The following is a 72,089-nucleotide window of genomic DNA, read 5'->3' as shown; positions in this document are numbered from 1 at the left end:
GGTAGATTAGAAGAGGTCGTCAAACTGCAATATCATAGTGAGCAGAATAGAGTGTTTTTATTCAAATGTTATTGGTACGACACGACTGATAGAGGAATCAGAGTTGATCCGCATTATGGTCTGGTCAAAATCAACTCAAAAGCTAGACTCCGCAACGTAAACGATGTCTTTGTTTTCGCAAAGTAATGTCAATAAGTTTATTACAGATACACCCCTTCCTTTAGAAAGGATCGATCCCTGGGTTTCGTTTTTAAAACGGACAACCAATCCACTCAATATGTTATTGTTTAAGTGTTTGTAGGAAGGTAAATAGGCAATACAAATATAATCTTTCTTTTACAATACATTATCACCGACGGACTAAGGTCCATCAGCATTTCACAGAGAGTTAAAAAATAATTACTGGAAATGCCACAATCATTGACAAACTTGATGATGACCCAAAATCCATCGACATTTCACAGAGAGTTGAAAAATAATTACTGAAAATGCCACAATCACTGACGACCATGCCGGCAAAATATGTCGGCATTTCACAGAGAGTTTAAAAATAATTACGGGAAATGCCACAATCACCGATGAATGTTCAAACGGATTTCAATCCATCGATATGTTGTCAGCGGGTCAATATTATCGACCAAGTCACTGACGGACTGTACGAATTCCAAAGGGCGGTGCATTAAATGCATCTCTGATCGCGTGCGGTTGCCGACAGACTGCAAAAAATATAGAGGGTAATTAAAAACGATGATGTGAAATTCAAAATTTACCGACAGATTTTCAAAGTGTCACCGACAGAATAATTTAAAATAATATTAATTTTTATTTCCGTCGGTGAAGCCGTCGGTAAAACTACGCTATAAATCCAAGCAACCGCCCTTTCAGTTCATTTTTTCGTCTGCTTCATTTCACAGTTTCATTTTTTTCCTTTCATTTCCTTCAAGATTTTTGTGTTTTTGGCTTGTAATCTTTGGTTCAATCTTCAGCAAATTAAAAGTTATGTACTTCCTCTTCTTCATTTCTTTAATATTTTGTTTTTTTATTTGTTTTTTGTTTTAGCTATTGTTATTTTTGTTATGTTTTTTGTTTTGGTGTATTTTTATAATGTAGATAAATTCTTGAATTTATTGAATATAAGGTAAGCATATTTCATTCCTAAAGTCTATATTTGTTTTTTGAATTTTTTGAATATATTTTATTGTTGTATTGCCATAATAATTGAAGAATTTGTTGAATTGTAATTGTTAATGTTGAATTTATGTTAGAATTAGTAATTGAATACGTTGGAATAATTAGTAATTTTACTCTATTATTGCATTGTGTTTAATTATTTCCATTAATTTTAATTGTTAGTCTAAATTGTTTTCTGAATTTATTGAATATATTTTATTGTTGTATTGCCATAATAATTGAATAATTTGTTGAGTTGTAATTGTTAATGTTGAATTTAGCTTAGAATTAGTAATTGAATATGTTGGAATAATTAGTAATTTTACACTATTATTGCATGATTTGTGTTTAATTACTTCCATTAATTTTAATTGTTAGTCTAGAGTTTTTTTTTAATGTATTGAATATATATTATTGTTTGTATTTCCATAATAATTGAATAATTTGTTGAATTGTAATTGTTAATGTTGAATTTACTATGTAATTAGTGTGGTTGTTATTTGTATAGATGTTATGTTATATACAATATTAGTATAGATGCGGTCAATTGGTTGTGGTTATTGTTAATATTTGCAGATTTGTGGATTTGGGTAGTCTCAGTATAGGGGAGGTGCTATCGAATTTTTTTTAACATTCGAATTTAATTATATAATTATTCGTATAAAATTGTGTAGATGCGTAGAATGAAATCCACAGCTCGTCACTCACATATGGCGCAACTAGTTCTTCTAGTAGCGAGGATGACATATCCTTAGGTGCTTCTCAAGAAGAGGCACCTGCGCCGTCAACCAATGCTGCCTCTTCCAGTGCGGTTTCACAGCGCAGAGGCGGCGTGCCTTCGCAGCGGAATCAATTCACCCGCATGTACGAGGCATAGTGGAAGGACGACCTTTCAATGTAAGTGACATAACCCAATTCTGGGTTATTCCCCAAAATTCACTTTTTTTCAAAATAAAAAATCAAAAAATAAAATAAAAGCTGACAATGTGGAGAAAGCTGATCAAGAAAGACTGCAAAAATAGGCAAAAATCAATCTGCAATTTTCGGAGGAATTTCAAGGCCTAATTGTACCCTATTATGCCCAAAAATAGAAAAATGCAAATTCAAAGGTCAGATTAAATGATTATTGGACGAATTTGCATAAAAATTAAGTTGAATGACATAATTAAATTTTTAATGGGCCAATTTGATTTAATCATGGGCCAAATTAAATTTTAATTATGTTTAAGAATTAATTTAGGTCCAATTGAAGGATTTAATTAAGTGCAAGGACTTAATTATACTTTAAGCGGGTCAAATTAATTTGGGAGCTTAATTAGTGAAAAATTAAGTTTGGGATCTTAATTAGGACTTAATTGAAAAGATCGGAATTTTAAGAGATCCAATTTAATTTTTACCAAATGAATTGATTGAAATTAGAGGCCAAACACAAAAATTAAGGGACCAATTTTGAGGCCCGAAAAAATACTCTGCCTATAAATAGCAGCCTACAACTCAGAATAAATGGGGGGGCAATTTTGACAATATCAGGAAAAAATACAAAAAAAACCTAACCCTAAACCCATATATATATTACTCTTATTCTCATAACTTACAAAGTAACCAAGTCGAAACCCAATATGAGTAAAAGCAAATTCATAAGATGAAGATTTAAGATGCATTGTTTTTTTTTAATTGTAAACTCTTTGTTAATGTCATTAAACACAGTCTATTGGATCAAAAGAATAAAGAGTGGCTGTTGAGACAACGAGACGGTAGGCGGAAGAGAGTGGGGGGCCGGGGCGGGGCGGGGCGGCTAGCTTCTCTTCTTTCTTTTTTTCCCTAATTGAAAAACATCAGTCATTGTTTTCCTTTCATTAATGCTGATTTGGTGTCTGTAGGAGCGCCCACAAAAGAAGAGGGTTAAACATACCGATCCATTTTGGGATCATGTTGAGAAGACAAGTGATGGTGGTCCTTTCAAGTGCAAATTTTGCAAATCTTCATTTGCTGCGTCTACTTCAATCTCAAGGTTCCAATATCATTTGTCAGGAGAAAGTGGGAAAGGAGTTGGTATCTGTGGAAGAGTACCCGTTGATGTTAAAGCAGCAGCCTACCAAGCAACGCACAACAAACAAAATGCCTTCCCTGTTAGAAACTGAGAATCAAGAACTCAGAAGAATGATGAATGAATACTCTGTATTTTTAAAGCAAATGCCTGGCCTTTTATAGCCTTTACATTACTGCATGCATAACAGTATTAACTGCATCTGAAACTGATGCAACGTGATTCAAGGAATTACTCAACTAACTGCCAGCTAGGCACTAATCAACTAACAATATACTAACAAACTTACCAGACTTATTTAACAGTAATATACTAACAGTTATTGAAACTTCTCACAATTACTGATACTTCTCAACATTCTCTCCTTTAAACTAATTTATGTGTAACAATTAGTTTACTCCAGGTATCATGCAGACTCCCAGTTGTTCTCAAAGTTTCACAAATGACTGCAGCTTAAGTGGTTTCGTCAGCAAGTCAGCCACTTGATCTTGAGAACCACAGTGCACGAGTTCAATCACTCTGTCTCGAGTTAAATCATGTAGAAAATAAAACCTTACATCAATGTGTTTGCTACGTCCATGCATATAGGATTTCTTGAGAGTTTGATGGTTGAATTGTTATCACACATCAAAGTAGTGCAACCATCTTGTGCATGATTTAACTTCTCCAGAATTCTTCCCATCCATACTGCTTGGCAAGCACAGGCTGCTGCTGCCACAAATTCAGCTTCAGTTGTTGATAGGTGCTCTTTTTGTCCTTTATGTCTCCTGCATAATCACTATCAGTGAATGCAACCAGCTGTTTGTTCTCGTTCTTCTTGTAGAATATTCCATAATCAACAGTGCCCTTCAAGTATCTTAATACTCTCTTAGCAGCCTGTAAGTGCAATTATGTTGGTCTAGCCATAAACTTGCTAATGAAACTCACCACAAACATCATATCTGGCCTTTTAGCAGTGATATACATAAGACTACCTACTATTTGCTTATAGTAAGTCTCATCAATTTTGTTACCTTCTCTAATTTTTCTAGCCTTGAAACCAGGAACCATATGATTCATCACTGCATTGTTTTCTTCCATTCCAAACCGTTCCAGAACCTCCAGTGCATATTTTCATTGACAGATATAAATTCCATTAGCCTATTGTAGCACTTTTATGCCTAAGAAGAACCTCATCTTTCCTAGATCATTCATGTCGAATACCTTCATCATTAATTTCTTGAATTCTAACATCATTTGCTCATCATCTCCAGTAAAGATCAAGTCATTCACATAAACATTTACAATTAAGATTTTGCCTTCACTAATACACTTCTGAAATCCTTCATGAGTAAAGTAAGTTTCAATGCGACTAAACCAAGCTTAAGAGGCTTGTTTTAATCCATACAAAGCCTTGTGTAGTTTGTAGACTTTGTGCTCATTTCCCTTCTACTTATAGCCTTTTGGTTGTTCCACAAACAAATGCTCACTTAATTCCCCATGAAGAAAAACATATTTAACATCAAGTTGGTAGATGAGCCAACTTCTCTGAGCAGCTAGAGCAATGATCATTCGAACGGTGTCTGTCCTTGTCACAGGAGCAAATACCTCTGTGTAGTCCACACCATGTTGTTGAGCATAACCTTTTGCGACCAATTGAGCTTTGAACTTATCCACCTCACCAAACTCATTAAGCTTGGTCTTGTATATCCATTTCACTCCAATCTTCTTAGCTCCAGCTAGTAATTCAGTTAAACTCCAAGTTTCATTCCTCTGAATTGACTGTATTTCAGCATCCATAGCTTCCCACCAATTGTAACTTTTCATTGCCTCTTCGTAGCTCAAAGGATCAGCAGAAGTTCAAATCTCCAGAAGTGAGGCAATATCTGACCACATACTTCTTCACAATAGGACAACTAGGTGTGGATCCAGTTATGGATTCTTTACTTTATATGACACCAGAGGAAGTCTTTTATAAAGAAGTTTTGGTTCATGATTGCCAAATCGGTGAAAAAGGAAGGTTTCTTGAGCTCCCAGAAGATGTTTCATCTTTCTCAATCGGAAGATGTCACGACGCAAGGAGCTTATGCGATGTTTCTCCATTTAAACATGCAACTTCACTGAAGTCGTTGGGGATGTGGGAATGTGATGGGATAGAGTGCTTGGCTTCGATGTCAGAATCCTCCACGGATATATTTGAAAGCCTCGAATCGCTATACCTTAAAACTTTGAAGAACTTTTGTGTCTTCATTACAAGAGAAGGAGTTGCTCCACCATCATGGTGTTGCATTAAACTCAATCTAAAAGGTCAAGGAAGACAACCACCACTTGCAACCACCACTTGCAGCCACCAGCCCCCTTCACACTTGAAGTTTGATTATTATTTTTTTACTTTCAATTTGTGTATAAATAGGCAGCTAAGTTTGTGCTATTATGTGTGGAGAGATTGAAGACAAACACTAGAGAGAAAGAAAGAGGGCGTGTATTCAAAGCTTCTGTTTAGTTATTGTAAGCTTCTTGTTGTTGAAATAAAAAGTGTGTTTTATCCCCTCCTGAGTGTTTCAAAGCCACCATTAGTGGTTTCTGCCACCAACAATTGGTATCAGAGCCCCGTTCGTCTAAAACACAAGAGTTTTGGGATATACCTGAATTTTCAAAATTGTCAAAAACAAGTTTTGATCATTCCACAATGTAGGGTTCATCCATACGGATTCACTGGTGCAAAAATCAGCTTCATCGGAGCAGGAGGTAGATTATACGTGCCTCTTGAATATTCTGCCACTGTAGCCCACGCGCATCCGACGCGCCCAGAGGAAGACGACGACTGAGATACATACATGCCATATTCAAGCCGCGCTGAGCCACCTAAGCCGTCTCGAAGCCGAGCCACGCAGCGCCGCCAGCCGCCTCCAAGCCAAGCCGCTAGAATATTCCCCTGAATTTTCCCGATTCAACCCCAGTGAACCGCCCGACGTCCAGAATCGTTTTCTGACCGATTCAGCCCATTTCTGACCCATTTTCAACAAAGTCAGACCGGTTCCCTACTATTTTGAGCATTCCAGATCCATCTATAGTGTCCGTTTTGTCAAATTCAACTCCTAGAAGGTGATATAGTCATTCAAAGAGCAAAATGACTACAGAAAATGCACAAACACTCATCCCGAAGCTAACCAAAGACAACTATGATATTTGGTGTATCAGATTGAAGGCATTTCTTGGTTCACAAGAGTGTATAGATATTGTGCAATATGGTTATGATGAACCAGAGTCCAAAGAAGTAGAATATACTCTACAAGAGGCAGAAAAGCAAGTCGTGAAAGCCAATAGAAAGAAAGAAAACAAAGCAAAGACCATCATCTATCAAGGTCTTGATGAAGTTATATTCGAGATTATTGTTTCCGCAGAAACATCAAAAGAGATATTGGAAGCTCTTCAACAAAAATACAAAGGTGCTGACAGAATCAAGAAGATTCGTCTCCAATCCTTACGATGTGAATTTGAATTATTGCAAATGAAGTCCTCAAAATCTATTTCTGACTATCACACAAGAATTATGGTGATAGTCAATCAGATGAGAAGAAATGGAGAAGCCCTCACAGATGCTCGAATTACTGAGAAAATTTTGAGATCCCTAGATCCAAAATTTGATTTTGTTGTTGTTGCTATTGAAGAGTCCAAAGAAGTGGACAAGTTGATGGTGGATGAGCTTATGAGTTCTTTGCAAGCACATGAGCAAAAGATTGTAAAAAGAAATGGAGATAAGGCAATTGAACATGCCTTACAAGGAAAGTTGTCTCTCAAAGACAGATATGAGCAAGGAGAGACTTCAACAAGTGGATATACCACTCAAGGAAGAAGTCAACAAACACGAGGAGGATTTCAGTGATTTTAAGGAAGAGGTTCTTGGAATATAGGTTTCAGAGGAAGAGGTGGCAGAAATACCACCAGAGGAGGTCGAGGACAACAAACATTTACTCCTAGAGAAAGAGGAGGTGGTTACAATAACCATGACAAGAGGAATATCCAGTGTTATAGTTGCAACCAATTTGGGCACTATAGCATTGAATGTCGAAGGAAAGCTCCAGTAGAGGTACGTGAACAAGCCAACTATGTAGAGGAGGATGCCAACAGTAGAGGAGCAGCTGCATTATTTGTCCAACAAGGACTTGGTGAGAATCAAGAGAATATTTGGTATCTAGATTCTGGAGCCAACAATCACATTTGTGGCCAACGAGATCTATTTTGTGATCTAGATGAGACCATACAAGGTCTAGTCACCTTTGGAGATACCTCAAAAGTTTCATTCAAAGGTAAAGGCAACATCCTAATCAAGTTGAAGAATGGTGATCATAGCTACATCGCAGATGTTTACTATGTCCCAGCCATAAAGCAAAACTTGGTGAGTATAGGTCAACTTATGGTGAAAGGTTATACTCTTTTCACAAAGAATTGTCATCTGACAATTACAGACTACAATGGGAGATTAATTGCCTATATGAAGATGTCCAAGAATAGGATGTTTCCTTTAAACATCCAATATGATACAGCAAAGTGTTTGAGTGCCATCACCAACAGTGAAGTGTGGCTTTGGCACCTAAGGCTTGGACATCTAAATTTCACAAGTCTGAAGATGCTAGGAAGCAAGAAGATGGTCAAAGGTATGACCCACATTGATCATCCAGATGAAGTCTGTGAGAGTTGTGTCCTCAGCAAACATCACATGTAATAGCCCGACTTTTACAAGCCCAAAACAACAGTAAATGTTTTTTTTTTACTTGACACACATCATGTCGGTAATTGGCGAACATGTTCCCTTCACATCATCAATATATAATCCATACATCAACAACAATCAACATTTCATTTAAAAGTGAATCTTACATAAACTTATAATATTATGTTTGCATGATTAGAAGTTCGCATTTAAAATATACATGCATAGTCATGAGTTTGTATTCTATCCTACAAATAGTCATCACGAATTTAATCTAAAAGGATCTAATAATAGTTATACATTCAGTACATTGATTTATATAAAATACATCATGGTTTAGAATGCAACTACATGATTCCTTGCAAAAATAGGTTCCCATGTATCGGGTTTCCTAGGCACCTTGTTGGTATGACGTCCCTATTGCAGTACAAAACATTTACAAGAATGCAATTACTTATTATTAATAATAATAATAACAATAAGAAAATGGTCTGGCAGTTTAACGAAGCATTAACATTATCTCATGTTTGAAGCGTGACATTTGTAGTTCCTTCATGTTCTTGGTATACACAACTTGCAGTATATATATATAGACACCAATTCTTGTAATCAATTATAATCTTAAATCCGACCATTCTTTTAAGACATCATTTGTCGAGGTTAACTATTAACTCACCCCGACCATCCCCTTCGAATTCCATCAGCCAAAACTAATCAACAGTTTGTCCCGGTCATCCCTTTGGATGCCATTAGCCGAAGCTAATCGTTCATTTCTTCTGGTCATCCATTCGAATGCTATTAGCCGAAGCTAATTAATCGTTTGTCCTGGTCATCCATTCGGATGCTATTAGCCGAAGCTAATCATTCGTTTGTCTCGGTCATCCCTTCAAATGCCATTACCGAAGCTAATCAATCGTTTGTCCTGGTCATCCATTCGGATGCCATTAGCCAAAGCTAATCAATTGTTTGTCCTGGTCTTCCATTCGGATGCCATTAGCCGAAGCTAATCAATCGTTTGTCCCGGTCATCCATTCGGATATTCGGCTAATCAATCGTTTGTCCCGGTCATCCATTCGGATGCCATTAGCCGAAGCTAATCAATCGTTTGTCCCGGTCATCCCTTCGGATGCCATTAACCGAAGCTAATCAATCGTTTGTCCCGGTCATCCCTTCGGATGCCATTAACCGAAGATAATCAATCGTTTGTCCCGGTCATCCATTCGGATGCCATTAACCGAAGCTAATCAATCGTTTGTCAACATTTAAGCATTTGGCAATCTGATATCTGAATTAACACAATACGGCAACGTTCATGATAAGGTATTTCATTGTTCAAGGTCATCTCTTCAGATGCTTTTAGCCGAAGCTAATCGTTCATTTGTTAACATTTAAGCATTTGATAGTCTGGTATCTGAATTAACACAATACAGTAATATTCATGATAAAGTATTTTCATTATTCGACATTATTTAAAAGGAAGGTGAAAGTCACCTACCTGTAGTAGAAGCTCTACTCGTGCTCTCCTGTTGCTGCTGTTGCACCACACCGGTGGTCCCTCCTGCAGTCACAGACTCATCTCAAAAAATTTCCTCATTCAAGGATATGTTTTATAATAATCATATCAATAGCTAATAAATCTTTCTTTATATCTTATGTTTTTCTCATTACACCCATTAATGTTGTCATCCTTTATCCAACCATAGTTATCATTCCTTAAGGCCGATATTATAGAGAATCCATATTCATCCATTACTCATATGTTACTTTCTTATGCATGTTCATATCCTCATAATAACATACATACATATATCATGTATATTTTCAGAGTTAGTATCTCAATGTGCAAGAATTCGTATGACTCAATTCCTTTATATAGTATTCACATGAAAGTCTACTGTTACTGTTTGACTTTGAACTATTACTGTTTGACTTTTCCAACTGTTACTGTTTGACTTTTCCAACTGTTACTGTTTGACTTTTCCAACCGTTACTGTTTGACTTTGAACCGTTACTGTTTGACTTTTCCAACCGTTACTGTTTCACTTTGAACTGTTACTGTCTAGACATTTGAACTGTTACTGTTTACACTTTGAACTGTTACTGTCTAGACATTTGAACTATTACTGTCTACACTTTGAACTGTTACTGTCTAGACATTTGAACTGTTACTGTCTGAACACTCATCAGATTTTTAACTATATCTAGACTTATAGAACTCTGTTTCAAGCGAGATTAGTCTCATTGGAAAGCTAATACACGAGGCTACAAGTTCTTTGAAGGAAGGAGAACCCAGTTCTGCCTTTAAGATAGTTAAAATTACTCATCAACAAACACTACCCTACAGGGTCTGTCAAGACCCAATCTCGGTTGATGACCCATAGCTGGGGTTCTACAGCTCCACATGGAGCAAGACCAATTTCTTAGTTAGCTAACATCCAAAACTATAATTACTATGAGAAACTTGATCTTAATTCTCTCATCCTTCTACTCGAATTCTCTCCAAAAGTTAGGAGACGAATCTGTCCAGATTTATCAACCTTTCCATTTACACACAACATCCACAATTTAACTTTTTCTCTATAATCTCAATCCCCTGGTCATACCACATATCGTTTAAGACTGTAAAAAATATCTTTATAAGAGCCAATTTATGTTATTTATTTCAATCTTCCCTCTTAATGTCAAAATAAAACATTCTTGTCGATTTTACAAACTTTCCGAACAATATTCTTCTAAACATAATCCTTGACGCAGTTCCTATAAACCATAAATAACAAATGAATAATATTCCAAACGATCTATACTGTCAAGTTATAATGCATTATTATGAGTATAACATATCCAAATATTAACTTCATCAAAGGGTGAAATTTCCAAAAATATGGGTTTAACCAAACTGACCTCAAACTTGCAGACCTACTGTGCGAGATACACAACTTCTATACCAAATGTTTGTTTCAGATCTCCACCGTTCAGAATCTAGACAAAATCAGGAAGAACAATATATCCACGTTGTAGCCTAATCCAACGGTGGTCGAAGGAGAAAACAGACAACAAAGAAGACTGTCCAGAAGTGTATTTTCCCAAATATTTTCCTCCTTCTATATCTCTCAAACGGGGACTGATATAGAAAATCCCTATGGTGAAAATGTACACCACATGGATGAGAACAACATACCCGAATATCGTGCTGATCCAACGGTGGAAGGTGGAGTTATAGCTGTCGGTTGATTTACCATCAATATATCTTCTCTCCAGCCTCTCTCTAAACTCTCTCTTACTCTTGCCAGTCCCTCTAAGAGAGAAAATAAAATGATATTTATAGTTCTAACATCTTGTTAATTGCACATTTATCCCCACCCCTTTTTATCATTTATACATAAACTCCCAACCTTCTGTTATTTGAATATTGACCTCTCTTGATCTTATTTATTCATTTTGTCCTCACAAATATTTTTCTTTTCAATGATTTAGTACTATATTCACTTTTCATTTCATTAATTTCACTATGTTTATCTTGATTAGGTTTCTTTAATTTAATTTAACCCATTTTACTATTGGTTAAATTTCTCATCTTTTAAATACCTAGAAAAATTATAACCGAGGGTTTACATCACAGATCCAGTTTTGCCAAGGAAGTCAACTAGAAAGCAAAGAGGCCACTGGAGTTAGTGCACACATATGTGTATGGTCCCATAAAACCTATGTCAACTGGACAAAATAGGTACTTCCTTACTTTCATTGATGATTTTAGCAGAAAAACATGGATATACTTTCTGAAGAGGAAGTCAGAAGTGTTCAATTGTTTTAAAGATTTTAAATCAATTGTTGAGAAGCAAAGTGGCTATAAGATCAGAACCGTGAGATCTGATCAAGGTGGAGAATATACAGCAAATGACTTTGAAGCTTTTTGTACACAACAAGGCATCAGACATCAGACAACAACAACTTATACACCACAGCTGAATGGTGTAGCTGAGAGAAAGAATCGAACGATTCTCGAGATGGCAAGAAGTCTACTCAGAGCAAAGAAGCTGCCTAAACAATATTGGGTTGAAGCTGTATCATGTGTAGTGTATCTACTGAATCGTTGCCCAACCAAAAGTTTGTAAGCTATCACTCCACAAGAAGTATGGAGTGGTCACAAACCAAGTGTTACTCATCTACGAGTATTTGGTTGTGTGGCATATGCAAAGATCCCAGATGCAAGAAGGACCAAACTCGATGATAAAAGCGAGAAATGCATCTTTGTCGGATATGGTGATATAAGGATGGGATAGAAGTTGTATAATCCCATCACAAAGAAGGTAATTATAAGTAGAGATGTTATCTTTGAAGAAGATAAATATTGGCAATGGAATGATGATCAAGAAGCAGTCAAATGGATCAGCATTGATTTGATCCTTGAAGACGAAGTGGAAGTACCTACAGTACTTGCAAAAGGTCTAATATTACCAACAGAGCCACAAAGTCCGGTACACAGATTCCCTGTATTCAACAGGAGAAACACACCAGAATCATCATTAACACCACTATCAACATCCTCATCAGAAGGACCAAGAAGGAAGAGAAATCTAGATGAGTTGTACGATGCCACACAAGTCATGGAAGATACAACTCTATTTTGTTTCTTTGCAGATAATGACCCACTTAGCTTCACTGAAGTTGTGACAGAAGAGAAGTGGATAGAAGCAATGGATGAAGAAATACATGCCATTGAGAAGAATGTACCTAGAAGCTGACTTATCTACCAGAAAATAAGAAAGCAATAGGTGTCAAATGGGTCTATAAGACAAAGAAGAATGCAAAAGGAGAAGTGCAAAGATACAAAGCAAGATTAGTGGCAAAAGGCTACAAACAAAGAGAAGGCATTGACTATGGAGAAGTATTTGCTCCAGTAGCCCGGCTAGAGACAATCAGACTGATGATCTCACTAGCTGCACAACATAGATGGAAGATCTATCAACTCAATGTGAAGTCAACATTTTTGAATGGCTTCCTAGAAGAAGAGATCTATGTTGAACAACCACTTGGATACATCAAAGTTGAAAATGACGGCAAAGTATACAAGTTGAAGAAAGCCCTCTACGGTTTGAAGCAAGCTCCATGTGCTTGGAATACTAGAATTGACATGTATTTTCAAGATAATGGATTTGAAAAATGTCCATATAAACACGCAATATATGTGAAGAAAGAAGCAGATGGCAACATATTATTTGCGTGCCTATATATTGATGATTTGCTATTCACCGGCAACAACCCTGCCATGTTTGAAGCTTTCAAGAAAAGCATGGTATAGGAGTTTGGGATGACAGACATTGGTCTGATGGCACATTTTCTTGGCCTAGAAGTGATGCAGAAAGAAGAAGGGATTTTTATATCCCAAAGCAGTTATGCCAAAGACATTCTTGAAAGGTTCAAGATGGAAAGCTGCAATCCGGTATCAACTCCAGTTGAGAATGGAGTAGAATTGAGGAAGAGTAAAGTTGGAAATGTTGATCCAACTTACTTTAAAAGCTTAGTAGGAAGCTTAAGGTACTTGACATGTACCAGACCGGATATACTTTACAGAGTTGAACTTATCAGCAGATACATGGAGACACCAGACCAGTCTCACTTGAATGCAGCCAAGACAATTCTTCGCTACATCAAAGGAACAATAAATGAAGGTATGTTTTATACCTCAAGTACAAACTTCAATCTTGTTGGCTACTTGGATAGTGATTGGGGTAGAGATCTGGATGAAAGGAAAAGCACATCAGGATTTGTCTTTTTCATGGGAGACACATCTTTCACATGGTCATCCAAGAAGCAATCGATAGTAACGTTATCAAGCTGTGAAGTTGAGTATGTTGCTGCCAACTTAGTTGTATGACATTTAATATGGTTAAGAAATATGTTTAAGCATTTGGGATTTCCTCAAGAAAATCCTACAGAGATTTATATTGATAATCGATTAGCAATTGCATTAGCAAAGAACCTGGTGTATCATGAATGAAGTAAACACATTGATACACGTCATCACTTCATCCGAGAACATGTGAAGAACAAAGAAGTTGAATTGATATCCTACAACACAAATGATCAAATTGCAGATATCTTTACAAAGCCATTGAAGGGAGAAATATTTATCAAATTGAAGTTCATGCTTGGCATGACATCCCTCGATTGAGTTTAAAGGGGGGATTTGTTGCATTAAACTCAATCTAGAAGGTCAAGGTAGACAAACACCAGTTGCAGCCACCAGCTGTCACCGCCGAGCCACCACTTGCAGCCACCAGCTGTATGCCGCCAGCTGCCTTCACACTTGAAGTTTGATTTTTTTCTTACTTTCAATTTGTGTATAAATAGGCAGCTAAGTTTATGCTATTATGTGTGGAGAGATTAGAAAGAAACACTAGAGAGAGAGAAAGAGGGCATGTATTCAAAGCTTTTGTTTAGTTATTGTAAGCTTCTTGTTGTTGAAATAAAACAGTGTGTTTTATCCTCTCTGAGTGTTTCAAAGCCACCACCAGTGGTTTCTCCCACCAACACATGACAATCTAATGGTACCTTCTCTCATCTTAAAAAAGTGACAATAGGTGAATGTCCAAGTATGAAAAATCTGCTCTCCCTTGACTTGTTGCCAAATCTCACAAACTTGGAAGTGATTGAAGTTGATGACTGTGACCAAATGGAGGAGATAATAGCAGTAGAGGATGAAGAAGAAGGCATGATGGTTGAAGATAGCAGCAGCAGCAGCCGCTACGCTGTTACCAGTCTCCCAAATTTGAAGGCTTTGAAATTAAGCAACTTACGGAGCTAAAAAGCATTTTCCACGGGGAAGTGATTTGTGGTTCTCTACCAGAAATTCTTGTGGTTAACTGCCCAAATCTAAAGAGGATATCACTCTCTCATCGCAACCATGCTAATGGCCAAGCACCACTTCGAAAAATCCAGGCATATCCAAAAGAATGGTGGGAATCAGTGGAGTGGGGCAATTCCAACAGTAATAATGCCCTTGAACCCATGCATTACTCCACTAACCTTTGATGAGTAGAGTATCGTCCCACGAGAATTTATAAAAATTACTACTAATTACGAAAGTCTTTTAAATTATGATATATTTGAGGAATCGAATGAAATAGTTTATGAAGCAAAAAGTAATGATTAAAAACAAACAACCAATTAATTGATTAAATATTAATGAATTCAATTGTAGTGGTTCTAGGATTTCTGACTTACCGTAAATATTCATATGTGAACTTTCTCAATTGAATTAATTACTCCTAACGTTGATAATCAGGTTTTTCTAATTTAAACATTAATCTCTCTCGAGTATCAATGAATTATTTCGACAAGTAAATTTCATATACTCTACAAAAGTTTGGAACTTGTCGAAATTTATTAAGTACCGTAAAACCTGTAACGATTACAAAAGTTCCTAGAACATCTCTATCCTATAGATTTCTTAAGGTATTTCAAACAATAGCTAAAACAATTATCACTTCTCGATCTCAAATTAAATTCTAAATCATGCAGATGTTGGCCAAACATACACAAACATTACACATGGAACGAAATACTCAACAACTTAATGTAATAATTCAATCGAAGAAATTGTTCGTATATTCATAGTAAGGTTACATCAAAAATCCCAGAATAAAATTCTACTCCATAGTTAAATTAAAGAGAAACAAACTTGATTCCATGAACATCACTCAAAAGCAGAGAATGACAGTGGAATAGATAGGTGTCCTCCAAATCTTCTCTATTTTTGCCTCTATTTTTCATCCCTCTTTGTGCCGTCTCCTCCTCTTCCTTTAGTCTATTTTAGGGTTTCTCTATGTATGCACCTCTCTCTTGCAGACCCCTCTTTTTTCTTGTATATTGTGGCCTTTTTACCCCTGCCGGAATGAGGACAGTTTCCTTTTCTGATTTGAATTCCTTCCTACCCAGACATTGCGGGCCAAATTTGAGGCAGGAAACGTACGGATAGGACATCGTCTGGCCAGATCATCACCATCGTCTTCGTCTTCGGTTTTCAGCTGCAGGTCAGTTCACGGCTTTTCCTCGTTTTTGCTTTTTAATTACCCTGGCATTGTTGCAAGCATGCGTGAATAATTCACGCACGCCAGGCAACAGTGCCTAGGCTGGTCCCTAGCCAGGCCGGGCCAGCTAGGTCTAGCCCAGCCTCCATGGTTAGGATAGATCCAACCATCCAATAAAAAAAAAAGAGAATAGAAACTTGTTGTAACTGGGTTGGGCCTGGATCTCAAGCCTAGTTGACTTAATTTATTTTGGATGAAAGGTGTGTTTAGCAAAAGTGTATCCTTATGCTTTCCTTTCTTTTTATTTCATCCCTATTTGTTTTAATATCCAGCTAAACAAATCTTTATGGATGTTAGAAAATTCTGAAAAAAATTTTTGGACCCTTTCTAATTTACATTTCACAATAAAAATCCACAAATTATATATATATATATATATATATATATATATATATATATATATATATATATATGCTTTGCTTTTAATTCAAATTTTGTTGGCTTATTTACTAGAGTCAGAGTCAGGAATATTACAAGTAGACAATCGGTAGCATAATACAACAAACCCTTAACAATTTAAGATAAAACCAGAAATGCATCCTACCTTAGGTAAGACATTTAAGGGGTGATAATATCTTTCATTTTGCGTAACTAATCCTATACCATAGAATTTTTATTGACCAGTTAGGGTTTTTAGTGATCATAATATTAGGTGGCGACTCCTTAAATAAAACTTTTTCCATCTAAGAACAAAATGTTAGAAATTTGTTCCTTTTTACTTTTGAAATTTCTAAAGGTTGACATGATATCGAGTGCAATAATCTCTTTGAGACAAATTAATTATATTTTTTGTATGAAATAATCCATCAATTAATACAATTGAATCTAACCAATCAACTAGACTAGGTAGAGGATTGGAGTTTTAGCATGGCAGGTGTGCCAGTTATTGTTGGCTTCCTTTTGTATCTACAAGAGCATTCAATAACGCCATTCCACTGATACGGAAAGAGAGATCGGTATCCTCTTTAGCTTCAGATAGTCTACTGCGTTAAATTCTTCAAGGGAAATACAGGTGAACGTATTTCCAAAAATCTTAACTTTAAGAGACTGATTTCGGTGTTGTAAATAGCAGAATGGTTCCTGGACGCTCAAAGAAGCTTCATAACCTATTATAACTTTGGACTTGTATATCTTACTGACCTTGTCTCGTATTCTATATCGGGAGCCTAGTGCTCAGGGATCAGGACCGCAAATCTTTGGCCTATCGAATGGTTTTTGGAAGTGTCATAAAACCTGAAATTACACAACCGGACAGTGTTATTTACAGAAGTAAGAGATGAGGAATTTTGATGATGTGATTTTTCATCAAGACCACTTGAACTAGATCCTTTGTCCATTCTTTATGCTAGTTTTTCTAACTGCACACCAACTTCCTCCATGACTCAAGAGTTCACTCTTAAGATTTTGATGACCATATTACTATTAAATTATAACATAAATCATATCTTCGATCGGGTCTTACTTGATAGATTAAATTTTTTAATTAAAATGATTTTTTTTAATATAATATTGGAGCTTTATTAACAAAGTGATGGAGAGCGTTTTTTTAGTTTTACAATCCTTAGCCAAGGTATTCATTAAAATGCATTTATAACTTTCTATTAATCAAGAATTTTCAAGTTCATTAAGCATGGTATGACTCTTGAATATATATATCAAGCCAGCACATTTTTTTTCAATAGATTTTGCGATATCTACAACATCTATAGAAGTTCAACATTAAGACCAAGTTTCTCCATGAACAAAGTCCAAGCTTCATGTTCACTAAATCTTGACATAAACATGTAATTTGAAATTAAATTATTAACGAAAATGGATTATAGAATTCAATCATATTGTCTCTTCCATATTATATCATTCTCGGGAGTATCTGCAACCCATTTTGAGCAAGAGATGCTTTATTCGTGTCAGCTGATATATTATCCCATTCTAACACTGCTCAAGCATATGTAGCTCACACCTCTCCCGATCAACCTTATGAAATCGGCACGTTCCCCCAGTTATAATGCATCTACTCCATGTAAAAAACTCTCGAGTTGAGACTCTAGTAATCATAAGGCTGTGGTTTTTTTTAAAAAAAATAAATTTCTGCTACCAGTTTGTTGACAGTAATGATATCGCCGAAATTACAGAGCTAGCAGCCTGCAAGCGAAACTCCTTTGGCGTTTCATCCAGTGTACCTCCTTAGATAACATCCTTTCTTCCACCTTGCTAGTTTATTGTCTTGTTACTAGTAGATTTCATTTGCTTGATACTTGTTAGTTATTACACTACATGCTAACAGCACTACACTTCCAAAAATACATGAACAGCTGAAATTCATTGATAAAAACATGACACATTTCTCAGCATCGCTTCACATTACAGTTTTTCTTCGAAAGCAGGTACAGAGTCTTGCATACATATTGCAAGTAAAAAAAATAAAAATTAAAAGGTAGTAAAAATAGAGAACAATGGATAACTTACATTAGGATGCAGGAAGATTTTTAACTTGATGAGATAGTACTGCTAAGGAATATTAGATTTTACAGCAAAAACCCAAAACAATTATTTTTTTCAGTTCCCAGAATGATTCTTGATGCCTTTAACACCGTAAATTCTCCAGAGGCTCTGTTCCCTCCTCACATTTGGCTGATTGTCTTTGTTGTAATGCTTTATTTTCTTCCAGGCTGTCTGCATCTCTTCCCAATTTTATTTGCACCTTCTCCACAAATTTCAATTCTATGGTTTCTTGTGATAATTCAAGGGGATGGATCCTCCGATCTCTCTAGACTCGCAACTGAAAGAAAATGGTGAAAATGGAAGTGAGGAGTGAAAAAATGGAAAAGGCAATGGAGAGTGGGCACTTGGAAATACCAACAATGTAGAAACTGAAATGAATCAGATGAGGAAGAAGATTTCTACAAAAGTGAATTAAAACAATGAAGATTCAGAGATGTACCATTTTGGCAATGCATTTTATTGAACTTCTTTTCCCACTACTAAAATAAAGACTCTCGAAACACACACAGGGGTTGAAGGGCAATCTTACTGTTGGAATTGCCCCACTCCACTGATTCCCACCATTCTTTTGGATATGCCTGGATTTTTCGAAGTGGTGTTGCGCCATTAGCATGGTTGCGATGAGAGAGTGATATCCTCTTTAGATTTGGGCAGTTAACCACAAGAATTTCTTGTAGAGAACCACAAATCACTTCCCCGTGGAAAATGCTTTTTAGCTCCGGTAAGTTGCTTAATTTCAAAGCCTTCAAATTTGGGAGACTGGTAACAGCGTAGTGGCTGCTGCTGGTGCTATCTTCAACCATCATGCCTTCTTCTTCATCCTCTGCTACTATTATCTCCTCCATTTGGTCACAGTCATCAACTTCAATCACTTCCAAGTTTGTGAGATTTGGCAACAAGTCAAGGGCGAGCAGATTTTTCATACTTGGACATTCACCTATTGTCACTTTTTTAAGATGAGAGAAGGTACCATTAGATTGCCATGATGGTGGAGCAGCTCCTTCTCTTGTAATGAAGACACAAAAGTTCTTCAAAGTTTTAAGGTATAGCGATTCGAGGCTTTCAAAAATATCCGTGGAGGATTCTGACATCGATGCCAAGCACTCTATCCCATCACATTCCCACATCCCCAAGGACTTCAGTGAAGTTGCATGTTTAAATGGAGAAACATCGCATAAGCTCCTTGCGTCGTGACATCTTCCGATTGAGAAAGATGAAACATCTTCTGGGAGCTCAAGAAACCTTCCTTTTTCACCGATTTGGCAATCATGAACCAAAACTTCTTTATAAAAGACTTCCTCTGGTGTCATATAAAGTAAAGAATCCATTACTCGATCCACACCTAGTTGTCCTATTGTAAAGAAGTATGTGGTCAGAGCTTGCCTCACTTCTGGAGATTTGAGGTACTTCTTGAAATCAACAAGATCACAGAATTGGTATCTCAAAGTTTCCATCCTCTTCAAGCATGCTACTTCCTCTACTCGTACTGTCTTGAAAATGCCGGACGCCCGGTTCACGTTAAGGAATTGTAGCTGTGAGAGCTTAGGTAATATACCAGCAGGCATCTCCTTAAGACTATTTCCAAAAAGATTAAGATACCTGAGATGGTATAGCAGATGGTCCAAATGGTGTCAGTCATTCTATCCTGTATGATATCTGTTTGCTATTTCAGATCAATGAATTTTGATCGAAGTATTTCACAGTCAAAAAGAGGGTAAAGAGAAGGGAAAAAAAAAGGGGATACCTGAGATTGGACAGCATTTCCATCCCTTGAGGCAGTTCTTCAAGTGCATTATAGCGGAGATCCAATTTCCTCAACTCCCTAAGCTTTGCTAGTGATGGTATATATCTTAGATTGTGACACCTTCTGAGATATAAAGCAGTGAGATTCACTAAGTCGGAGAAGGAACTTGGCAATTCCCGGATAGCGGTGCATGATAGATTAAGAACCTTGAGCCCTTGCAAATGTTTGAAAAAGGAATCCGCAATCATTTCTAGCTTGAAATTTAAGGATAAAAACAACGTTGAAAGCTTGGGACACATAGGTGCACAGCCAGAGGGAATTCCCTTGAGGTGATTTTGCATCAACGAAACTCTCATGACATCCACTTTCCACTCATCCTCATCTGGTAATTCTTTTAGTTGCTCCCCAACTTCAACCATGATTGGTGATTTCTCCCTTAGTTTCTGAAGAGCCATATCTCGAATCAAGTCATGCATCTTGAAACATCTGTAGTCTTCTTTGCTTATATAACTTTCCAGTAAGCAAGCATTTTCAAGCTTGTTAAGCATAGCCTGACCTCTATCATATTCTGCCTGCCTGCTCTTCATTGGTTGAATTATTCCCTCATCGATCAAATAACCTATCAAGTCCTCTCTATCTACGATGAAATCCTCTGGAAAAAATGCGCAGTATAAGAGACACTGTTGCAATGCTGAGTCATTCAAGTGCATGTAACTAAATCTCAAAATATGGAATACCTCAGGTTCCATGTCTTCTACCCCAACTTCTGATCGTTTCAATTCTGCCAATGCATTCCTCCATTCATGCAAGTCATCCACTTCCCTCATGCTTCCTGCCATTGCTATAATCCCAAGTGGTAGACAAGCGCATTCTGCTGCAACAGATTTTGCTATGGCTGCGACTTCAGGAGAAAGTTTATCATAATGCCCAAGTTTCTCCACGAACAAAGTCCAAGCTTCTTCTTTAGTAAGAAGCTCTACCTTGATGCTGTTTTGGCAACCCATCCGCCGACAAACTTCTAACGATCGACTTGTGAGAATCAACTTGCACGCGTTAACTGCAACAGGTATGCCCACCATTTCTAGCAGAAAATGATTCCATAAATCATCTAGAATGAGAACAGATTTTCCCTTGGCAACTAATGCTTTAGACAACTTTGCAGCTCTTTTCTTCTCATCCTCTTCATTTGAAAGGTCTAAATTAATAGCTTTGGCAATAAGATACTGCAATTTACTGATGGTGAAATTTTGTGATACGGTAACCCAAAACACATAATTGAAAGAACTTGGTCTTTGTAGCAGCTGATTATGGATATGCGTCACCAGTGATGTTTTTCCGACACCGCCCATCCCATATATGCCAACACTTAAGACGTCATCCTTCATTAAGCTAGACCAGATCGTCTCCTTATTTCTGTCAGAAGCCTGACCTACCAGCTTTGTTGTCAGCAATGCTTCTCCTTTAGCTTTATGTGCATCAAGCCCTTCAGAAACTCTACTTTCGGCAGTAACTATCGACACACCTCTGGTGAAGTTGTCTGTCAAATTCTCCATTCCACCATCTGAAACTTCTGTCCCTTGCTCTTCATAAACTCTAACTTGGTCAATAAGTGCAATCCCTTCCACGGTTCTGCTCTGTGTCAAATTTTCTGTATCTAGTATGTCTGAAGGATATCCTCCTTGCCCTTGAGAACCTCTCGATCCACCAGCTTCGTCAATAACCATCAACTCTTCCCATCTCGTACTCTCTGTCCAATCTTCCATTGTCATATCTAGGAGATCCCTCCCTTCTTGCTCTATTCTTTGAGCTTCTACATTAGGAACTGTATGATCAATTGGTGGGATGGCATTTTGTTTTTTGTGCGTTGCTTGGTAGGCTGCTTCTTTAACATCAACGGGTACTCTTCCACAAATACCAACTCCTTTCCCACTTTCTCCTGACAAATGATATTTGAACCTTGAGATTGAAGTAGACGCAGCAAATATAGATTTGCAAAATTTGCACTTGAAAGGACCACCATCATTTGTCTTCTCAACATGATCCCAAAATGGATCGGTATGTTTAACCCTCTTCTTTTGTGGGCGCTCCTACAGACACCAAATCAGCATTAGTGAAAGGAAAACAATGACTGATGTTTTTAAATTAGGGGGCAAAAAAAAAAACAGAGAAGCTAGCCGCCCCCGCCCCCCTCTCTCTTCCGCCTACTGTCTCATTGTCTCAACAGCCTCTCTTCATTCTTTTTCACTGGCTGCTGTCGGCTCACAAACATACACATAAAAACAAATAACTATCAAATAGTATGTTATGGCTTCGCGGTTTGCTGCGGGCAATTAACAAACAATATAAATATTTATTTTAATGGCAGTGGGAAGTGGCAGACCCATGTTAATGTAAACTTGGATAATCATCAAGTCTAGGCATTTTGGGTTTGACATATTTATCAGACCCGCGGCTTAGACGATTAGGTCTGGTCGTCAAATTCAATCGTCTTGGGTCTGACATGGTTGCCAGACTCAATTACTGTGAGTTTGGCATGGTTGCCAGATCTAGATGCCATGGGTTTAGCTTGATCGTCAAATCCAGGTTATTAGGTCTGGCCAAGGTGTTTAGGTGTGGTGTGGTTGCCAGGCCCAAATGTCCTGGATATGACATGGTCGCAAGACCCAATTGCTGGAACCAATCCAGACCCACATACCAGACCTAAGGTACTTGGGTTCGCAAAACGTTGTCAGACCTGCGTGCTTTGGGTCTGACAAGCATTTGGAAACAACGAAAACACCTCTACATGCAATTTTATTTTGTTGAAATCCAATGATTATTTTATATTTGAACTATTTCAATAAAAGAAAAAAGCAATGAAGCCCCTCAACACATGCATATTTTCCCCCTCAAGAACATGATTAATGATATCTCTATTGTTTTAAAAAAAAAGATAAAAGAAGCTTCCAATCCAAATGTTAAAAATTTGCTCCCTGAAGGACAAATCAGTATCTATACTATAGCTCAAAAATTCAAAACAGATCATTTTGTTCTCAATCATTCTTCTAATATCAAATGTATCCTATGAAAAAAATAATCCTAGCCCCAACTGTATGCTTAGCAAGTTTCATTGCTAAAAACAATTCCATCATTATACTATTTTAATCTATAGTAATTTATGTTTAGATAAATAATAAAAGACACATTGATATTTTCTAGTATATGTTATAATTTGCCCATAACTTTTTGGGCTAGTAGCAGTGAGCGCTTTTACAAAAGAGGTCATAACTTCAAATTTTTTCTTTAAATAATTTATGCTTAAAAGATGTTTCATTTAAAGGAAGGTTAGAGTAGTTTATTATAGTAATTTAATTTATATTAGGGTAAAATATTTTTTTTCCTGATTATTAACGTCAATTTCATAATTGGAATGTAATTTTATATATATAACAATGATCATGTTTATGATTCATCTTAGGTTTGCAATTCACTGTAGCTTCATATTATTTAAGCATGCCTCTCTTTTTTTCTTGAACTTTCTTTTTTTATATTTAATCCTTCCATATTTATTCCATTCAAAATTGGTGTTGATGGTTTTGTTTTGATAAGGTCTCTGTAAGTTTGTAAGTTTTTAAGAGGTAAAAAAAACTGACATTTTAACTTGGGCTTGATTTTACACAATATTCTTTGGGTTTTTCATTTCTTTTTTTTTTAATTGAGAGATTTAAACTCAAGAGATTGTGATCGTCTACTGTGTAGAGACACCAAGAAAGACTGATTTCGGAAGCTAGTGGACGCCGCACGCGCCAACACAATGCAACAGGTCCTCCAACATGCTAGGGCATGGTCTCCACATGCCAGTTATGTTTTTTGTAACTTCGTTTTTCCTGGTTGTATAAGAAGCCTTCAATCGAGTCTTGAATTTCATCCTAGGTTAGTCTAAGCCTTTTTCTTTTAATTCAGTTTCTAATTATATATGAACTTTTTAATTTAAGCTCTAATTCCATATAACCCAAGCCCAATGCAAGGCAGACAAGGAGAGAACGAGGGCTGGGGAAAAAAATGGATAGATGACCGCCTTGGCTTGCATATTATTATCATGCTCGTTACCCGATTCATGATTTTTGTGTTTATCCATGGATATCTAGAGGTGATTTGTTTAGCCTCCATCTCTATATCAAAACAAGAAAATATATTATATTGATTTTTTTAAAAAATCAATTTATATTTTTATTAGTTATTCAAATTATTTTTAGCCTTGTTAAATATACTTTTGTTAAATTAAAATAACTTTCATATAATTAATTTGAATCTCGTGACATGTAGAAAATCAAGTCAAAAGATTTTAAGATTGATTTAATAAACTAGGTTTAGTGACATTGATGAAGAGTTAACAAATAAAAAAAAAAAACAATGTATCTTACATTTTCATCTTATGAATTTGCTTTTACTCATATTGGGTTTCATATGGTTACTTTGTAAGCATGAGATTGTGAGTAATATATTATTTTTTTTAAAAAAAAAACCTTGCTAGGACGTCATGAGCACGAAACTAGTTGCAAGCTATTATTCATGTTATTGATTAATCTATTATTAGTTCCTAGTTTCTTGTAACATTGCTTTAGAAAAAAAAATCATTTTGATATAATATGTCTAATTACTTTTTTATTTGATATATATATTAACTTATACACCAGTTAAGATTAAATATAATATTTCAATAATTTAAAAAAAATTATTTTTTATATGAAACTTAAAATCTCAAAACCTTGGCTTAAAGTAGAGAAGGGAAAAAATGCGAAAGAATAATCCCAACAGAAAGATAGAATGTATGATGGTAAACAAACAAACCAAATCCACGCAAGAAATAAATATTGAGGGCATTTACAAAGAGCGAGAGAATTTAAGAGCAACATAGTGAAGTTGGACGAAGCACTGTACAAACCCGTTTTCATGGGAGGAGCTAAATTTACCGTGTAATCACTTAAGTTTTGGAAATTGGTTAAATCAGCTCTACTGCTTTGATTATGAACATGTCAACCGTTACACTTTCAATTTGAAGTCACGGTAGAATTCGCAATTGATTTAATTTAAAATCTAGGTTAAATAAAGAATTAGGTTGAATATATTTTTTCAATGTTTTTTATCTTATTTTCAACCTCGTATTTTTTTTAAAAAGCCAATTAGATTGTTTTTGGATTGGTTAAGTTGATTGGGTCATATCAGAAAACTCTTATATGGTTTAATTTTTAACTTGGGTTAGACAAGAAGTTGGGTCAAGAGATTATTTTCTATTAGTTTTTTTTTTTCAATCTCATCTTCATATTTTTTTTACTGGTTAACCGAGTTGTTTTTGGAACAATCAAGTTGTTTTGGAGAGCCTCATAATTTCACTAACTCCCTCCTTGATTAAGAAAATAATTTTAAAACACTCTTTATATTCCACATATTTTTTATTTAGGCCTAGTTTAGGGATGCGGTTGAATTGACTTTTGATCAAATTTTGATTTTTTTTGCTTCAAATTAAATATTTTTTAGTATTTTCAGATCGTTTCGATGTGTTAATGTAAAAAATAATTTTAAAAAATAATAATTATTTTGATGCATTTCCAAGTAAAAAATATTTTGAAAATAAATCTTTACTACGCTCTCAAATAGACACTTGGTATCAAAATATCCTTTTATTTGAAAATTACTTTAATATTATGATTTTAATTTTAGTTAATAAAAAATTGAAAAAAAAGGTTGATATAATCTATTAGATTAATACCCAGTGGATTGTTTTATGTAAAATATTTGTAAATATTTTAATGAAAATTATATTACGTGTTTTATTTAATAAAAATATATATTTTTGTTGAGAAATGTATATAATATACATGCACCAACCCCAAATTAAAAGCTAGGGTACTGATCAAGGAGATTTGCTTTTTATTTCATATTGTTTTATGGAATTAATATTTAAATGATTTATTTTTTTGAATATACTAAATTAATGAGGAAAGTATACTTTTAAGATCATCGAATAAATAAACTTAATATTAATTAGCGTACAAATCCACTTTAAAATCTTCTAAACCTTGAAACATAAAAAAAAAATATTATACATGCACTAACACAATCAACTTGTTTGAAACAAAATTATATACTAAATTGAATTTAATTTATAAGTAAATTTAAATTCAATTAATAACTTATAATTCTTATGTTTAAATAAAATGTTAAATCATATAATTCAATTCAATTATAATATTTTAATTTGTTTATGAAAATAAATTAAATTAACAATCTTGACTATTTTTCTTTTAATTTACTCTTGTGGATGTTTCTAGTTTACAAATCCAACTTCTTCTTCGTGTTTGGCAACACAGTTTTCTGTTAATTTCTTGCCCCTCGTACCATTTATAGGTATCAAGTGAGGAAGCTATAGAAACTAGTAACTTTGAAATAAGTCAACACATACTTTAGGATCCATCGCCATTGACTAAAGCCAAAAAAATCACAGTATGGCGATGTAGTTTTTCTTTCCCCCAACTCTTAGAGTTCTTTCATATGCCCTGAGCATTGTTCTACACAGCAGATGTGGCGATAAGGTTAGCTGCTGTAGAGATAAGGTTAGCTAAGAGGCCAAAAAGTGCTTGAAAACTAAGTGCTGGAAGGTCTACTGCCTCTCAAATATTTGCTTGGTCAAATAATGATTTGTCTATTTACTTTTTAAGATCAGTTTAAAAGATATTTCATTATAAATTATAATAGTAGTTTTACTTTTAATTTTTTATCTTATCTTTTCATGAGAAGTTTCTTTGGCTTTCTTTTTCTTCCCCAGCTAATGAGTGATGACCATGCCATTAAAAAAATATGTTTACCAGACTCAAATAATATGAGTCTGACATTTTGACAAACTCAACTAAACTTGAATCAGGTATGGATGTCAGATCCAAGCACCTTGGGTTTGAGATATTGTCAAATCCAAAGTTTAGTTGGGTCTAGCAACATATTGTCAAATCCAAGTATCTTGAGTGTAGTCTAATTTACCAGACCTAAAGCGATTGGGTATAACATGGTTGTTGTTGTTGTTGTTGTTGTTGTTGTTATCCTTATTATTTTTATTTTTATTGTTGTTGTTGTTGTTGTTATGATTACTGAAGTAAATTTGAGTCAGACAAGTTTATCAGACTTAAGTAATGTGAGTCTAGCATGTTGTTAAACCCAACTAAACTTGAGTTAGGCATGAATGTCAGATCTAAACACCTTGGATTTGGGATGTTGTCAAATCTAACTAAACTTAGGTTAGACATCTTACCACACCCAAGTAACTTGTGTCCAACAACCATGTCTAACTCAAAGTTTAGTTGGGTTTGGCAACATGCTTGACCCAACTTTATTTGGGTCAGTCATGGATACCAGACCCAAGCACCTTGGGTCTAACATTGTTTGTTAGACCCGATACGATTAGGTTCGGCATGGTTGTTGTTTTTATTAATGTTGTTGTGCTTATTACTATTATTATTAGTATGATTGTTATATATTTTTTTATTATTATTGTTATTGTTATTGTTAGTATGATTATTGTTGTTGTTGTTACATTTATTTATTTATTATTATTATTATTCCTTTTCTTATTATTATTGTTGTTGTTGTTGTTGTTGTTGCTGCTGCTGCTGCTGTTGCTGTTATTATTATTAAATGTTTTTAGACCCAAATAAACTTAAACCAGATATGTTTGTTAAACCCAAATAATCGCTTGGGCTTGATAAGATCGCTAAACCCAGATGTGTGGGTCTGACATGACTATCAGATCCAAAATTATTGGGTTTGACATGGCTGTAAGATATTTTTAGTATTTTTTAATATTTTTTTAAAAAATAATATTAACTTATTACGAAACGCAGACTATAATACTAGTAAAATGTATAGTCGGATGTATTTCAACTACACCTGGGCTGAGCATTATATTTATTCTCGCGTGCAGTTATAAGTTGTTATATCTATCTTTAAGTTGTTTTTGATGAGACATGGTTTTTAAAAGAAAAAAAAAGAGATGTGTGTTTATAAAATATTATTTTCAAAGTTAATTTTAATAGGAATTGATTTGTAAATAAAAGAGTTTCATTTAGATTTTCTTTTCATATTTTTTTATTAATTAAATTCCATTTAAAATCCAAATTAGTAAACTAAAAAAGAACAACTAAATCAGACTATATAAAATCGGACGACAATTATTTCAATTAGGATGTCTTTACGGGGAAAAATGCTTATAGTGATAACAGTTCTCACGAAAAACAGAAGTTAAGAACATGTATTGGATTCATTAAACTAAATTAATTTAATGTAATATGATTTTAGTTCATGGTATGTAGTTGCTGAATCGCACAATATCTTATTCTTAATCTTTACTCCTAATATAATAAAACAGAATGAACAGTTCAAGTACATTGTAGTCCATAAAATTGTCACTTTCTATTTATTTGATCCTTGTAGTTTTAGTTAAAGTTTATTTTGGAGTTTTATTTTTCATATTTTTCATTTTGGTCCTTCAATTTTCATTATTTGGTCCATGTAATTTTGTTTAAATTTCATTGTAGTCCCTTAATTTTTAATATTGATCCGGTATTAGTGCTCTTTTGATCAATCACATTAAAAAAACCTGATATTGGCTTTATTGGGTTTATTTTCAAGAGAAGAGTTTGATATAGGTGATTTTAGCCTTTAATCATGCTAGAAAAAATAAATCAAAATCTAGAAAGTTTTTTTTTGTTCGGATTGATTTTGGATTTTAGACTAATTAGAAGGTGTTTTGAGTTTGAAATAAGATTATTGAGATTTCTAGGACTTTTTTTGTTATATTTTTAGGTAAAAACATGTTGAAAATAGGATTTTAGGGGTCCAAAATCTTGAACCTTGATTTTTTGGTCATCAATGGGGATCAAAATTTGTTATAGTGGACTATGCATCGTTAATTCTATTTTTTTTTTTAAATAGTCTTGAGTAGATGACATGTGATCTACTTATGTTTTTTTTGAAATGATGCAATATGAGAATAGCCTTCCGGCCTAGGCACGTTTTATGCCTTGTTTGTTTCCAGGAAAATGAATTCCTGGAAACTATTTTCCCCACTTTCCCATGTTTGGTGCACCCAAAGAAAAATGGTCAAAGGAAACTTAATTCTGGTCAAAGGAAAACAAAAGCCTTTATGCCAGGAAAGTGTTTTCCTTTCCTTATTCTAAGGAAAACACTTTCCTTTCTCTTTAACAAAACGTGCACTCTCCTAAAATATAACAAATCCCTAAACTCTCATTCTCTCCCAAATAATTTACCCAGATCGATTGGAAGCATCTCTCACAGCTTTCTTCCAGGTAAATTTTTTTCGTTCAAATGTCTATTTATTATCTTATGTCTTTCATCTTTTTTATTTTTCTGTTGTTATAATGGCATGTCTTGTGATATATTTGCTGTGTTTTTTTCCTTGTTTATCTTGTTAATTTTACTGCAACCCATGCTCTGTGTAAATTCAAACCCGTGGGAAGCAACCCATACAACAAACAGAGAATTGTTGCCAGAAACCAAACAGAGGACCCATACACAGAAAACCAAACCATTCCTTCGTTTCGCCCAAAACATTCCTTCGTTTCGCCCAAGCCATTCCTGCGTTTTCGCCACTGTTTCTAGCACAGCAAACGCAAAAAAACCCAGCCACAGCAAACCCAGAATTGTTGCCAGAAACCAAACAGAGGACCCATACACAGAAAACCAAACCATTCCTTCGTTTCGCCCAAAACATTCCTTCGTTTCGCCCAAGCCATTCCTGCGTTTTCGCCACTGTTTCTAGCACAGCAAACGCAAAAAAACCCATTATTTTGTTAAGCCAAAGGCGCCCTTCAGCCCCGTTTCCTTCCCTGCCGATCCACCTCTTCGCCGGGTAACCCATACACAGAAAATCAAAACCCCTGCATTTTTAACAGAAACCAAACATAGCAAACCCATACACAGCAACCCATACCCAGCAAACCCAAACCCATTTTTCCCATTCTATGCTATTTTCACAGAATCGGGTTTGCTGTGTTTTTTTCACAGAAACCAAACAAAACATTGTGTTTGGTTTCTGTGAAAAAAACACAGCAAACCCATGCTCTGTTTCTCCTTTTGTGTAATCGAACACATATGCTTTTAATTCCCCTCCATCTCTTCATCTCCTTTTCTTCAATTGCTTCTCTTCCAGTAGAACCCGACCCACCCGATGTGATTTTCCTTCTCTGTTGATGAATTGATGATATGTGTTTCCTCTGCGTTGTGCATTTCCTGTGCTTTCTAGGCGTGATGTGTGTGTGTGATGATGCTGATGATGAAATGGGAATTGGTTTGGCTAAATCTTGACTGTGAAATATTATACCCGTTGTTAGGAGGTTGAAATATTTGACAGTGGTTAAGCCGGGTGGAGATATGGGTTATAAGCTTGATAAGTGAAGAGTATATGGTTTGACTATATTTATCAACGGTTGATGATGCTGCACAGTAGTGAAATGGGAATTGTTTTGGGTAGAAATATTTTAGACAGTGAAATATTACATGCGTTGATGTTGGGTAGGAATATTACACAGTTATAAAAAACTGATTTGGCTTGGATAGAAAACTTGAGGCTATTAAATATTTATATACAGTATTTATTAATAAATTATTATATTGTTTGTTTTAGGATACAGAATTCATTATATAATTATTTCTTTTAAGGTATTGTTTGTGTTGGGAATCAGCTTTTTTGAGCATAATTTATTATATTGATTATGTAAGTATTTTATATGCTTTTTTAATGTTTATTTCCCCAAATTTTTAGGTTTTGTTAGCAGAAAACTTCACTTTTTTGTTATGGATAGTAAGATTATTCATGCAGCATGTATGGGAGCAGCTGTAACTGTGATAGCGACAGGGGTAACTATTATTGAACAAGAAAGAAATAGAAATTATATACCAAGAGAACCACGTATAAATGCCATTGCTCAACGAGAATTCTATATGGATAGCATTTTGAATCGAGGTGATAGACATTGCGTTGAACAAATTCGTATGAAACCAGTTGTCTTATATAAATTGTGTGATGTTCTCACAAGTCATGACTTATTAAGATCGACTCAAAATGTGTCTATTAGGGAGCAAGTAATTGTGTTCTTACAAATTGTAGGCCAAAACCAAAGATTTCGTTTTATTAGTGGTATATACTATAGGTCTGTTGAAACTATCCATCGTTACTTTAGAATTGTTTTAAAAGCAGTTCTTAAGTTATACAAACACCTAATTAAAGACCCAGGCGATACAGTTCCCGCAGAGATATTGAATAATCGAAGATTTTATCCTTATTTTAAGGTATGAGAACAATACCAATATTTTTATACATTAATTAATTACATCTAGAAGAAAAGGTTATAAATTATTTTTTCATATTTATATAGGATTGCGTGGGAGCAATTGATGGTACCCATGTTCCTGCAAATGTTCCTGTTGAGATTCAAGGAAAGTTTCGAGGTCGAAAAGAAGGAACAACACAAAATGTTTTAGCAGCTATAACTTTTGATTTTAAGTTTATATATGTTTTAGCTGGCTGGGAAGGAAGTGCACATGATTCACGGGTTTTAGGCGATGCATTATCAAGACCTAGTGGTCTAAAAATTCCAGAAGGTATATAATAAAGTATTTATTATATGCAATAAACATATAAAATATTTAATTAGCTAAAGATAGTAATAGGTTTTTTTTTCTAATTTGTAGCGAAATATTATCTTGGTGATGCTGGTTACGGTATTCGAAAAGGAATCATTTCTCCTTTTCGTGGAGTTCGATATCACTTGAACGAGTTTACTGAACATTCACCAGAAAATGAAAAGGAGCTATTTAATCTTCGACACTCTTCTTTGAGAACTGCTATTGAGCGAGGGTTTGGTATTTTGAAGAGTCGTTTTAGATCAATTGATGGAAAGTCTTTTTGGTCTTATGAAACACAAGTAGATGTTGTGCTTGCATGTTGTATTATTCATAATCACATTATGGGAGTTGATCCAAATGACTTTCTTATGGAAGAAATATGTTCGGAAAGTGAACCAATTAGACGAACAATCAACTTAAGTCAACGGGAGGAGAGGGAAGAGAATAGGGAGTGGATAACAAAAAGAGAAATGATTGCATCAACCATGTGGAATGATTATAACACTCAAAGAAACTAGTAATTGAGTGTTAATTATATATGTTTGTTTTTATTATGTCTTGCTTGAGTTTGTATTATCTTTGTTATGTATTTGGATTGTTTGTTGACTTTATTATAATTTCTTATGTATTTTATGTATTCTCTTTTAAATATTAATTGTAGTTTTTATATTTAATTTATTAAATCTAAATATTGAATGATTATATTTTGTATAAATTTGTAACCTTTTTTTTTGTAGAAATGAGTACCACACAGAATGAAAAATGCAAGGGCAAACACTTTACATGGTCTAAGCCTATGTCTCACATCCTACTTGAGATATTAGCTGAGGAGGCACTTAAAGGAAACAAACCTTCTTCCACCTTTAGAGCAGAATCTTTTGTTAAGGTGGCTACCGAAATTAGTCAAAAGTTCAACGTTCAATGCGAGCCTAAACATGTTGACAATCATCTCAAAACTGTGAAAAAAGAATGGGGAATAATAACCAAGCTTAAAAATAAAAGTGGCTTTGGTTGGGATGATTGTTTGAAGATGATTACAGTTTCGAAAGATGTTTATGATGAAGAAGTGAAGGTATGATAAATATTATACTTTTTGTAATTTTTATATTTACTTTTGTTTCCAAAATGTTATACAAGGAACTAAAAAATTTCGTATTCTAAACTTTATGAACAGGCACATCCCAATCATGACAAGTATCTCAACAAAAAACTTGACATGTACGAGGCAATGACAATTGTTGTTGGAAAAGATATGGCAACCGGAAATTATGCCAAATCATATGCTGATGTCAACTTGGAAGAGAACACTGAAGAGCAATCAATTTCAATTGAAAATGAAGGGGAATATGAAGAAACTTCTAAGGGAAAAGAGACATCTTCCTCTAGTACGCAAAAGAGGCAACAACTAAATCAGACTATATAAAATCGGACGACAATTATTTCAATTAGGATGTCTTTACGGGGAAAAATGCTTATAGTGATAACAGTTCTCATGAAAAACAGAAGTTAAGAACATGTATTGGATTCATTAAACTAAATTAATTTAATGTAATATGATTTTAGTTCATGGTATGTAGTTGCTGAATCGCACAATATCTTATTCTTAATCTTTACTCCTAATATAATAAAACAGAATGAACAGTTCAAGTACATTGTAGTCCATAAAATTGTCACTTTCTATTTATTTGATCCTTGTAGTTTTAGTTAAAGTTTATTTTGGAGCTTTATTTTTTCATATTTTTCATTTTGGTCCTTCAATTTTCATTATTTGGTCCATGTAATTTTGTTTAAATTTCATTGTAGTCCCTTAATTTTTAATATTGGTCCGGTATTTGTGCTCTTTTGATCAATCACATTAAAAAAACCCGATATTGGCTTTATTGGGTTTATTTTCAAGAGAAGAGTTTGATATAGGTGATTTTAGCCTTTAATCATGCTAGAAAAAATAAATCGAAATCTAGAAAGTTTTTTTTTGTTTGGATTAATTTTGGATTTTAGACTAATTAGAAGGTGTTTTGAGTTTGAAATAAGATTATTGAGATTTTTAGGATTTTTTTTTATATATTTTTAGGTAAAAACATATTGAAAATAGGATTTTAGGGGTCCAAAATCTTGATTTTTTGGTCATCAATGGGGATCAAAATTTGTTATAGTGGACTATGCATCGTTAATTCTATTTTTTTTTTATAAAAAATAATAGTCTTGAGTAGACGACATGTGATCTACTTATTTTTTTTTTTAAATGATGCAATATGAGAATAGCCTTCCGGCCTAGGCGCGTTTTAGCCAATTTTAGTTTTCAAATTGGACGGATAAAATGTAGTACTAATGAAGAGTTGTCTAATGCCAAGAATTTGCTCACTAGATAGGTGGCCGAAAAATTAGGAGGTGTTTTTCTAACCTTAAAATTCATTATTCAATCTATTTTTACTTAAAAACACTTAATAAAAACTGTCAGAATCTAAAAAAAACCAACCTATCAATTCAAAAATGCCAAAAAATCCAAAAACACATAATCATAATATATATACTTTTTTAGAAAATATAAAGGTTTAAAAAGACTTCAATAAGACTCTTTTCATTGAATAAAATTGGTCAACATTGAGATCGACCTTTTTTGTTATTGAAAAATGGCCAAACCAACAACTTTTTTTTATATTTCATTATTTACCATGTGACATTTTCTCTTCTCTCTCAAACTTAATGATTGAAATGTGAATAAAATCTTGAAATAATTTCCAAACTAAAAGGACAAAAACAAATTAGACAAAATCTTAAGGCTAAATTTTCAAAAAATAGTTGCTATTTTACTAAACTTTCAATTTTGGTCCCCTCATCTTTTATTTTTTCTAAACAATAAAACTGAATTATTTTTAGAATATGAGAACAAACCCGATGTTGGAATATTTTTTAAAAAAACCGTTATAAACTGACAAAAACCAATACGAAACAAATCATCAGGCTAAATAATCAATCAATGTGATGTAGAAGGATGAAATTAAAAAGAAAAAGATGAGAGAATTAAAAAAAACAAAGGACCGAATGAGAATTTGTTTTTTCTAAAATAAAGGGCTACCATTTCACGTTATTTTCAGTTTCATCCTCTTATTTTTATTTTTTCACAAACAACAAAATCATTTTTTTTCTTTAAAATAACGAGCCAACACAATGTTGAGATGTTTTTTAGACGCCGCCATAACCAGTAAAAAAGAAACACAAAAAAAACATCAAACCCAATCATCAATCAATAAAACATGAAAAGATGAAATTAAAAAAATAATTCAATGATCATAGTAAAACAAATAAAGAACAAAAAAAAATTAAAAATACTATTCCAATCCACAATACACTATAAGAAGAGGACTAACATTTCCATGGTCCTTCATAATGTATTTTTAAAAAAAATAAAAATAGATGTAGATAAACTAACTATATATATACTTAATAGGTGGATCTTGCTAAGAATTTTACAATACCATAGGTCCATAGGTGGGTTTTTAGTAAATAAAGTATTTCTTTTTAATAAAAAAAAGGGTGTATAGATAAACTAACTATTTTTTCTGATCTTGAAAACCGTTATTCAATCCATTTTTATTTAAAAACATTTAATATATATTTTAAAATATCAAAAAATTAATCTATCAACTAAAAAATACAAAACAATTCAAAAACACATAATCAACCTTGATACACTTTTTAAAACAATATAAAAATTTAAAAAGATTTTAATAAAACTCATCTCGTTAAATAGAACTAGTCGATACTGAGATAAATCTTTTTTGCTATCAAAATATGACCAACCAATAACCTTTTCTCTATTTCATCATTTAACGTGAGATGTTTTTTCTTTTCTCTCAGACGTAGGGATTGAAATGTAAATATAATAAAGTCTTGGACTAAATCATATATTTTTCAAACTAAAAGGACCCAAAGAAAATTGGACAAGATTTTAATGCTAAATTTAAAAAAAAGAGCTTCTATTTTACTAAACTTACAATTTTGGTCCTCTCACTAACAAAATTAAGCAAAAGTGAAAGGAAAACATACTTGGTCCATTATATTGTCTTCAAGGATTTTGATTAGCACACAGAAGAAGGAACCAGTGCCAAGCTGGTCGACAACCAGGAGACCTCCTGTCCTGCTTTGAGAGAAAGAAAGAATTAAGTGAAGTTCAGAGCCAAAAAGAATCAGTAAAAGGAAGCAAAGTATTCTATATATACGAGGCCATACCAAGATGTCATACATACATGCAGAAACTAGATGAACATTTTCCAAGATAAACATAAGGAAATCGAGAACCACCATAAAGGATAAGATCAACTATTAGCCAAAAACATTTTAAAAGAAAAATAAATATTAATATTAATTAAATTACAGTTTATTGGTGATGAAAAGTAAGTTAAGAGGAGCATCAAAATCCACACTTTCCCCGCCTCCCATATGATCAAGTTAAAGCTAGGTTGTTTGTCTCGAATTGGATCAAATTAATTGACATGTCTACTTTCTGCCCTTATGGATATTTTTAAAACCATCACCGATCTTCTTCCGAAATGCCCACCAAAAATATTTCTCAATGGCAAGAAAACACCAAGAGGTAATGTTAAACGTTGTTTTGGTAAAAGAAAGATCATATATTTTCTTGTTTCCCGTTATAGTTTTATATAGAGAAAGTACTAGTTTTTATTCAATATGTTAAATAGAAAATTTGAATCACACACTAGATTAATGACACCAATAAATTGTTTGTAAAGCTCAATAAGATACTTTTAATTCTTTCTTTTTTTTTGAGAATTTTAATTCACGCTTTACTATATAGCTTGTAAGAACACAATGAGCAAGAAACTATGTCCTGAACTCTGATCTGATCAAGTCAAGAACTCCTGAACAATATCAGGGTAAAAAGAGTAACTTGCAAGAATTCTAGATGACATGTAATCTTGGAGAAAAGAAAAAAGAGAACATCGAGCTTACCTGGCCCAACAAGATCTTCAAACGATGATCTGACTAAACTCAGAAGGAATTAGAGAAGCAGTGATGAGGGGAGAAAAGAATGTGGCATGCACAGCTAAGAAAGGAATTTAGTGAAGCGTAGAGAAAAGCAATTTATTTGTGTCAGCCAATGGTTTTTCATTGTCAACGGTTTATAGACTAAATAAAAAAAACAAATTGCAAGTGCTGTTGTGTCTGGTGGCTTTTCGTGGCCACAGAAGGTTTCTCAAGTCTCGACAAAAACAATATTAGTATTGGCTGCAATTCGGACAAAACATAACATCACAATCGTGCTGAGGTGATATATATATATATATATATATATATATATATATATATATATATATATATAAAGGTGGCTGTCATTTCGTCCCTTTATTTTTTTATTAAACATATAGTTAATCTTTTTTATTTTAAAAACCAAACATTAAGCCCCTATATCTCATATACATTTATAATTTAAATGTGTTTGAAAGCATGATAATAATTAATTTTAAAAAAAAAATTAAAAATACATTAAAATATATAAAAAAAAATATTATTTTTTACATCAGCATATAAAAAAACTTTTCATTCAAATTGTATTTTTTTATACATAAAAAATAACTTCATTTTATATGAAATTTAATATTTTTGTTTAGTGATTTAAAGAAAAAATCTTAATTGAGAAATCAAAATGGTATGGAGATAAAACTGATACAACAATTAATTTAGCATTTTCATGGTAGAATTTTATGATTTAACATATAGGAACTATAGTAAAAGAGAATTTTTCGAATAAATTTAGTTTAATATTTCACCAATAAACTAAACCGATAAAATCAAGACAGCTAGATTATAAATATGCTCCTGTAAGACTAAAATTTCTTGTGGTAATAACTAGCTTAACTATATATTTACATGAAAAATTATTTACACTTAAATTTTATATAAATTGATGTTTCAATCAAAAGCACATGTCCCATAAATAATTTTATATAAATTATTTTTCCAATCTCACAAAATATAGATAGAATGAGAAATTCATTTAAAAAGTGTAATTAATTGCAACCTGTTGAACAAAATATGACGAAGAACATAAACAAAAAAAAACAGAAAACAAAACAATTGATCCATTGAATTCAATCCTGTCCTATCCAATTCTAGAATCTTACCAAACTCTACTTGTACAAAATGCATTCATGATATCTAATTTCATGCGCCTGCCATTTTCGAGGTGGCATTCTTCATTCTTTTGAGTGGCAATTTCAAATTCCGCCTGTCTTTTGTTAACATAACCATGGGCATAACATTTGATTACAACCAGAATTTTATGAGAGATGAAGCTCCCTCTGTCTCACCAACTTAAAATAAGTGTGTTTCTGAGCATATATTTGAAGATTGGAATGGGATTTAATACATTTGTAATGGTTAAGAAATAAGGGAAATATTCACGGATCGTTTAGCAGCCCTTTGATCAAATCAAGAACTTCAAAATTTGAAGAAAAATTCACTAGATCACACTATTTTTTGAGAAAGAAAATCTGAAAATATATATATGACGATAAATATTCCTTGACAAAAAAGAAAGAAGGAATAATGTGAGACCACGACTTTTTGAAGCAGAAGGAGTTTGATGTCACCATCCAAGAAAGTCTTCTGAAACCGGTGGCTTATTAAGAATTATTTGGCTAATTACCTAGTACTATAATGCCATGATTTAAGGCAATTGCCATTTGTATTTTTGTATATTTGATTCCCACCCAACTTGCCGGCCTGCCTTCTACACAAACCATGAGCAAAGTTAATTGATTTTATTGCATCTCAAGTATTCCATAAATAACTAGGGTTCACGAACAGCCACCTTGACTTTGGCATTAAATTAACAAAAACACACCTCCTTAATTAAACTACTTTATGATAAATTGCTTAAAAAATTATTTTAATTTAAAAAACTTATGTTATTGGGTGAGTTCAAGAATGATTTTTATATTATTTTTTAATAAATTTTCTGAAGAAAAAGATTTTCAGAGTTTAAACTTATAATTATCTTATGTTTATTTTTTTCACTATAACATTTAACAGTTTAACGACTAATTCCCCGACGGAACACATCCGTCGGCATAGCGTTCGTCGATAATTTGACTTTCTGTCGCTAATTCTTTCGGTTAAAAAAAATCAAAAATCGATTGATTTACAAATGAAAATGCTCGCAAAAAAAATATCATGTTGGGAATATACCGACGGAATAATTCCGTCTATATTTCCAGCGGTAAATCACTGACGAAATTATTTTGTCAGTGTCTATGGCATATGCAGTAAATATTTTGCAACTCTTGGTAAAATACTGACGAAATTTGTCTGTCGGTATAAGCGTCAGTGAAAGTGGCATATACAGTAAATATTTTTCAATTCTCTATAAAATACTGACGGACTATATCTGTCTGGAAATTCATCGGTTGTAATTTAAAAAAAATTAAAAAAATTATTTAGAATAAATCATATAAAATTATTTAAATTAATAGTAAAAAAAACCAATTATACAAATAAATTTGTATGAAACATTAAAAATATCAAAATAAAGTTAAATAATATTCATCCAAATATTCATTACAAATTAATGTTTTTCCAAAAAAAATAAACTAGAACAATGGCAGAGGAGGAGGAGGAGGCTAGTTGTTCCCGGGACCAAACGACCAAGAAGGACGTGCACATGTATCACCCATATGTGATCTAATGTCCATGTCCATTTGGCGGAGTTATTCATAATCCGCCAAGAGTCGCTCATGTTGTTGTTTCAAGGCCATGAACTTCTCAGACTAGGTGCTTGATACTGATTGAGAGCTCCCAAGGATTGAGACACTACAGGATGCCCGCAAGTTCTCGGTCGTAGTGTTGGAGAGCCCGCACACTCGATTTTTATCTAGTCTACCAGACGATCCTACCTCTATCCACAAATCCATATCGAAATCCGGATGGGTCGAAGGATCATCCCAATATCTCTCCCTCAATCGACTATTATAGGTCTCTTGAAAATGAAAAAAGAAATCATCATATTCAATTCAAGAAAATAATAACTTATGAAATAAAATGGTTGAACGAACATATCACAAAGTGTTGAGTGCGATTTTCCATGAACTGTTGCATCCCCTTTTGGCGGTCTTCACTTCGCACATGTGTCTCTACAAACAGCTTCATTAGGCTCGGCTCACGTCCAAGAGACGTAGCCTGTAAGAAAAAAAATGTTGCAAGTTAAATATATTTATAAGTAACAACAAATTAATTAACAATATATTTCATTTAAATTAATCTTACCATCTGTTTAGCATGTGCAACAAACGAAACGAAGTCATCGGTGTGCGTGGTCACCGAACCATGAATTTGCTAATTTTGGTTGTCGGCATCGGATTGTGAGCATCGTGTGAACTGCTCAAACGTCACGTGCTGAATATATTGCGGTCATATATCCCCTGGGATGTATGGCGATTTGAAATCCCTCCAAACCACCACGTCATTCCAGCCTTGGAGACCATTATCTCTCGTGGAATATGATACCTAGTTGCCGCGTGATTTTCCCACACCCTCCTCGCAACATTGTCATGTGCGTTGTCCCACTCAAATTTGTGTTGTGTATAAATAATTTATTTAAAATAAAAATAATAATTTATTTACAATTATAATAATAATTTATTAAAAATAAGTTAGAAATTAGAACTTAACACCAACCTGAAATCTTAGAAACCATGCATCGATATAACGTCTCCATTCAGGATGTCTGGAAACCTAACTCCATTGAAATAATGGAATCTCCATCGACGATTTAAACGCCAATGTTATTACTCAGGCAGCCTTAATGTTTATGAACCTGAAAAAAAATTAAATTAATGAAATATTAATTAGTTATTCATAAATTATGTTATAATTAAAAACCAACAAAAACTGAAACAAACTTACATTGAAAGGTCGTCCTTCCAATGTGCCTGGTACTTGCGGGTGAATTGATTCCGTTGTGAAGGCACACCGCCTCTGCGCTGTAAAACCGTGCTCAAAGAGGCAACATCGCAAGTCGGCACAGGTGCCTCTTTTTGATCGGCACCTAAGGACAAGGCATCCTCGCTGCTAGAAGAACTAGCTGCAACCATATGTTTACGACATGTTGTTGATTTCATTCTACGCATCCACATAAATTTATATGAATAATTATATAATTAAATTTGATTATTAAAAAAAAATTCGGCAGCACCTCCCCTATACTGGAGAGCATCCAAAGTTTTAAAACCTGCAAATATTGACAACAGCCACAAACTAATTGACTCCATTGAAAAATATTATATATAACCTAACATCTATACAAATTTAACAATAAAATAAAGAAAAAAAATATCGTTTAATTTTATATATTCAACTAACATTTATAGAAATTCATCAATAACAATTAAAATTAATGGAAATAATTAAACACATATCATGCAATAATAGAGTAAAATTGAGATAAAATTATTAAATTTAATCCTATATATTCAATTACCATTTACAAGGTAACTTCAACAATAACAATTAAAATTCAACAAAGTATTCAATTATTGTGGCAATATAAACAATAAAATATATTGAACAAATTAAAAAAAAAAAACTATAGACTTTAGGAATGAAAAATGCTTACCTTAATAGTGTATTTATTTCAGGACTTTATCTACATACAATACAAAAAAAAAAAACAAAAAACACAACAAAAATATATTATTAATAAAACAAAGAAAAATGGGAAAAATAAAATCATTAAGCATATTAAATGAAAATACATACCTTTTAATTTGTTGAAGATTACAAGAAGTTGAAGATTAGAAGAAAAAAAATGAAAATTTTCACAATAGATGAGAGAAAAAAGATGAGATGAAACGAAAGAGGAGAGAAATGAACTGAAGATGCGGTCGCTGGGATTTATAGTGCAGTTTTACCGATGAAATCACCGACAGATTATTTAAATAATATTATTTTTAATTATTCCGTCGGTGAATTTTCAAAAATCCGTCGGTAAATTTTGAATTTCGCACTAAAATTTCAAAATGACCCTCTAGAATTTTCGCAGTCCGTCGGCATATACATGCGTGCAGAGATGCATTAATATCCGCCCTTTGGAATTTGCACAGTCCGTTGATGATTGTGAACTGCACCGACAAATGTCGACGGACTATATATGTCCATAGAGACGTCGGTGATTATGGCATGTGCAGTAAATATTTTTCAACTCTAGGTAAAATACCAACAAAATATTTATGTCGGTATCAATGTCGGTGATAATGGCATATGCAATCAATATTTTTCAACTCTCTATAAAATATCGACGAACTACGTCCGTATGGAAATCCGTCGGTGATAATGCACTCTTCATGACAGATTGTGTTTGTATTGCCTATTTATCCTCCTGCAAACACTTAAATTACAAACTGATCGCACAGAAAAATAACATAAGTGAACAATTATAAAATAAATATTTCATGTTACAAAATTAAAAAATGCTTTACACTTTCGTGTTCTGATAGTTAGTCAGAATTTTCTTCTTCATCGTCAATTGAATCGTCTTCAGCTCCATCACAATCTTCAATTTGGATATCATGATCTTCATCGACATTTGCTTGTCCGCTAATGCTCAGAACAACATTCAACTCCTCTGCGTCAACATCAACAAGACTATCATCGAAAACACAAAAATTTGAATTTTCTTCTAAATCAATCGAAGGAGCAACTCGATATGGTTCAACCAACTCACTAACTTGAAAAACTTCATCTTGCACACTTGTGTCTTCTTTCCCATCCTGAACAACCTCGACACGACCCCTGGGTTTCATTTTTAAAATGGATAACCAATAAACTCTTGATCGGTCCTTTCTAAAGGAAGGGGTGCATGTGTAATAAACTTGTTGACATTGCTTTGTGAAAACAAAGACATCGTTTACGTTGCGGAGTCTAGCTTTAGAGGTTATTTCGACCAGACCATACTAAGGATCTAATCTGATTTCTCTGTCAGTGGTGTCATACCAATAGCATTTGAATAAAAACACTCTATTCTGCTCGCTATGATATTGCAATTCGATGACCTCTTCTAATTTACCATACTAGTCAACTTCAAACTCATTACAAATCGATCCCTTAAAACAAACACCACTATTATATGTTTTTGTTCCATGTCCGTATTCTTGAGTATGAAACACATATCCATTGACAAAATACTCGTTGTAGCACTTAACTTTTCTTTCAAGGCCTAGGCTTGGTGAAGACAATGAAATAGCAACACTCTTTCCCATTTCATAAACCTTGTACATCATGTACACCAATGAATAATAAACAAGAATTCTGTAATGACATATAGTAACTTTACAAGAGATAATGAGTTTGTGATAGTACTTACATGTGTTTTGAACCATGTCGTAAATTGTTCATCTTATAATCGAAAGATTTGGGATTTGGTCAGTTGTGAGTTATTGGATAGTAAATATTATCGATGTTGCCTAGAAGGTTTTTAAAATTAGTTGAGTTTATAATATTACAATATATAAATAGTACATTTTTAACAAAGTTTAAGTAGTACATATACTTATTGAATAAAAGGTCCCAGCTCATCACAGTTAAATAGCACATAATTGTGTGTTTGTCTAAACTCTATTTCAAACAAATATCTTTCCCTTATGACATTTTTAGGTGTGGGTCGTCTAGGATTAGAGAATATTAACAAGTTTCCACTAGAAGGCACTTCACCACTATCATCATGCTAGGAACACGATTGATTCTCGTTCTCAAATGAGGTTCGAAATGGTACGAGATAAATGTTGAGATCTCCTTAACAATATAGGCCTCACATATCAAAACCTCAACATGCGTCTTGTTCTTAACCTTTTTCTTAAGATTAAACAAGTACTTGCATGGAATTAATCAAATATTTTTAATTAAGAAAAACAATGAAAATACTTTTATATATGAATTGCATTGCAACTGTAATATCTAACCATTTGAATGGATACATCCATCTATACTGGACAGGTCCTCCAACTTTTGCCTCAAATGATAAATGTATGGGTAGATACCATTGAGTCAAAAAATGATAAAGGGAATATCATTTCAAGTTTGCATATTGTCTCGACGATATTTATTTCAAGCCTCTCAATGTGATCAACATTCAACTTACTAGAGCATATATCTCTAAAGAAATGACTAATCTCCGTGATTGCATCCCATATCCCTTTTGGCAACAATCACGATAAGCTGATGGAATGAATGTTTGCATAAACACGTGGCAGTCATGACTCTTCATTCCATACAATATGCATTCCTCTTTATTAACCAACCTTGATATGTTCGAGGCATGTCCATCGAGAAAACGCAGACTCTTAAGCCATTTGTAGACTAGTAGTTGTGCATTTTTCTCTAACACGAAACTTGCTCTTGGTTTTGCGACACGTGACCCATCAAAAACCAACTTTATTTTTTTACGATTATAGAACAAAGCTATACCTGATCTAGCCTTGATGTTGTCCTTTATCTTCCTCTTCACATCCATGACGGTGTTGAAAATGTTCTCAAACACGTTCTTTTCTATGTGCATGGCGTCAAGGTTATGACGGAGGAGATTGGTCATCCAATAAGGAAGCTCCCAAAAAATACTTCGCTTTACCCAATTATGGATCAAACCAAAACTAGGAAACTTCTGCTTACATGATTGGAAACCAAATACAATGGCATCGTACTCTAATACAACATTATGCAATTCTTCACCAGAAAGACGCGAGGATGCAACATCATTTTCAACTTTGCCAACAAAGAAATCATTTCTGTTCTTTCTGTACCTATGATTCGTTGGCAAGAAACGACGGTGGCAGTAAAAAAAAGAAGCTTTACCTCTGTTTGTTAGCGTGAATGCCTTGTTGTTTTCCATGCATTATGGACATGCTAGTTTTACATGCGTACTCCAACCAGAAACCATTCTATAAGCTAGAAAATCATTGATAGTTCACATCAAAGCCGCCCTCATAACAAAATTTTGTTTCCTCGATATATTATAAGTCAAAGCTCAGAAGGACCACAACTACGTCAACTCATCAATCAAAAATCGAAGACAAACATCTATATTCCAGCCTGGACTGCTCGGACCGGGTATGACAGTAGATAAAAACATGAACTCCGACCTCATACACCTCCTCAGTGGCAAGTTATAAATCATGAGTATGACCGGCCAACAAGAATAAGGAGCAGTAAATGACCTGAATGGGTTGAATCTGTGTGTACATAACCCAAGACGCACGTTCCTTGATTCAACTGAAAAGTGAGGATGCATACTGTTAAAGTGTTTCCATGCTTCGCCGTTAGAAGGATGCACCATCACTTCATCAACCGCATCATATGATTGGTGCTGTGTTATGTGCTCAGCAGTCCTTGATGACATGAATAACCTCTGTAGTTTAGGTGTGATTAAGAAGTATCTAAGTTTTTTATATGCCACGAGAGTCTTTCCCCTGTCAATTATGGGTTTGTAACGGGAATGCCCATATGTCATGCACTCGGCCAGCTCAGCATTTTTAAGGTAGTATAACATGCAGAAGTTAGGGCACATGTCAATTTAATTTCTAGTATCCTAAATCAAGAGGTTTCATCATGGACTTTGCAGCATAGAAGTTCTCTTTCAGCTTGTTCCCTTCAGGTAAAATGCTTCTCATCCATTCAATAATTTTAACATAACCGGCCTCACTCAGCCCGTGATCTGACTTGATAGTGAACACCTGTGCTACGGCCGATAATTTATTGCGGTTCGTGCAGTCATCCCATAATAGTTTGTCAGAATCTTTCAACATATCAAAAAACCTTGTTGCATCTGCATTAGGTTCTTCTTCTACGATTGAATATTGACTGGCATTACCTTGATTCATTCTCATTGCATCCATAATCATATTCCTATAAGGATTACTGTTGTCATTTGCAACTCCATACACGTTGCTAGCACTAGAAGTTGATCCAACCATCTTTTCCACCATGCTCTCATTACGAACAAATAGTTCTCCGTGTGCATACCAATACAGGTAATCTTCCATAAACCCTTTGTGTAGAAGATGCATCATTACAACATCTGGATGCATATACTTTTTATTTTTACACTTCCTGCATGGACACCTAATACCACTTCCAATAACATTTATGGGAATAGATGTTGTGAAATTAATAAAACCCTGAACCCCATTACAATAATTCATCCTCTACAATCCTTGGGGTGAATCTCGATACATCCATGAATAATCATCCATGACTTCTATCGAACCTCTATAAAATTATGATGATAACATATATTAACTAATTATGTTAAGTAAATAAATTTGCAAAAATATTGGTTCACCTCAAGATTATCAAACAAACTAATTAAAACTTCTCATAAATATTCATTATCAATTATCAACGTCCAAACAAATTTATACATATAAATTTACGGAAATTATAACTCCGCAATGGCATTGATAAAAATTAAAACAGACCTATTAAACAAGCTATTAATTATTTCATCACAACACATCTAATTCGATAATTCAACAAAGTTTCAACAATTTTAAAAAAAAATATAATTTTACAAAATTTAAAACAAACCATAACAAGTACAAAATTATACATTCATACTACAAGTTTGTTTGATAAATAACAATAAAACATGTACATACACTAACAAAATACATATACTAAAAAAAACAATAAAAAATAATAAATTTGACATTTAAATGTTAAAATTAAAAAAGATAAATTTACTTACAAAAAATAATAAAATCCATAATAAATCAAAACACGGATGTTGTGACCACAAAAGTTAAAGAAAGATGATTTGTGTTGAGAAAAGGAGGATATTTTTAGGGGCGGTGGTTGTTTGCAGTTTGGGAGGGGAGAGTTGGGATGAGGAAGAATAAGGAGAAATAGGGGAGGAGATGGTCGACGGAGTGGTGATATATTAACTTTTGCCGATGGAATCACCGACGGACTCCTTGTTTCGGTGATTCCGTCCGTAATTCTGATAGTGAATTGGTCATGTCACTGTACGGAGATCCCGGTTTGAATCCCTCGGTCATTCTGTCGGTAAAATCACCCGTAAAAACTTTCACGTCATCGCACTGTTTTTTTTTATTCTATATATTATGTCTGTAATTCAGTCGGTATATACCGACAGCATTAGTCCGTCGGTATATACTGACTGAATTACCGATGGAATAGTATCCATCAGTAATGATCACCGCAATTTATCGACAGAATTATTCCATCGATAATTCTATTGGTTTTAGGTGAATTTTTGGTAGTGTTTAAAAGAAAATTAATCACAAAAAATTAAAGGTAGTAAGGTTTTGAACTCTAATAGCATATTAAAAAAATTATTTTAACTTAAAAATTTAAAATGATAAATAAAATCAAAATATATCTTTACCAATTCATTCTATTATAGAATGTATCTATATAAGAAATATTATAGGTATACTATATAGGAAATATTGTAGTCATACTCTTGTGTTGTAACCTCCACCATTACTATTGTATATTGCTCTACACATATATATAGAGAAGATTGGTTAACCAATAGGTTAAGCCTCCTAATTATTCTTAACTCATTCCTTTAACATAGAGATAGTTCAAGTTAATGTCTGTATTTGAATAATGGATTGAAAGAAAGATCATGGTAAATCAAAATTTAAAGTTCATGGCAAATAGCAACCTAGAATGCCATTTGATTATTGGTCACATGAAAATAACTTTTTAAGCACGATTTAATGGTCAGGTCAAAAATTATTGTCCTTTTGAGTTGTTATTCTGGTTTGGCATGACCAAACCTTCTTTTAAGCCTAAACTTATCTCATTGGTCCATAAATACATCTGCTATGTCATCCATGTAATCTCTTTGGAATAAATTTTTATTTAGTTATGACAGACTCGCATCTAACTACTTAGAATCACTCATTGCTATGTAAACAATTACTTTTTGAGATTTTAATTGGAATCTATTTTTTAGTCAACAAGTTTAACAAAATATATATATATATTGATTCATAAAACATATTTGAAAGAAAAACTTTATAAATTATATTTTTTTGTATAAAACAATGGATCGATTAATAACAATTGGATCTAGCCGGTCGATTGGTTTAGATAGAAGATTGGAGTTGTACATAGCAGGTGTGCCAGTTATTGTCGGCTTCCTTTTGTATCTACAAGAGCATTCAATAACGCCATTCCACTAATTCTCCCTATTTTCTTTTATATGCTTTGACTTTGATTTTTTGAATACATGGTACGGAAAGAGAGATCGGTATCCTCTTTAGCTTCAGATAGTCTACTGCGTTAACTTCTTCAAGGGAAATACAGGTGAACGTATTTCCTTTTATATGCTTTGACTGATTTAGGTGTTGCAAACAGCAGAATGGTTGCTGCTACTAACGTTGTTTTTTTCACCTAACTTGATTCCTAGATGCTTCCTAGATGCTCAAAGAAGCTTCATGACCTATTAGAACTTTGGACTTGTATATCTTATTGACCTTGTCTCGTACTCTATATCGGGAGCCAAGTGATCAGTGATCAGGACGGCAAATCTTAGGCCTATCCTAGATGGTCTTGTGTATTCTTGAAAGTGAAGGAACCGCAGGTCCTACTATAAAATTGTAAACGCTCGATAGCTGCATCTCTTCCCAAAAATTATGGTGCTTGTTGAAGTCAATGAAAGCTGCATTCCAAAGTTTCTAACCTCTTCAAACATGTTACTTCCTCTCCTTTAATTAATTATTAGAGAGTTTCTGATGAAATGAAATTTCAAAACTTACAGAAGTAAGAGATGAGGTAATAAACTAGTTGATAACTCTTTTAATCCAAGTCAAGATACCTGAGAATGGACAAGGATTTCATGCTTTCAAGCAATTTTACAACTTTTTCAACGCCTTAAGCTTTGTTGATGGTGGTACACATCTCATTTGTTAACACCTCCAAAGTAATAATGTAGTAAGGCATACCAGATCAGATATAGAGCCCGACAATAAGAACTGCAAGTCGATGCAATTGAGTGAGAAATGGTTATACAGTCTATTGCAGCATGTAGTTAGTTTTGAGATATCAATAATGTAAAAAGACTACACGGCATCTCAAAGCTCCCCGAACTTTATTCGAGAATGAACCCCAAGAATCACAAACCGAGTCCCAAACTAAATCACAAATGTCTCACACTAAATCTTGACACAAACCCTGAACACCCGAAACTAGGTCTTTGCATGAATTTTTGGTGCCTCGAACAAAATATCAACCCAAACCCCAAGTCCTCAAACTAGGTCTTGACCTATATTTCAAGGGCCTTGAACTAGTTGATGGTTAGTACCCTAGGCATCATTATAGAATACTCTAAAACATGTGGGTCTTTTTACTGTAGCAGCATATATTTTTTTTATTACATATAATGTATCACTGTGCACACAGTGCACAGTGAAACACTTGATTTTTTCTTTTTTTTTTCATTTTTGTTTTCTTTTTTTGTTTTTTTGTTTCGCTTATGGGTTTTTTTTCTTTTTTCTTTGTATTTTTTTTCCTTTAATAATTTTTTTTTGTTTAATTTAGTTTGTTAATATAAAAACTATTTTTTATTTAGTTATCATATTTTTATTACATGGATCTCGGGTTTGACAAGTTAACCTGAATTTTTTTTTGTTTTTTCCCTTTTTAATCAATTTTTTTCGTTTGACCCATCGATTTTTTTTTCTATTTAATTATCAAACTTTCATAACGCGAATCCCAGGTTTGACGAGTTAACTCAGTTAATTCAGATTTTTTTTTCTTTTTCCTCATTGGTAATATGCTTATGTCTTTTGTTTGTTTTTGTTTTTTTTTAATTAATTTGTTTTGTTTAGTTTAGGTTGTTAATGTTCACATTTTTTTCTATTTCTTTTAATGAATTTTTTTTGATTAATTTAGTTTGTTAATGTGAAAAAAAAAATTTATTTAGTTATCATACTTTCATGACACGGATCTCGGGTTTGAAGGGTTAACCTGGTTTAACGAGTTAACCTGAATTGTTTTTTTGTTTTTTTCCTTTTTAATCATTTTTTTTCGTTTAGTTTAGTTTGTTAATTTTTTTTCGTTTGACCCATCGATTTTTTTTTCTATTTAGTTATCAAACTTTCATGACACGAATTCCAGGTTTGACGGGTTAACTCAGTTGATTCAGATTTTTTTTCTTTTTTCTCATTAGTAACAGGCTTATGTCTTTTGTTTGTTTTTGTTTTTTATTATTTTTAATTAATTTTTTTCGTTTAGTTTAGGTTGTTAATGTTTAATTTTTTTTCTATTTAGTTATCAGACTTTCATGACACGGATCCCGGGTTTGACAGGTAACCTGGTTTGACGGGTTAGCCCGGTTAATTATGTGGTAACCTGTCAAATTTTTTTTTTATTTAGTTATCAAACTTTCACGACATGAATCCAAGGTTTGACTGGTTAACCCAGTTAATTCAGATTTTTTTTCTTTTTCTTCATTAGTTTTTTTCTTTCTATTGGTTTTTTTTTTAATTAATTTATTTAATTATCATACTTCAATGACATGATCTTGCAGCCAGATCCACATCCAAGGCTATTGGGTCTGGTATTAGAGCTAGGCCTAGACCTACTGGGTCATACAAGTTTATTATTATTATTATTATTATTATTATTATAAATATTACTTTTAGGTCAGGTATTATAACCAGACCCAAGATTCTTGGATATAGCTTTGCAAAAAGACCTAACACTTTTAGATCTTAGTTTTTTTTTGTATTTTTTATATAAAAAAAACTAACCCACGGCATCGCACGGGTTATGTGACTAGTCTATTATCATTTCCTGACTCTCAAACCTAGCCTTCCTAGTATGAAAAAACTAGTTTTAAAAACCTTTTTTTTATTATTTTTAAAAGTTTTACTTGCCAATATTATTATTTAAAAAAACAAAAACAAAAACAAACAAGTTTTCATATCTTGTTTATAAAACTTTTAAAACAAAAATGATATTAACCAACCTTAAGGTTATATTAAAAAAATTCATATTTAGTTGTGGGTCTCCAAAAATTGCTTATCAATATTGCTACAGCTCAATTTAGTCTCCAAAAATTGCTTATCAATATTTAGTTCCTAAAGTTTTCAATTAAGTGTTTGTCTTCACATATTTTTCAACCTTACTACAAACCAACATCATTTTCTATGCATAAACATGTAATTTGAAATTAAATTAACAAAAATGGATTATAGAATTCAATATATATATATATATATATATATATATATATATATATATATATATATAACGAAAAGAATATACGTAAAGAATCCCACTATAGTAGCTAAGACTTATTTGAGTTCTTACCTAACAAATAAATAAAGGACAAAAGGGTAATCATAAAATAATAAATAAATAAATAAAAGTGTGAGTTTCGAAACGGGTCAGGGGAACAGGGCTGAACTCGAACTTTTTTAACACGTGCAATGAAAGTAGTTGTGGGTCTTTTGGATATTAAAACTGGGCCTCAACAGGCCCTTTATCCATTTAAGATTTTGATTCGCAGCGTTTTTCGGATTTTATCCATACTTCCTTTTGGACACTTTAATTTATTTTTAAAATTTTTGGCAGCTGCTATCTTCAACCATCATGCCTTCTTCTTCATCCTCTACTGCTATTATCTCCTCCATTTGGTCACAGTCATCAACTTTAATCACTTCCAAGTTTGTGAGATTTGGCAACAAGTCAAGGGAGAGCAGATTTTTCATACTCGGACATTCACCTATTCTCAATTTTTTAAGATGAGAGAAGGTACCATTAGATTGCCATGATGGTGGGGCAGCTCCTTCTCTTGTAATGAAGACACAAAAGTTCTTCAAAGTTTTAAGGTATAGCGATTCGAGGCTTTCAAAAATATCCGTGGAGGATTCTGACATCGATGCCAAGCACTCTATCCCATCACATTCCACATCCCCAAGGACTTCAGTGAAGTTGCATGTTTAAATGGAGAAACATCGCATAAGCTCCTTGCGTCGTGACATCTTCCGATTGAGAAAGATGAAACATCTTCTGGGAGCTCAAGAAACCTTCCTTTTTCACCGATTTGGCAATCATGAACCAAAACTTCTTTATAAAAGACTTCCTCTGGTGTCATATAAAGTAAAGAATCCATTACTCGATCCACACCTAGTTGTCCTATTGTGAAGAAGTATGTGGTCAGAGCTTGCCTCACTTCTGGAGATTTGAGGTACTTCTTGAAATCAACAAGATCACAGAATTGGTATCTCAAAGTTTCCATCCTCTTCAAGCATGCTACTTCCTCTACTCGTACTGTCTTGAAAATGCCGGACGCCCGGTTCACGTTAAGGAATTGTAGCTGTGAGAGCTTAGGTAATATACCAGCAGGCATCTCCTTAAGACTATTTCCAAAAAGATTAAGATACCTGAGATGGTATAGCAGATGGTCCAAATGGTGTCAGTCATTCTATCCTGTATGATATCTGTTTGCTATTTCAGATCAATGAATTTTGATCGAAGTATTTCACAGTCAAAAAGAGGGTAAAGAGAAGGGAAAAAAAAAGGGGATACCTGAGATTGGACAGCATTTCCATCCCTTGAGGCAGTTCTTCAAGTGCATTATAGCGGAGATCCAATTTCCTCAACTCCCTAAGCTTTGCTAGTGATGGTATATATCTTAGATTGTGACACCTTCTGAGATATAAAGCAGTGAGATTCACTAAGTCGGAGAAGGAACTTGGCAATTCCCGGATAGCGGTGCATGATAGATTAAGAACCTTGAGCCCTTGCAAATGTTTGAAAAAGGAATCCGCAATCATTTCTAGCTTGAAATTTAAGGATAAAAACAACGTTGAAAGCTTGGGACACATAGGTGCACAGCCAGAGGGAATTCCCTTGAGGTGATTTTGCATCAACGAAACTCTCATGACATCCACTTTCCACTCATCCTCATCTGGTAATTCTTTTAGTTGCTCCCCAACTTCAACCATGATTGGTGATTTCTCCCTTAGTTTCTGAAGAGCCATATCTCGAATCAAGTCATGCATCTTGAAACATCTGTAGTCTTCTTTGCTTATATAACTTTCCAGTAAGCAAGCATTTTCAAGCTTGTTAAGCATAGCCTGACCTCTATCATATTCTGCCTGCCTGCTCTTCATTGGTTGAATTATTCCCTCATCGATCAAATAACCTATCAAGTCCTCTCTATCTACGATGAAATCCTCTGGAAAAAATGCGCAGTATAAGAGACACTGTTGCAATGCTGAGTCATTCAAGTGCATGTAACTAAATCTCAAAATATGGAATACCTCAGGTTCCATGTCTTCTACCCCAACTTCTGATCGTTTCAATTCTGCCAATGCATTCCTCCATTCATGCAAGTCATCCACTTCCCTCATGCTTCCTGCCATTGCTATAATCCCAAGTGGTAGACAAGCGCATTCTGCTGCAACAGATTTTGCTATGGCTGCGACTTCAGGAGAAAGTTTATCATAATGCCCAAGTTTCTCCACGAACAAAGTCCAAGCTTCTTCTTTAGTAAGAAGCTCTACCTTGATGCTGTTTTGGCAACCCATCCGCCGACAAACTTCTAACGATCGACTTGTGAGAATCAACTTGCACGCGTTAACTGCAACAGGTATGCCCACCATTTCTAGCAGAAAATGATTCCATAAATCATCTAGAATGAGAACAGATTTTCCCTTGGCAACTAATGCTTTAGACAACTTTGCAGCTCTTTTCTTCTCATCCTCTTCATTTGAAAGGTCTAAATTAATAGCTTTGGCAATAAGATACTGCAATTTACTGATGGTGAAATTTTGTGATACGGTAACCCAAAACACATAATTGAAAGAACTTGGTCTTTGTAGCAGCTGATTATGGATATGCGTCACCAGTGATGTTTTTCCGACACCGCCCATCCCATATATGCCAACACTTAAGACGTCATCCTTCATTAAGCTAGACCAGATCGTCTCCTTATTTCTGTCAGAAGCCTGACCTACCAGCTTTGTTGTCAGCAATGCTTCTCCTTTAGCTTTATGTGCATCAAGCCCTTCAGAAACTCTACTTTCGGCAGTAACTATCGACACACCTCTGGTGAAGTTGTCTGTCAAATTCTCCATTCCACCATCTGAAACTTCTGTCCCTTGCTCTTCATAAACTCTAACTTGGTCAATAAGTGCAATCCCTTCCACGGTTCTGCTCTGTGTCAAATTTTCTGTATCTAGTATGTCTGAAGGATATCCTCCTTGCCCTTGAGAACCTCTCGATCCACCAGCTTCGTCAATAACCATCAACTCTTCCCATCTCGTACTCTCTGTCCAATCTTCCATTGTCATATCTAGGAGATCCCTCCCTTCTTGCTCTATTCTTTGAGCTTCTACATTAGGAACTGTATGATCAATTGGTGGGATGGCATTTTGTTTTTTGTGCGTTGCTTGGTAGGCTGCTTCTTTAACATCAACGGGTACTCTTCCACAAATACCAACTCCTTTCCCACTTTCTCCTGACAAATGATATTTGAACCTTGAGATTGAAGTAGACGCAGCAAATATAGATTTGCAAAATTTGCACTTGAAAGGACCACCATCATTTGTCTTCTCAACATGATCCCAAAATGGATCGGTATGTTTAACCCTCTTCTTTTGTGGGCGCTCCTACAGACACCAAATCAGCATTAGTGAAAGGAAAACAATGACTGATGTTTTTAAATTAGGGGGCAAAAAAAAAAACAGAGAAGCTAGCCGCCCCCGCCCCCCTCTCTCTTCCGCCTACTGTCTCATTGTCTCAACAGCCTCTCTTCATTCTTTTTCACTGGCTGCTGTCGGCTCACAAACATACACATAAAAACAAATAACTATCAAATAGTATGTTATGGCTTCGCGGTTTGCTGCGGGCAATTAACAAACAATATAAATATTTATTTTAATGGCAGTGGGAAGTGGCAGACCCATGTTAATGTAAACTTGGATAATCATCAAGTCTAGGCATTTTGGGTTTGACATATTTATCAGACCCGCGGCTTAGACGATTAGGTCTGGTCGTCAAATTCAATCGTCTTGGGTCTGACATGGTTGCCAGACTCAATTACTGTGAGTTTGGCATGGTTGCCAGATCTAGATGCCATGGGTTTAGCTTGATCGTCAAATCCAGGTTATTAGGTCTGGCCAAGGTGTTTAGGTGTGGTGTGGTTGCCAGGCCCAAATGTCCTGGATATGACATGGTCGCAAGACCCAATTGCTGGAACCAATCCAGACCCACATACCAGACCTAAGGTACTTGGGTTCGCAAACGTTGTCAGACCTGCGTGCTTTGGGTCTGACAAGCATTTGGAAACAACGAAAACACCTCTACATGCAATTTTATTTTGTTGAAATCCAATGATTATTTTATATTTGAACTATTTCAATAAAAGAAAAAAGCAATGAAGCCCCTCAACACATGCATATTTTCCCCCTCAAGAACATGATTAATGATATCTCTATTGTTTAAAAAAAAAAGATAAAAGAAGCTTCCAATCCAAATGTTAAAAATTTGCTCCCTGAAGGACAAATCAGTATCTATACTATAGCTCAAAAATTCAAAACAGATCATTTTGTTCTCAATCATTCTTCTAATATCAAATGTATCCTATGAAAAAAATAATCCTAGCCCCAACTGTATGCTTAGCAAGTTTCATTGCTAAAAACAATTCCATCATTATACTATTTTAATCTATAGTAATTTATGTTTAGATAAATAATAAAAGACACATTGATATTTTCTAGTATATGTTATAATTTGCCCATAACTTTTTGGGCTAGTAGCAGTGAGCGCTTTTACAAAAGAGGTCATAACTTCAAATTTTTTCTTTAAATAATTTATGCTTAAAAGATGTTTCATTTAAAGGAAGGTTAGAGTAGTTTATTATAGTAATTTAATTTATATTAGGGTAAAATATTTTTTTTCCTGATTATTAACGTCAATTTCATAATTGGAATGTAATTTTATATATATAACAATGATCATGTTTATGATTCATCTTAGGTTTGCAATTCACTGTAGCTTCATATTATTTAAGCATGCCTCTCTTTTTTTCTTGAACTTTCTTTTTTTATATTTAATCCTTCCATATTTATTCCATTCAAAATTGGTGTTGATGGTTTTGTTTTGATAAGGTCTCTGTAAGTTTGTAAGTTTTTAAGAGGTAAAAAAAACTGACATTTTAACTTGGGCTTGATTTTACACAATATTCTTTGGGTTTTTCATTTCTTTTTTTTTTAATTGAGAGATTTAAACTCAAGAGATTGTGATCGTCTACTGTGTAGAGACACCAAGAAAGACTGATTTCGGAAGCTAGTGGACGCCGCACGCGCCAACACAATGCAACAGGTCCTCCAACATGCTAGGGCATGGTCTCCACATGCCAGTTATGTTTTTTGTAACTTCGTTTTTCCTGGTTGTATAAGAAGCCTTCAATCGAGTCTTGAATTTCATCCTAGGTTAGTCTAAGCCTTTTTCTTTTAATTCAGTTTCTAATTATATATGAACTTTTTAATTTAAGCTCTAATTCCATATAACCCAAGCCCAATGCAAGGCAGACAAGGAGAGAACGAGGGCTGGGGAAAAAAATGGATAGATGACCGCCTTGGCTTGCATATTATTATCATGCTCGTTACCCGATTCATGATTTTTGTGTTTATCCATGGATATCTAGAGGTGATTTGTTTAGCCTCCATCTCTATATCAAAATAAGAAAATATATTATATTAATTTTTTTAAAAAATCAATTTATATTTTTATTGGTTATTCAAATTATTTTTAGCATTGTTAAATATACTTTTGTTAAATTAAAATAACTTTCATATAATTAATTTGAATCTCGTGACATGTAGAAAATCAAGTCAAAAGATTTTAAGATTGATTTAATAAACTAGGTTTAGTGACATTGATGAAGAGTTAACAAATAAATAAAAAAACAATGTATCTTACATTTTCATCTTATGAATTTGCTTTTACTCATATTGGGTTTCATATGGTTACTTTGTAAGCATGAGATTGTGAGTAATATTTTTTTTTTAAAAAAAAAAAACCTTGCTAGGACGTCATGAGCACGAAACTAGTTGCAAGCTATTATTCATGTTATTGATTAATCTATTATTAGTTCCTAGTTTCTTGTAACATTGCTTTAGAAAAAAAAATCATTTTGATATAATATGTCTAATTACTTTTTTATTTGATATATATATTAACTTATACACCAGTTAAGATTAAATATAATATTTCAATAATTAAAAAAATTATTTTTTATATGAAACTTAAAATCTCAAAACCTTGGCTTAAAGTAGAGAAGGGAAAAAATGCGAAAGAATAATCCCAACAGAAAGATAGAATGTATGATGGTAAACAAACAAACCAAATCCACGCAAGAAATAAATATTTAGGGCATTTACAAAGAGCGAGAGAATTTAAGAGCAACATAGTGAAGTTGGACGAAGCACTGTACAAACCCGTTTTCATGGGAGGAGCTAAATTTACCGTGTAATCACTTAAGTTTTGGAAATTGGTTAAATCAGCTCTACTGCTTTGATTATGAACATGTCAACCGTTACACTTTCAATTTGAAGTCACGGTAGAATTCGCAATTGATTTAATTTAAAATCTAGGTTAAATAAAGAATTAGGTTGAATATATTTTTTCAATGTTTTTTATCTTATTTTCAACCTCGTATTTTTTTTAAAAAGCCAATTAGATTGTTTTTGGATTGGTTAAGTTGATTGGGTCATATCAGAAAACTCTTATATGGTTTAATTTTTAACTTGGGTTAGACAAGAAGTTGGGTCAAGAGATTATTTTCTATTAGTTTTTTTTTTTCAATCTCATCTTCATATTTTTTTTACTGGTTAACCGAGTTGTTTTTGGAACAATCAAGTTGTTTTGGAGAGCCTCATAATTTCACTAACTCCCTCCTTGATTAAGAAAATAATTTTAAAACACTCTTTATATTCCACATATTTTTTATTTAGGCCTAGTTTAGGGATGCGGTTGAATTGACTTTTGATCAAATTTTGATTTTTTTTGCTTCAAATTAAATATTTTTTAGTATTTTCAGATCGTTTCGATGTGTTAATGTAAAAAATAATTTTAAAAAATAATAATTATTTTGATGCATTTCCAAGTAAAAAATATTTTGAAAATAAATCTTTACTACGCTCTCAAATAGACACTTGGTATCAAAATATCCTTTTATTTGAAAATTACTTTAATATTATGATTTTAATTTTAGTTAATAAAAAATTGAAAAAAAAGGTTGATATAATCTATTAGATTAATACCCAGTGGATTGTTTTATGTAAAATATTTGTAAATATTTTAATGAAAATTATATTACGTGTTTTATTTAATAAAAATATATATTTTTGTTGAGAAATGTATATAATATACATGCACCAACCCCAAATTAAAAGCTAGGGTACTGATCAAGGAGATTTGCTTTTTATTTCATATTGTTTTATGGAATTAATATTTAAATGATTTATTTTTTTGAATATACTAAATTAATGAGGAAAGTATACTTTTAAGATCATCGAATAAATAAACTTAATATTAATTAGCGTACAAATCCACTTTAAAATCTTCTAAACCTTGAAACATAAAAAAAAAATATTATACATGCACTAACACAATCAACTTGTTTGAAACAAAATTATATACTAAATTGAATTTAATTTATAAGTAAATTTAAATTCAATTAATAACTTATAATTCTTATGTTTAAATAAAATGTTAAATCATATAATTCAATTCAATTATAATATTTTAATTTGTTTATGAAAATAAATTAAATTAACAATCTTGACTATTTTTCTTTTAATTTACTCTTGTGGATGTTTCTAGTTTACAAATCCAACTTCTTCTTCGTGTTTGGCAACACAGTTTTCTGTTAATTTCTTGCCCCTCGTACCATTTATAGGTATCAAGTGAGGAAGCTATAGAAACTAGTAACTTTGAAATAAGTCAACACATACTTTAGGATCCATCGCCATTGACTAAAGCCAAAAAAATCACAGTATGGCGATGTAGTTTTTCTTTCCCCCAACTCTTAGAGTTCTTTCATATGCCCTGAGCATTGTTCTACACAGCAGATGTGGCGATAAGGTTAGCTGCTGTAGAGATAAGGTTAGCTAAGAGGCCAAAAAGTGCTTGAAAACTAAGTGCTGGAAGGTCTACTGCCTCTCAAATATTTGCTTGGTCAAATAATGATTTGTCTATTTACTTTTTAAGATCAGTTTAAAAGATATTTCATTATAAATTATAATAGTAGTTTTACTTTTAATTTTTTATCTTATCTTTTCATGAGAAGTTTCTTTGGCTTTCTTTTTCTTCCCCAGCTAATGAGTGATGACCATGCCATTAAAAAAATATGTTTACCAGACTCAAATAATATGAGTCTGACATTTTGACAAACTCAACTAAACTTGAATCAGGTATGGATGTCAGATCCAAGCACCTTGGGTTTGAGATATTGTCAAATCCAAAGTTTAGTTGGGTCTAGCAACATATTGTCAAATCCAAGTATCTTGAGTGTAGTCTAATTTACCAGACCTAAAGCGATTGGGTATAACATGGTTGTTGTTGTTGTTGTTGTTGTTATCCTTATTATTTTTATTTTTATTGTTGTTGTTGTTGTTGTTATGATTACTGAAGTAAATTTGAGTCAGACAAGTTTATCAGACTTAAGTAATGTGAGTCTAGCATGTTGTTAAACCCAACTAAACTTGAGTTAGGCATGAATGTCAGATCTAAACACCTTGGATTTGGGATGTTGTCAAATCTAACTAAACTTAGGTTAGACGTCTTACCACACCCAAGTAACTTGTGTCCAACAACCATGTCTAACTCAAAGTTTAGTTGGGTTTGGCAACATGCTTGACCCAACTTTATTTGGGTCAGTCATGGATACCAGACCCAAGCACCTTGGGTCTAACATTGTTTGTTAGACCCGATACGATTAGGTTCGGCATGGTTGTTGTTTTTATTAATGTTGTTGTGCTTATTACTATTATTATTAGTATGATTGTTATATATTTTTTTATTATTATTGTTATTGTTATTGTTAGTATGATTATTGTTGTTGTTGTTACATTTATTTATTTATTATTATTATTATTCCTTTTCTTATTATTATTGTTGTTGTTGTTGCTGCTGCTGCTGCTGCTGCTACTGTTATTATTATTAAATGTTTTTAGACCCAAATAAACTTAAACCAGACATGTTTGTTAAACCCAAATAATCGCTTGGGCTTGATAAGATCGCTAAACCCAGATGTGTGGGTCTGACATGACTATCAGATCCAAAATTATTGGGTTTGACATGGCTGTAAGATATTTTTAGTATTTTTTAATATTTTTTTAAAAAATAATATTAACTTATTACGAAACGCAGACTAACATACTAGTAAAATGTATAGTCGGATGTATTTCAACTACACCTGGGCTGAGCATTATATTTATTCTCGCGTGCAGTTATAAGTTGTTATATCTATCTTTAAGTTGTTTTTGATGAGACATGGTTTTTAAAAGAAAAAAAAGAGATGTGTGTTTATAAAATATTATTTTCAAAGTTAATTTTAATAGGAATTGATTTGTAAATAAAAGAGTTTCATTTAGATTTTCTTTTCATATTTTTTTATTAATTAAATTCAATTTAAAATCCAAATTAGTAAACTAAAAAAGAACAACTAAATCAGACTATATATAAAATCGTACGACAATTATTTCAATTAGGATGTCTTTACGGGGAAAAATGCTTATAGTGATAACAGTTCTCACGAAAAACAGAAGTTAAGAACATGTATTGGATTCATTAAACTAAATTAATTTAATGTAATATGATTTTAGTTCATGGTATGTAGTTGCTGAATCGCACAATATCTTATTCTTAATCTTTACTCCTAATATAATAAAACAGAATGAACAGTTCAAGTACATTGTAGTCCATAAAATTGTCACTTTCTATTTATTTGATCCTTGTAGTTTTAGTTAAAGTTTATTTTGGAGCTTTATTTTTTCATATTTTTCATTTTGGTCCTTCAATTTTCATTATTTGGTCCATGTAATTTTGGTTAAATTTCATTGTAGTCCCTTAATTTTTAATATTGGTCCGGTATTTGTGCTCTTTTGATCAATCACATTAAAAAAACCCAATATTGGCTTTATTGGGTTTATTTTCAAGAGAAGAGTTTGATATAGGTGATTTTAGCCTTTAATCATGCTAGAAAAAATAAATCGAAATCTAGAAAGTTTTTTTTTGTTTGGATTAATTTTGGATTTTAGACTAATTAGAAGGTGTTTTGAGTTTGAAATAAGATTATTGAGATTTTTAGGATTTTTTTTTATATATTTTTAAGTAAAAACATATTGAAAATAGGATTTTAGGGGTCCAAAATCTTGATTTTTTGGTCATCAATGGGGATCAAAATTTGTTATAGTGGACTATGCATCGTTAATTCTATTTTTTTTTTATAAAAAATAATAGTCTTGAGTAGACGACATGTGATCTACTTATTTTTTTTTTAAATGATGCAATATGAGAATAGCCTTCCGGCCTAGGCGCGTTTTAGCCAATTTTAGTTTTCAAATTGGACGGATAAAATGTAGTACTAATGAAGAGTTGTCTAATGCCAAGAATTTGCTCACTAGATAGGTGGCCGAAAAATTAGGAGGTGTTTTTCTAACCTTAAAATTCATTATTCAATCTATTTTTACTTAAAAACACTTAATAAAAACTGTCAGAATCTAAAAAAAACCAACCTATCAATTCAAAAATGCCAAAAAATCCAAAAACACATAATCATAATATATATACTTTTTTAGAAAATATAAAGGTTTAAAAAGACTTCAATGAGACTCTTTTCATTGAATAAAATTGGTCAACATTGAGATCGACCTTTTTTGTTATTGAAAAATGGCCAAACCAACAACTTTTTTTTATATTTCATTATTTACCATGTGACATTTTCTCTTCTCTCTCAAACTTAATGATTGAAATGTGAATAAAATCTTGAAATAATTTCCAAACTAAAAGGACAAAAACAAATTAGACAAAATCTTAAGGCTAAATTTTCAAAAAAGAGTTGCTATTTTACTAAACTTTCAATTTTGGTCCCCTCATCTTTTATTTTTTCTAAACAATAAAACTGAATTATTTTTAGAATATGAGAACAAACCCGATGTTGGAATATTTTTTAAAAAAACCGTTATAAACTGACAAAAACCAATACGAAACAAATCATCAGGCTAAATAATCAATCAATGTGATGTAGAAGGATGAAATTAAAAAGAAAAAGATGAGAGAATTAAAAAAAACAAAGGACCGAATGAGAATTTGTTTTTTCTAAAATAAAGGGCTACCATTTCACGTTATTTTCAGTTTCATCCTCTTATTTTTATTTTTTCACAAACAACAAAATCATTTTTTTTCTTTAAAATAACGAGCCAACACAATGTTGAGATGTTTTTTAGACGCCGCCATAACCAGTAAAAAAGAAACACAAAAAAAACATCAAACCCAATCATCAATCAATAAAACATGAAAAGATGAAATTAAAAAAATAATTCAATGATCATAGTAAAACAAATAAAGAACAAAAAAAAATTAAAAATACTATTCCAATCCACAATACACTATAAGAAGAGGACTAACATTTCCATGGTCCTTCATAATGTATTTTTAAAAAAAATAAAAATAGATGTAGATAAACTAACTATATATATACTTAATAGGTGGATCTTGCTAAGAATTTTACAATACCATAGGTCCATAGGTGGGTTTTTAGTAAATAAAGTATTTCTTTTTAATAAAAAAAAGGGTGTATAGATAAACTAACTATTTTTTCTGATCTTGAAAACCGTTATTCAATCCATTTTTATTTAAAAACATTTAATATATATTTTAAAATATCAAAAAATTAATCTATCAACTAAAAAATACAAAACAATTCAAAAACACATAATCAACCTTGATACACTTTTTAAAACAATATAAAAATTTAAAAAGATTTTAATAAAACTCATCTCGTTAAATAGAACTAGTCGATACTGAGATAAATCTTTTTTGCTATCAAAATATGACCAACCAATAACCTTTTCTCTATTTCATCATTTAACGTGAGATGTTTTTTCTTTTCTCTCAGACGTAGGGATTGAAATGTAAATATAATAAAGTCTTGGACTAAATCATATATTTTTCAAACTAAAAGGACCCAAAGAAAATTGGACAAGATTTTAATGCTAAATTTAAAAAAAAGAGCTTCTATTTTACTAAACTTACAATTTTGGTCCTCTCACTAACAAAATTAAGCAAAAGTGAAAGGAAAACATACTTGGTCCATTATATTGTCTTCAAGGATTTTGATTAGCACACAGAAGAAGGAACCAGTGCCAAGCTGGTCGACAACCAGGAGACCTCCTGTCCTGCTTTGAGAGAAAGAAAGAATTAAGTGAAGTTCAGAGCCAAAAAGAATCAGTAAAAGGAAGCAAAGTATTCTATATATACGAGGCCATACCAAGATGTCATACATACATGCAGAAACTAGATGAACATTTTCCAAGATAAACATAAGGAAATCGAGAACCACCATAAAGGATAAGATCAACTATTAGCCAAAAACATTTTAAAAGAAAAATAAATATTAATATTAATTAAATTACAGTTTATTGGTGATGAAAAGTAAGTTAAGAGGAGCATCAAAATCCACACTTTCCCCGCCTCCCATATGATCAAGTTAAAGCTAGGTTGTTTGTCTCGAATTGGATCAAATTAATTGACATGTCTACTTTCTGCCCTTATGGATATTTTTAAAACCATCACCGATCTTCTTCCGAAATGCCCACCAAAAATATTTCTCAATGGCAAGAAAACACCAAGAGGTAATGTTAAACGTTGTTTTGGTAAAAGAAAGATCATATATTTTCTTGTTTCCCGTTATAGTTTTATATAGAGAAAGTACTAGTTTTTATTCAATATGTTAAATAGAAAATTTGAATCACACACTAGATTAATGACACCAATAAATTGTTTGTAAAGCTCAATAAGATACTTTTAATTCTTTCTTTTTTTTTGAGAATTTTAATTCACGCTTTACTATATAGCTTGTAAGAACACAATGAGCAAGAAACTATGTCCTGAACTCTGATCTGATCAAGTCAAGAACTCCTGAACAATATCAGGGTAAAAAGAGTAACTTGCAAGAATTCTAGATGACATGTAATCTTGGAGAAAAGAAAAAAGAGAACATCGAGCTTACCTGGCCCAACAAGATCTTCAAACGATGATCTGACTAAACTCAGAAGGAATTAGAGAAGCAGTGATGAGGGGAGAAAAGAATGTGGCATGCACAGCTAAGAAAGGAATTTAGTGAAGCGTAGAGAAAAGCAATTTATTTGTGTCAGCCAATGGTTTTTCATTGTCAACGGTTTATAGACTAAATAAAAAAAACAAATTGCAAGTGCTGTTGTGTCTGGTGGCTTTTCGTGGCCACAGAAGGTTTCTCAAGTCTCGACAAAAACAATATTAGTATTGGCTGCAATTCGGACAAAACATAACATCACAATCGTGCTGAGGTGATATATATATATATATATATATATATATATATATATATATATATATATAAAGGTGGCTGTCATTTCGTCCCTTTATTTTTTTATTAAACATATAGTTAATCTTTTTTATTTTAAAAACCAAACATTAAGCCCCTATATCTCATATACATTTATAATTTAAATGTGTTTGAAAGCATGATAATAATTAATTTTAAAAAAAAAATTAAAAATACATTAAAATATATAAAAAAAAATATTATTTTTTACATCAGCATATAAAAAAACTTTTCATTCAAATTGTATTTTTTTATACATAAAAAATAACTTCATTTTATATGAAATTTAATATTTTTGTTTAGTGATTTAAAGAAAAAATCTTAATTGAGAAATCAAAATGGTATGGAGATAAAACTGATACAACAATTAATTTAGCATTTTCATGGTAGAATTTTATGATTTAACATATAGGAACTATAGTAAAAGAGAATTTTTCGAATAAATTTAGTTTAATATTTCACCAATAAACTAAACCGATAAAATCAAGACAGCTAGATTATAAATATGCTCCTGTAAGACTAAAATTTCTTGTGGTAATAACTAGCTTAACTATATATTTACATGAAAAATTATTTACACTTAAATTTTATATAAATTGATGTTTCAATCAAAAGCACATGTCCCATAAATAATTTTATATAAATTATTTTTCCAATCTCACAAAATATAGATAGAATGAGAAATTCATTTAAAAAGTGTAATTAATTGCAACCTGTTGAACAAAATATGACGAAGAACATAAACAAAAAAAAACAGAAAACAAAACAATTGATCCATTGAATTCAATCCTGTCCTATCCAATTCTAGAATCTTACCAAACTCTACTTGTACAAAATGCATTCATGATATCTAATTTCATGCGCCTGCCATTTTCGAGGTGGCATTCTTCATTCTTTTGAGTGGCAATTTCAAATTCCGCCTGTCTTTTGTTAACATAACCATGGGCATAACATTTGATTACAACCAGAATTTTATGAGAGATGAAGCTCCCTCTGTCTCACCAACTTAAAATAAGTGTGTTTCTGAGCATATATTTGAAGATTGGAATGGGATTTAATACATTTGTAATGGTTAAGAAATAAGGGAAATATTCACGGATCGTTTAGCAGCCCTTTGATCAAATCAAGAACTTCAAAATTTGAAGAAAAATTCACTAGATCACACTATTTTTTGAGAAAGAAAATCTGAAAATATATATATGACGATAAATATTCCTTGACAAAAAAGAAAGAAGGAATAATGTGAGACCACGACTTTTTGAAGCAGAAGGAGTTTGATGTCACCATCCAAGAAAGTCTTCTGAAACCGGTGGCTTATTAAGAATTATTTGGCTAATTACCTAGTACTATAATGCCATGATTTAAGGCAATTGCCATTTGTATTTTTGTATATTTGATTCCCACCCAACTTGCCGGCCTGCCTTCTACACAAACCATGAGCAAAGTTAATTGATTTTATTGCATCTCAAGTATTCCATAAATAACTAGGGTTCACGAACAGCCACCTTGACTTTGGCATTAAATTAACAAAAACACACCTCCTTAATTAAACTACTTTATGATAAATTGCTTAAAAAATTATTTTAATTTAAAAAACTTATGTTATTGGGTGAGTTCAAGAATGATTTTTATATTATTTTTTAATAAATTTTCTGAAGAAAAAGATTTTCAGAGTTTAAACTTATAATTATCTTATGTTTATTTTTTTCACTATAACATTTAACAGTTTAACGACTAATTCCCCGACGGAACACATCCGTCGGCATAGCGTTCGTCGATAATTTGACTTTCTGTCGCTAATTCTTTCGGTTAAAAAAAATCAAAAATCGATTGATTTACAAATGAAAATGCTCGCAAAAAAAATATCATGTTGGGAATATACCGACGGAATAATTCCGTCTATATTTCCAGCGGTAAATCACTGACGAAATTATTTTGTCAGTGTCTATGGCATATGCAGTAAATATTTTGCAACTCTTGGTAAAATACTGACGAAATTTGTCTGTCGGTATAAGCGTCAGTGAAAGTGGCATATGCAGTAAATATTTTTCAATTCTCTATAAAATACTGACGGACTATATCTGTCTGGAAATTCATCGGTTGTAATTTAAAAAAAATTAAAAAAATTATTTAGAATAAATCATATAAAATTATTTAAATTAATAGTAAAAAAAACCAATTATACAAATAAATTTGTATGAAACATTAAAAATATCAAAATAAAGTTAAATAATATTCATCCAAATATTCATTACAAATTAATGTTTTTCCAAAAAAAATAAACTAGAACAATGGCAGAGGAGGAGGAGGAGGCTAGTTGTTCCCGGGACCAAACGACCAAGAAGGACGTGCACATGTATCACCCATATGTGATCTAATGTCCATGTCCATTTGGCGGAGTTATTCATAATCCGCCAAGAGTCGCTCATGTTGTTGTTTCAAGGCCATGAACTTCTCAGACTAGGTGCTTGATACTGATTGAGAGCTCCCAAGGATTGAGACACTACAGGATGCCCGCAAGTTCTCGGTCGTAGTGTTGGAGAGCCCGCACACTCGATTTTTATCTAGTCTACCAGACGATCCTACCTCTATCCACAAATCCATATCGAAATCCGGATGGGTCGAAGGATCATCCCAATATCTCTCCCTCAATCGACTATTATAGGTCTCTTGAAAATGAAAAAAGAAATCATCATATTCAATTCAAGAAAATAATAACTTATGAAATAAAATGGTTGAACGAACATATCACAAAGTGTTGAGTGCGATTTTCCATGAACTGTTGCATCCCCTTTTGGCGGTCTTCACTTCGCACATGTGTCTCTACAAACAGCTTCATTAGGCTCGGCTCACGTCCAAGAGACGTAGCCTGTAAGAAAAAAAATGTTGCAAGTTAAATATATTTATAAGTAACAACAAATTAATTAACAATATATTTCATTTAAATTAATCTTACCATCTGTTTAGCATGTGCAACAAACGAAACGAAGTCATCGGTGTGCGTGGTCACCGAACCATGAATTTGCTAATTTTGGTTGTCGGCATCGGATTGTGAGCATCGTGTGAACTGCTCAAACGTCACGTGCTGAATATATTGCGGTCATATATCCCCTGGGATGTATGGCGATTTGAAATCCCTCCAAACCACCACGTCATTCCAGCCTTGGAGACCATTATCTCTCGTGGAATATGATACCTAGTTGCCGCGTGATTTTCCCACACCCTCCTCGCAACATTGTCATGTGCGTTGTCCCACTCAAATTTGTGTTGTGTATAAATAATTTATTTAAAATAAAAATAATAATTTATTTACAATTATAATAATAATTTATTAAAAATAAGTTAGAAATTAGAACTTAACACCAACCTGAAATCTTAGAAACCATGCATCGATATAACGTCTCCATTCAGGATGTCTGGAAACCTAACTCCATTGAAATAATGGAATCTCCATCGACGATTTAAACGCCAATGTTATTACTCAGGCAGCCTTAATGTTTATGAACCTGAAAAAAAATTAAATTAATGAAATATTAATTAGTTATTCATAAATTATGTTATAATTAAAAACCAACAAAAACTGAAACAAACTTACATTGAAAGGTCGTCCTTCCAATGTGCCTGGTACTTGCGGGTGAATTGATTCCGTTGTGAAGGCACACCGCCTCTGCGCTGTAAAACCGTGCTCAAAGAGGCAACATCGCAAGTCGGCACAGGTGCCTCTTTTTGATCGGCACCTAAGGACAAGGCATCCTCGCTGCTAGAAGAACTAGCTGCAACCATATGTTTACGACATGTTGTTGATTTCATTCTACGCATCCACATAAATTTATATGAATAATTATATAATTAAATTTGATTATTAAAAAAAAATTCGGCAGCACCTCCCCTATACTGGAGAGCATCCAAAGTTTTAAAACCTGCAAATATTGACAACAGCCACAAACTAATTGACTCCATTGAAAAATATTATATATAACCTAACATCTATACAAATTTAACAATAAAATAAAGAAAAAAAATATCGTTTAATTTTATATATTCAACTAACATTTATAGAAATTCATCAATAACAATTAAAATTAATGGAAATAATTAAACACATATCATGCAATAATAGAGTAAAATTGAGATAAAATTATTAAATTTAATCCTATATATTCAATTACCATTTACAAGGTAACTTCAACAATAACAATTAAAATTCAACAAAGTATTCAATTATTGTGGCAATATAAACAATAAAATATATTGAACAAATTAAAAAAAAAAAACTATAGACTTTAGGAATGAAAAATGCTTACCTTAATAGTGTATTTATTTCAGGACTTTATCTACATACAATACAAAAAAAAAAAACAAAAAACACAACAAAAATATATTATTAATAAAACAAAGAAAAATGGGAAAAATAAAATCATTAAGCATATTAAATGAAAATACATACCTTTTAATTTGTTGAAGATTACAAGAAGTTGAAGATTAGAAGAAAAAAAATGAAAATTTTCACAATAGATGAGAGAAAAAAGATGAGATGAAACGAAAGAGGAGAGAAATGAACTGAAGATGCGGTCGCTGGGATTTATAGTGCAGTTTTACCGATGAAATCACCGACAGATTATTTAAATAATATTATTTTTAATTATTCCGTCGGTGAATTTTCAAAAATCCGTCGGTAAATTTTGAATTTCGCACTAAAATTTCAAAATGACCCTCTAGAATTTTCGCAGTCCGTCGGCATATACATGCGTGCAGAGATGCATTAATATCCGCCCTTTGGAATTTGCACAGTCCGTTGATGATTGTGAACTGCACCGACAAATGTCGACGGACTATATATGTCCATAGAGACGTCGGTGATTATGGCATGTGCAGTAAATATTTTTCAACTCTAGGTAAAATACCAACAAAATATTTATGTCGGTATCAATGTCGGTGATAATGGCATATGCAATCAATATTTTTCAACTCTCTATAAAATATCGACGAACTACGTCCGTATGGAAATCCGTCGGTGATAATGCACTCTTCATGACAGATTGTGTTTGTATTGCCTATTTATCCTCCTGCAAACACTTAAATTACAAACTGATCGCACAGAAAAATAACATAAGTGAACAATTATAAAATAAATATTTCATGTTACAAAATTAAAAAATGCTTTACACTTTCGTGTTCTGATAGTTAGTCAGAATTTTCTTCTTCATCGTCAATTGAATCGTCTTCAGCTCCATCACAATCTTCAATTTGGATATCATGATCTTCATCGACATTTGCTTGTCCGCTAATGCTCAGAACAACATTCAACTCCTCTGCGTCAACATCAACAAGACTATCATCGAAAACACAAAAATTTGAATTTTCTTCTAAATCAATCGAAGGAGCAACTCGATATGGTTCAACCAACTCACTAACTTGAAAAACTTCATCTTGCACACTTGTGTCTTCTTTCCCATCCTGAACAACCTCGACACGACCCCTGGGTTTCATTTTTAAAATGGATAACCAATAAACTCTTGATCGGTCCTTTCTAAAGGAAGGGGTGCATGTGTAATAAACTTGTTGACATTGCTTTGTGAAAACAAAGACATCGTTTACGTTGCGGAGTCTAGCTTTAGAGGTTATTTCGACCAGACCATACTAAGGATCTAATCTGATTTCTCTGTCAGTGGTGTCATACCAATAGCATTTGAATAAAAACACTCTATTCTGCTCGCTATGATATTGCAATTCGATGACCTCTTCTAATTTACCATACTAGTCAACTTCAAACTCATTACAAATCGATCCCTTAAAACAAACACCACTATTATATGTTTTTGTTCCATGTCCGTATTCTTGAGTATGAAACACATATCCATTGACAAAATACTCGTTGTAGCACTTAACTTTTCTTTCAAGGCCTAGGCTTGGTGAAGACAATGAAATAGCAACACTCTTTCCCATTTCATAAACCTTGTACATCATGTACACCAATGAATAATAAACAAGAATTCTGTAATGACATATAGTAACTTTACAAGAGATAATGAGTTTGTGATAGTACTTACATGTGTTTTGAACCATGTCGTAAATTGTTCATCTTATAATCGAAAGATTTGGGATTTGGTCAGTTGTGAGTTATTGGATAGTAAATATTATCGATGTTGCCTAGAAGGTTTTTAAAATTAGTTGAGTTTATAATATTACAATATATAAATAGTACATTTTTAACAAAGTTTAAGTAGTACATATACTTATTGAATAAAAGGTCCCAGCTCATCACAGTTAAATAGCACATAATTGTGTGTTTGTCTAAACTCTATTTCAAACAAATATCTTTCCCTTATGACATTTTTAGGTGTGGGTCGTCTAGGATTAGAGAATATTAACAAGTTTCCACTAGAAGGCACTTCACCACTATCATCATGCTAGGAACACGATTGATTCTCGTTCTCAAATGAGGTTCGAAATGGTACGAGATAAATGTTGAGATCTCCTTAACAATATAGGCCTCACATATCAAAACCTCAACATGCGTCTTGTTCTTAACCTTTTTCTTAAGATTAAACAAGTACTTGCATGGAATTAATCAAATATTTTTAATTAAGAAAAACAATGAAAATACTTTTATATATGAATTGCATTGCAACTGTAATATCTAACCATTTGAATGGATACATCCATCTATACTGGACAGGTCCTCCAACTTTTGCCTCAAATGATAAATGTATGGGTAGATACCATTGAGTCAAAAAATGATAAAGGGAATATCATTTCAAGTTTGCATATTGTCTCGACGATATTTATTTCAAGCCTCTCAATGTGATCAACATTCAACTTACTAGAGCATATATCTCTAAAGAAATGACTAATCTCCGTGATTGCATCCCATATCCCTTTTGGCAACAATCACGATAAGCTGATGGAATGAATGTTTGCATAAACACGTGGCAGTCATGACTCTTCATTCCATACAATATGCATTCCTCTTTATTAACCAACCTTGATATGTTCGAGGCATGTCCATCGAGAAAACGCAGACTCTTAAGCCATTTGTAGACTAGTAGTTGTGCATTTTTCTCTAACACGAAACTTGCTCTTGGTTTTGCGACACGTGACCCATCAAAAACCAACTTTATTTTTTTACGATTATAGAACAAAGCTATACCTGATCTAGCCTTGATGTTGTCCTTTATCTTCCTCTTCACATCCATGACGGTGTTGAAAATGTTCTCAAACACGTTCTTTTCTATGTGCATGGCGTCAAGGTTATGACGGAGGAGATTGGTCATCCAATAAGGAAGCTCCCAAAAAATACTTCGCTTTACCCAATTATGGATCAAACCAAAACTAGGAAACTTCTGCTTACATGATTGGAAACCAAATACAATGGCATCGTACTCTAATACAACATTATGCAATTCTTCACCAGAAAGACGCGAGGATGCAACATCATTTTCAACTTTGCCAACAAAGAAATCATTTCTGTTCTTTCTGTACCTATGATTCGTTGGCAAGAAACGACGGTGGCAGTAAAAAAAAGA

At 33.2% G+C, this 72,089-nt stretch overlaps 3 protein-coding genes across 10 annotated transcripts in view; 1 reads left to right on the top strand and 2 right to left on the bottom strand.

The window, feature by feature from the left end:
* The window catches only part of LOC133670986 (uncharacterized), a 23,487-nt gene extending 19,932 nt beyond the window's left edge, over positions 1-3,555 (top strand). For 2 of the 4 annotated variants that reach the window (XR_009834189.1, XR_009834191.1), the window contains 2 exons: positions 1,845-2,067; positions 3,051-3,555. The gene's annotated coding sequence lies outside the window, so the exon portion shown is untranslated. The remainder of the gene's footprint in view (positions 1-1,844; positions 2,068-3,050) is intronic. The other 2 variants (XR_009834190.1, XR_009834192.1) reach the window with 1 other exon arrangement.
* A 14,746-nt stretch (positions 3,556-18,301) lies between these two features.
* On the bottom strand, positions 18,302-37,023 carry LOC133674954 (probable disease resistance protein At4g27220). 3 transcript variants are annotated; one of them, XM_062096265.1, is made up of 6 exons: positions 36,891-37,023; positions 35,967-36,057; positions 24,336-24,397; positions 20,247-22,333; positions 18,942-20,101; positions 18,302-18,779 (listed from the first exon to the last, which is right to left on the bottom strand). In XM_062096265.1, exons 3-5 carry the CDS (start codon positions 24,393-24,395, stop codon positions 18,982-18,984), a joined length of 3,267 nt encoding a protein of 1,088 aa, XP_061952249.1. In that variant the 5' UTR covers positions 24,396-24,397; positions 35,967-36,057; positions 36,891-37,023; the 3' UTR covers positions 18,302-18,779; positions 18,942-18,981. The 3 variants fall into 3 exon arrangements, with proteins under 3 accessions (XP_061952249.1, XP_061952250.1, XP_061952251.1); XM_062096266.1 differs by having other exon boundaries at positions 19,032-20,101; XM_062096267.1 differs by lacking the exon at positions 24,336-24,397.
* Positions 37,024-51,291: 14,268 nt separating this feature from the next.
* LOC133674987 (probable disease resistance protein At4g27220) lies at positions 51,292-64,342 on the bottom strand. Of its 3 annotated transcripts, none has more exons than XM_062096268.1 (5): positions 64,210-64,342; positions 63,286-63,376; positions 56,582-56,643; positions 52,494-54,580; positions 51,292-52,348 (listed from the first exon to the last, which is right to left on the bottom strand). In XM_062096268.1, the coding sequence occupies exons 3-5, from the start codon at positions 56,639-56,641 to the stop codon at positions 51,856-51,858; spliced, it is 2,640 nt and encodes an 879-aa protein (XP_061952252.1). In that variant the 5' UTR covers positions 56,642-56,643; positions 63,286-63,376; positions 64,210-64,342; the 3' UTR covers positions 51,292-51,855. The 3 variants fall into 3 exon arrangements, with proteins under 3 accessions (XP_061952252.1, XP_061952253.1, XP_061952258.1); XM_062096274.1 differs by having other exon boundaries at positions 52,257-52,394; XM_062096269.1 differs by lacking the exon at positions 56,582-56,643.
* Positions 64,343-72,089: the final 7,747 nt, after the last annotated feature.

This window comes from Populus nigra, chromosome 1 (genome assembly GCF_951802175.1).
Source record: "Populus nigra chromosome 1, ddPopNigr1.1, whole genome shotgun sequence".
NCBI classification, from domain to species: Eukaryota; Viridiplantae; Streptophyta; class Magnoliopsida; order Malpighiales; family Salicaceae; genus Populus; species Populus nigra.
The sequence above is the reverse complement of the archived record's forward strand: the minus strand, read 5'-3'. Positions and strand labels throughout refer to the sequence as shown.

Coding starts and splice junctions, on each gene's coding strand:
- LOC133674954 (XM_062096265.1), bottom strand. CDS start 24,395: ATGGAGGCTAAACAAATCACCTCTAGATATCCATGGATAAACACAAAA. Junction 22,334..24,335: donor ACACAAAAATCATGAATCGG/GTAACGAGCATG, acceptor TGGTGTCTGTAG/GAGCGCCCACAAAAGAAGAG. Junction 20,102..20,246: donor GAAATGCTGTCCAATCTCAG/GTATCCCCTTTT, acceptor ATACCATCTCAG/GTATCTTAATCTTTTTGGAA.
- LOC133674987 (XM_062096268.1), bottom strand. CDS start 56,641: ATGGAGGCTAAACAAATCACCTCTAGATATCCATGGATAAACACAAAA. Junction 54,581..56,581: donor ACACAAAAATCATGAATCGG/GTAACGAGCATG, acceptor TGGTGTCTGTAG/GAGCGCCCACAAAAGAAGAG. Junction 52,349..52,493: donor GAAATGCTGTCCAATCTCAG/GTATCCCCTTTT, acceptor ATACCATCTCAG/GTATCTTAATCTTTTTGGAA.